At 42.6% G+C, this 71,830-nt stretch overlaps 2 protein-coding genes across 5 annotated transcripts; one reads left to right on the top strand and one right to left on the bottom strand.

Annotated features, from left to right (window-relative positions):
• The first annotated feature begins 4,003 nt into the window (after positions 1–4,003).
• CPA1 (carboxypeptidase A1) lies at positions 4,004–11,797 on the top strand. Its single transcript, XM_010378789.1, has 10 exons — positions 4,004–4,217; positions 4,727–4,808; positions 5,288–5,521; positions 5,781–5,882; positions 7,063–7,164; positions 7,354–7,464; positions 8,202–8,292; positions 8,810–9,009; positions 9,512–9,596; positions 11,506–11,797. The coding sequence occupies exons 1-10, from the start codon at positions 4,153–4,155 to the stop codon at positions 11,691–11,693; spliced, it is 1,260 nt and encodes a 419-aa protein (XP_010377091.1). The 5' UTR covers positions 4,004–4,152; the 3' UTR covers positions 11,694–11,797.
• A 6,909-nt stretch (positions 11,798–18,706) lies between these two features.
• On the bottom strand, positions 18,707–69,831 carry CEP41 (centrosomal protein 41). Of its 4 annotated transcripts, XM_010378790.2 has the most exons (12): positions 69,566–69,774; positions 52,473–52,536; positions 40,690–40,737; positions 35,815–35,876; positions 34,742–34,811; positions 28,436–28,580; positions 26,506–26,657; positions 25,727–25,794; positions 24,252–24,366; positions 23,585–23,800; positions 22,606–22,646; positions 18,707–22,042 (listed from the first exon to the last, which is right to left on the bottom strand). In XM_010378790.2, exons 1-12 carry the CDS (start codon positions 69,596–69,598, stop codon positions 21,878–21,880), a joined length of 1,179 nt encoding a protein of 392 aa, XP_010377092.1. In that variant the 5' UTR covers positions 69,599–69,774; the 3' UTR covers positions 18,707–21,877. The 4 variants fall into 4 exon arrangements, with proteins under 4 accessions (XP_010377092.1, XP_010377093.1, XP_010377094.1 ...); XM_010378791.2 differs by having other exon boundaries at positions 20,145–22,646; XM_010378792.2 differs by lacking the exon at positions 23,585–23,800 and having other exon boundaries at positions 20,145–22,646.
• Between the last annotated feature and the right edge of the window lie 1,999 nt (positions 69,832–71,830).

The raw sequence follows: 71,830 nt of genomic DNA, 5'->3' as shown, positions 1-71,830 counted from the left end.
CATATATATAGACCTAAACATATATATAAACATACATATATATAGTCTGAAGGTGAGGCAACAGACCTGACAGTATCCAGAGAAAGGTGCCCTCTTTTTGGGAGTGGGGAAACCTTTTCTTTTTTTTTTTTTCTGAGACGGAGTCTCGCTCTTTCGCCCAGGCTGGAGTGCAGTGGCTGGATCTCAGCTCACTGCAACCTCCACCTCCTGGGTTTACGCCATTCTCCTGCCTCAGCCTCCTGAGTAACTGAAACTACAGGCGCCCGCCACGTCGCCTAGCTAGTTTTTTGTATTTTTTAGTAGAGACGGGGTTTCACCATGTTAGCCAGGATGGTCTCGATCTCCTGACCCCGTGATCCACCCGTCTTGGCCTCCCAAAGTGCTGGGATTACAGGCTTGAGCCACCGCGCCCGGCCTGAAACCTTTTCTAGAAGCTTCCTCACAGGCCTCCTCTCATGTCTCATTGGCAAAGCTGGGTCATGTGCCCACCTTTAAACCACTGACTTGCAAAAGCGAATGAGATTTCTTCAATTGTCTTAGACCAGTCAGAATTTGTCCCTAAGCTGGCAATGGCAGTGTTCCTGGGGGCAGATGCTGACTCACAATCTGGTTTGTTTAGCCAGGAAGAAAAGGGGAGGGACGCTGTGGGCCACAGTCAGCGAGGCTGCTGCAGGCCTCCCACTGTTTGCGTTCTGGCACTTGCCCATGACTCATTCTTGAATCTAGATCCCAGCCTGGTGGCTTCTTTCTCATGGCAATAGGTCCTGGTGCTCTATTTACCCAGCCCTCAGCCCGGTGGCCTCCATCTTTGCCCTTGCCTTGCTTGGACCAATGTGAAACCATCACATGGAGTGGGAAGGCAGAACCCTAGCCCTCTGACCTAGGTTACATTCTAGCAAATTGGCCTTTACCAAGAGGTACCTTTTTGACTTCCTGAGGTGGTTAGGAGGGGCCCGGAGCATCAGGCTTAGCTTGCACCTGAGACCCAAATTCCTCTGCCATGATGCTGTCCACTTTCTGCTGGTGCTGGCCCTGATGAACTTGTAGCATCAAATTCATCCTTTCCAGCCTCGCAAAAAAATATATGACTCTTGGGCATCTTAAATTGCTGACTGGAGGTACAAGAGGCTCCCTTGGTGAGTCTGCACCCTTTCCCCCAGGCCGCCCCCTTTTTCAGAGGTGTCATCTTTTCTGGAAGGAATTCACAAAAAGTCCAAGAACCAGCCAACATCCCCCAACATGTATAGTGTGAGCAAAAGAGATTCAAAATTATAGGACAGCTTCATATTTAGGAATATTGTTTTCATAATGCAAACTAAAGAAAGACTCTACAAAACCTTCCTTCCCCATGGGGAGCAGGGTAGAGAAGCCCGAGGACCCTGTGGGGCACCAGAAGATGAGGAGTGGGGAAGACATGACTCCTGGCCTGGGGTAACTTAATTTTTTTTTTTTTTTTTTTTTTTTTTTTGAGACGGAGTCTCGCTCTGTCGCCCCGGCTGGAGTGCTGTGGCCGGATCTCAGCTCACTGCAAGCTCCGCCTCCCGGGTTTACGCCATTCTCCTGCCTTAGCCTCCCGAGTAGCTGGGACTACAGGCTCCCGCCACCTCGCCCGGCTAGCTTTTTGTATTTTTTTTTTAGTAGAGACGGGGTTTCACCGTGTTAGCCAGGATGGTCTCGATCTCCTGACCTCGTGATCCGCCCGTCTCGGCCTCCCAAAGTGCTGGGATTACAGGCTTGAGCCACCGCGCCCGGCCACTTAATTATTTTTTTAATGTTTTAATTTCATTTTTAACTTTTTAGAGAGATGGGATCTCACTCTCTTGCCCAGGCTGGGGCAATCATGGCTAACTGCAGCCTTGGACTCCCAGGCTCAAGAGATCCTCCCGTCCCAGCCTCCTGAGTAGCTGGGACTACAGGTGCCACCATGCCCAGCTAAGGAAGTTTACTGTCTCCACGGAGAGACAAAAATAACATTCTAGGATCAATGAAGAAGAAATCAATGTCAGTTTGTGTTGAAGCACTAAATAGTGTGATGAACACCTTTCCCCACCTGGCAAAATCCTGTCACTAAGACTTAAGTTAAGCCAGGCATGGTGGCCCAAGCCTATAATCCCAACACTTTCGGAGGCCCAGGTGGGAGGGTTGTGTAAGCCCAGGAGTTCGAGACCAGCCTGAGCAACACAGCAAGACTCCATCTCTACAATAAAAAAATTTTAAATTAGCCAAGTGTGGTGGTGCACACCTATAGTCTCAGCTACTCGGGAGGCTGAGGTGGGAGGACCGCTTGAGCCCAGGAGGTTGAGCCTACAGTGAGCCATGATGGTGCCACTGCTCTCCAGCCTGGGTGACAGAGCAAGAACTTGTCCTAAAAAAAAAAAAAAAAAGCCTAGGTCAAATGTCACCTTCTTGGTAAAGTCTTCCCTGGACTTTGTGTCATAGTGTGTGTCCTTTTAGCCCTCATGGTACTTTCATTACCACATCACAGAAAATGTGCTGTTTAGGTCTCTTGCAGGGAGGAGAGCAGTCCCCAAAAGTCCTTTGCACGTCTAATCCCGTATTGGTGACAGCTTCTTGGAGGACCTGTAGAGGACCAACAAGTTAGTTGGTTACTTCTGTCTTCCCAGCTAGACCGTGAGCTCCCTGAGGTCAGAGAACATCTGTATTGGGTGTTGTGTCCGTGTGGAGCACAGTACTTGGCCCAGAAGATAAGTATTGATTAAATAAATCGACAAAGGGGTGAGCATTTAGAGAAGGAGCAGACAGGTGAGCCAGGAAGCAGCCGGAGGAAGCTCCAGCGAGCACTGCAGCGCTGCCGGGGGCCGGTGGCGCCAGCAAGGCTGTACAGGGGAGAGCAGGAGCCTCTGCACAGGCTCCACATCTGTTAAAAGCGGGTTTAGGGCTTTCTTACCTTCCTAGAGTTAGGCTCGGGAGAGAGTTGTGGGTAAATATAAGGGGGTCACTCTGCCTTGGCATGCGAGGGTTGGCCAGCTAGGGGGTAGGGTAGGGAGGCAGTGGGAGTGGACAGAAACTAGAATGGGCACTATGGCTGTCACCAGTGCCCAAGGTCGGGGTCCTGACACAGAGCAGAGCCTCGAGATGGTGCCAGGAAAGCCCTGGGGGCCCGTGGATGAGGGTGGATTTGTGGGAGACGTCTCTGGGGTGAGATCAGCATCCAGAACCCAGTGAATTCCCTTGTGTGGGTTCCGGTTTCTCCTGGATACTGTGCAGTCCCGACAGGGGTCTGGGTGGCTCCCCCCGCCACATTTGCTATTCAGACGACATCTGGTTACTGTTCCTGTCAAGGGCAACCCTGACCTCAGGGCCCTGTAGCGGTGGGGGTGGAGGGAAATGCCGGCAAGTGTTGGGCTCCTGCCCCCGCTGCTGCTGTCCAGGCTGGACTCCCACAGGACCCTAAGGCCAGCAGAAGGGGGCTGGGAAGTCCCACAGAGGGGCATGTGCCCCGCACAGGGTCAGGGCAGCCTGGGCAAAGCTGGCGTGGTGAGAGGCCAAACAGACACAAAAGGTTAGTCCACCCTGCTGGTCTCTCCAAGCCATCAGGGTCCGTGGGAGAAGAACGTGTCAGGCACTCTGCAGGTATCTGTGCCTCACACAGGTCTAATGGGGGAAAGCCTGGGCCTGCCCGAAGCCGCTGTGGGGACAAGAGGGCAGAGGCCTGGCTTGCTCCATCCCAGGAATGAAAGGCTGGTACTCAGGAGCATGGAACAAGGAGACGCCTAGAATGAGGCCCCAGCGGGAGCGACCACTTGGAGTCCTGGCTCCTTCTCCGCTGCCCAGTGGGCAAACAGAACCGCAGCTTTAGGGTGTGGGCAGGCAGAGTCCTGGCTGGGACTCCAGGAGGCCTCGAGCCCCCGCTGACCCTCAGGCCCCGCTGACCCTCAGGCCCTGCTGACCCCAGATGGTCGGGGGTGGAGCTCTGGCTTATCTCTCCAGCTGCCCAGTTCCCTGCCACTTTATCAGGAAGAGTGAGAGGGTGTCAGAGCTCAGAACTCCCACCCCAACCTCCCCGTGGGACAGGACCCAGGTGCTGGGGGAGAACAGCCCTCGGGAGCAGCCAGGAGTCCTTGGTACTGGAGGGTTTAAAAGCTGGGGGGCCGACTCGGCCGCAGTCTGACCTTCCCTCCCGGCGGCAGCATGCGGGGGTTGCTGGTGTTGAGTGTCCTGCTGGGGGCTGTCTTTGGCAAGGAGGAATTTGTGGGGTATGGATGTGGAGAGGAGGGGGTGCTCTCTGAGGGTGATGGGGAGGACTCAGCCTCCAACCAGTGGAGGAGACAGACAGACACATGGCAACACAGCCAGAGAGGATGGCCTGGCACCACCTGGGACAGCTGGCAGATGAGGAACCAGGGTTGGGAAGAGGTTGTGTCTCCCAAGAGAGTCTCCTGAGCCCTGGAGAAATCTGAGCTCTGAGGAGGAGTTTTCAGGAGAGGAGAAAGGAGGAGGCCTGGCTGGCTTGGAACAGAGAAATAGTTCGAACTGGGATCGAGACAGTAACAGTGTCTAGAAGTTTCTAAAGATGGGGAGAGAAGGGGTGAGGGAGCCCAGGCCTCTCCTTGCTGAGACCCTCAGTGCTTTCCCCTGCCCAGCCCAGAGGACCAGGCCCAGTCCAGGGATTCTGGGCTGCTGCCTCCCTCCTGCACCTGGAGAGTGCTGGTGGCCAGGGCAGGTGCAGTCTTGGGTGCTCACTCCCCACTCCCACTCTGCCCAGGCATCAGGTGCTCCGAATCTCTGCAGCCGATGAGGCCCAGGTGCAGAAGGTGAAGGAGCTGGAGGACCTGGAGCATCTGCAGGTCAGAAGAGGGGAAAAGGGCTCTCCGAGGCCCCAGGGTATCAGCTGGGGCCACCCCAGGTCCCTACCAGCCTCTGCGGCCAACTGTGCTTGAGCGCTCTCCACCCAACAAGGAGACATGGAATTGACCCTGTTAGGAAGCGACTTCAACCCCACAGCTCCAGAGTCTTGCTGCCCTTGGGCACCTAGGCAATGTGCCGGGCACCTAGGCAATGTGCCGGGCCCCTTTCCGGTTCCTCCCTCTGCCTTACTGTCTCAAAGGCCTCTCACTCTGCTCCTAGGCCATTTCCCTGACTACACTGGACTCTCCAGTCCCCAGGGTTTCCCCGTCTTTCTCTGCCCCTATTATCCCTGTCCCACCCCCAATTATATGAGAACTTCTGGCACCAACAGCTCCTCCCAGGCCAGCCCTGTCCCTGCTTGCTGTCCTGGCTGCTGCCCCCAGCCCGCTGTGACCGTGCCGGCTCTTGTCCTCCCCAGCTGGACTTCTGGAGGGGCCCTGCCCACCCTGGCTCCCCCATCGACGTCAGAGTGCCCTTCCCCAGCATCCAGGCGGTCAAGATCTTTCTGGAGTCCAATGGCATTAGCTATGACACCATGATTGAGGACGTGCAGTCGCTGCTGGACGAGGAGCAGGAGCAGATGTTCGCCTTCCGGTCCCGAGCGCGCTCCACCGACACCTTTAACTACACCACCTACCACACCCTGGAGGAGGTGAGGGCGCCCCTAGCGGCCGCTCCCCGCAGCAACCAGCTCTTCATCATGGCTGGCAGGAACGGGGCAGGGGCAGGGGCAGGGCCAGGGCCAGCCTGGGTGTGTGCAGCACCTGCTCTGTTTCCATGTGGCCTGTGTGGTCGTAGCTCCATTGCATTGCAGGGCTCACAGCAGTCTGGGATGGTGGAGCTGCTAAGGGAAGCATCTGGGTGCCCAGAAGCTATTATTAAGGCCAGTTGTCTCTTCTTTCCCACCTCAGATCTATGACTTCCTGGACCTGCTGGTGGCGGAAAACCCACACCTTGTCAGCAAGATCCAGATTGGCAACACCTATGAAGGGCGTCCCATTTACGTGCTGAAGGTAACATCCACATGTGGACATACACACGGGAGAATGGACCCACACGTGGCATCCGTGATGGGGGTGGGCTGTCATGAAGAAATGACGGTCCCAGGGAACACATTGTTAGATGGACTCCCCATGCAGACATTTGGAAAGGCCTGAGTCTCCACCCTGGTCTTCGCGTGTGTACCCCTGCCCATACACAGACTCTTAGGTGATCCAGTGTTTCCATCAAGTGTCACATTGTGGAAGGTATTGTGGAGTCTGGGTAGTCCAGATAAAGTGTTTTCTTGAGACAGAGTCTCGCTGTGTCACCAGGCTGGAGTGCAGTGGCGTGATCTCAGCTCACTGCAAGCTCTGCCTCCTGGGTTCATGCGGTTCTCCTGCCTCAGCCTCCAGAGTAGCTGAGGCTACAAGCACACACCACCATGCCCGGATAATTTTTTTTTTTTTTTTTTTTTGAGATGGAGTCTCACTCTGTCACCCAGGCTGGAGTACAGTGGCACAGTGGCACGATCTCTGCTCACTACAACCTCCGCCTCCTGGGTTCAAGCGATTCCCCTGCCTCAGCCTCCCAAGTAGCTGGGATTCCAGGTGTCTGCCACCATGTCTGGCTAATTTTTTGTATTTTTAGCAGAGACAGGGTTTCACAGTATTAGCCAGGATAGTCTTGATCTCCTGACCCTGTGATCCACCTGCCTCAGCCTCCCAAAGTGCTGGGATTACAGGCATGAGCCACTGCCCCTGGCCGATAATTTTTATATTTTTAGTAGAGACAGGGTTTCGCCATGTTGCCCTGGCTGGTCTCAAACTCCTGGGCTCAAGTGATCTACCCGCCTCAGCCTCCCAAAGTGCTGGGATTTCAGGTGTGAGCCACCACGCCCGATCCAGAGAAAGTGTTTTATTTGTTATGTCCCCCAGAGAACTGTCCGAGCAGCAGAACAATGGAAGGGCCAGGGGCCTGGCCAAGTCATATTCACCCCAAGCTTGGGCTGAGGGCAGGAGGCCAGGCTCTGTGGGATCCCTGTCCAGCCCCCAGCCCCACACCCATCTGAGTGATGGCCCCACAAGCAGAGCCTTTACCTGAGATACGCAGAGAGCAGGTGGTCTCTGGCCCGGATTGGGGTCTCCTTCAGGGCAGTGAGATGAGGCCCCAGCTGTGAAATTTCCTCTGATCACTCCGCTGCTTCCTCTCCAGTTCAGCACGGGGGGCAGTAAGCGTCCAGCCATCTGGATCGACACAGGCATCCATTCCCGGGAGTGGGTCACCCAGGCCAGTGGGGTCTGGTTTGCAAAGAAGGTAAGGTCAGGGAGGTGAGAAGGGCTCTCACCTGGTGGGGCGTTAGTGTCCAAGGCCCACAGAAGCCTGGGCCTCCCTTTGCCCATCCAGAAGCAGTGACCACAGAGGACATGGGGGAAGGTATCCATTGCTGTGACTTGGCAGATGCCTGGCCCAGCCTACGCTGCCCCTCTGCCCCTCTAACCCCAGATCACTCAAGACTATGGGCAGGATGCAGCTTTCACCGCCATTCTCGACACCCTGGACATCTTCCTGGAGATCGTCACCAACCCTGATGGCTTTGCCTTCACCCACAGCAAGGTACCAGCCTTCTCCTGTCCTTGGGGGAAGCAGGATGGGCCTCTAGCTTCTAAGCCGCACAAGTAGCTCACACCTGATCTCAAGCCCCAGAAGTCAAGGGAGAAGCAATCAGACCTGTGCTCTAGCCGAGGGTGTCTCAACTATGGCATGATTGGCATTTGGGGTGAATGATTCTTTGTCATGGGGGCTGTCCTGTGCATCCAAGGTGTTTCTAGCATCCTAACCTTATACCCATTCAATGCCAGTTGGAGCCCCCTCTCCAGTGGTGACAACCAAAATGTCTTCAGCTATTGCAAAATATCTCAGGGGAGGGTCAAGATTGTCCCCAGTGGAGGCCCACTGCCCCAGACCTTACTTCCTGGTCCTACTTCTGTTTTTATGGCAAATAAAACATCCGACTAATGACACAGGGCCACAACCTTGGCGGGGGACACCTCACGGCTTCTTGGCCACATAGAAACCTCTGGCCAAATGCCATCCTATGGCCTTCCCCACTCTCCTTCACCCGATGCCCCCTCTGCTGATCTTCCTTCCCGACAACCAGCTGGGAGTGGATCCCATCCCAAGCTGTGCCTGTAGCTCAGCTCCCTATCAGGGCACTAGTGTTGAGGGCTTCCACCTCCAGGGAACCCTCCCCCGAGTCCACTCTGCTCTCTGCAGCCTCTGAACCACCCCCACCCGCACTGTGATGAGTGCCACACGTGCCTCGGGGTGGCTGATCCTGTTTTCTTCCTCAGGATCGCATGTGGCGCAAGACTCGGTCCCTCACAGCAGGCTCCCTCTGTGTTGGCGTGGACCCCAACAGGAACTGGGATGCTGGCTTTGGGTGTAAGGCCCAGAGTGTCTTGGGAACAAGGATGGGACGGCCTGGAATGGCTCCTCACCACTGCTCTTGCTCCCGCCTCTCTCCTGCCCCTGCAGTGAGGGGAGGTTGGGGGGTGGCAGCTCTCTCTGAGGGCTCTTGGGGATGGAGGCTATGCTCTGAGAGTTGGTTGTTACTTGTCTGTAAAAGGCAAGTTCCTTGCAAATGGGCTAAGGTCTGAAATCCTATCTAGGGGGCTTCTAGCTTAACCTGAAGTCCTCCCTCCTTGGCCACGTCTCTGTGAGAACTAGTCTCCACTGAGGAGCCCGTCTTCCCTCCCTGGGCGTGTCCATCAGCTCTGCCCAAACCAGGCTGGGAGGGCAGCACCCCCAGGTTATAGAAGGCCTCTGGGCTTTCCTGAATCCAGGGGTGGGAGTGATCCCTTTTGTACCCACCTGACCCCCAACTCCATGCAAAGAACTGGATTCCAGAAGCCACAGAAACTGGAGGAGCCACACCACCATGCCCTCTGTCCCCCCACAGTGGCCGGAGCCAGCAGCAACCCCTGCTCGCAGACTTACCGTGGCAAGTTTGCCAATTCTGAAGTGGAGGTCAAGTCCATCGTGGACTTTGTGAAGGACCATGGGAACATCAAGGCCTTCATCTCCCTCCACAGCTACTCCCAGCTCCTCATGTATCCCTATGGCTACAAAACAGAACCAGCCCCTGACCAGGATGAGCTGGTAGGCACTGACCTCAGCATGGTCCCTCGTCCCCAAGATGGCTTCGGACAGGCCTGGGCTTTCCCCAGTTAGACCTGCGTAAGGCACAGATACCTCCAGAGTGCCTGACACCTCTTCCTCCCGCAGACCCTGATGGCTTGGGAAGACCAGCAGGGTGGACTACCACTTTTTTCTGAGAAATCGAGGCACAGAGGTGATGGAGTCACTTCTGTCATGTGACAGAGCAAGGGGCAGGGCTAGACTTCGATCTTAGGTACCACATGTGGAGGTACATGTGACTGAAGGGCAGAGAAGGCCAGCTGGACACACTGAAGGGCCAGAAAACTGTGCTGACAGGCTCCCGGGCTGAGCTTGCAGGCTAAGCAGGCTCTGTGCTCCCTGCGAGAGGCCCACGTCTGCAGGGTGCTTCTCCTAGGCTCCCCTGCCAGCCCCCAGACTACCCTGGCCATGCTGTTCCAGGAGCCTGGCCGTGACAGGTGGCCTTGCTTGGTGTTTTGTCCAGGATCAGCTTTCCAAGGCTGCTGTGAAAGCCCTGGCCTCTCTCTACGGAACCAACTTCAAGTATGGCAGCATCATCAAGGCAATTTGTAAGTGTCTATGTGGTCTCTTTTGGTGGGCCTGTGAGGAACATCTGCTGGCTCTTCCTGACCACAGGAGTATCCCTCATGGAAGGAAGTAGCCAAGGGCACCCAGATCTGCCAACTGCTGGTGAGGGCTGTTCTGAGGGGTGGGCAGTCCTTTTCCGGACATGAACTCTGCTCCCTTTGATACTTTCAGACAAATGTGAATTCCTCTGACAGCTCTTGTCCTCTTGTGTTGGGGCCAAGTCTAGTTTTTTGATTGGATGGGGTGGAAAGTCCTGCTGGGATTTGTAGATCACCAGAAAATTCAACTTAAAAAAACACTTCTCAGGGGCAGGGTGCGGTGGCTCACGCCTGTAATCGCAGCACTTTGGGAGGCCGAGGCGGGCGGATCACGAGGTCAGGAGATCGAGACCATCCTGGCTAACACGGTGAAACCCCGTCTCTATTAAAACTACAAAAAATTAGCCAGGCATGGTGGCGGGCGCCTGTAGTCCCAGCTACTCAGGAGGCTGAGGCACAAGAATCGCTTGAACCCGGGAGGCGGAGGTTGCAGTGAGCTGAGAGCGCACCACTGCACTCCAGCCTGGGCAACAGAGCGAGACTCCATCTCAAAACAAAACAAAACACACCACCAACAACAAAAAAACACTTCTCCTCCAGTGCCCCTCAGAGAATAGGCCTGATTTATTCTTCACTTATTTATTCATGCACTGCCCCTGAGAGGAGCATTACTGAATCAAAATGGAATTAACTCAACAAATGTTAATTGAACACCTACTATGCACCAGGGTCTGTTTCATGCACTTGGGATATAGCCATGAATGAAATAAGCAAAGATCAGGGAACTTTCTAGCCAGGGAGACTGACAATGAACATAAATAAGTAAATGATACAGTATGTGAGGTGACAAATGCTGGGGAGGAAAACTAAAACTAGACCAGGTGAGGTGAATCAGAAACACTGGGGTGGAGGTGGAGCAGGTGGGTTGAAGGGCAGGCCTCTTTGAGAGAGTGACATTTGGGCAAATATTGAAGGAAATGGGTGGAGGATACGGCAGCCAGGAGGCTACCCAGCTAGGAAGAGCCTTCCAGGCAGAGGAACATTCTAGAGCAAAGGCTCTACAGTATGATCTGGCCAGGGATGTTGCTGGAACAACAAGACTGGTGTGCCTGCCTCCAAGTACCTGAAGGTCGAAGCTGGGTAGAGGGCTGACGGGGATGAGCTGCATACACACCTCACACGCTTCCTGCCTGAGTGCCTAGGTTTTGGTGGACAAGCAGGTCACAATCTTATCCAAGGTTGACCTCAGTTTTGGACTCCAGGCCTTCTTTGGAAACTGATTCAACTCTGAGTCGAGGTTTTGCTTCATTCAATCTTGTCAAGTTAAATTCTGATATGCAGCCTACTGCTCTCTCCCGGGCCAATTCAAAAGTGGCTTCATTACCTGCTGTTAATTAGTTTCCCGGGCAAAGTTTCCTCCTAAAAGAAAGACAAGTGCCTTTTGCTTTGACTCTGGCTCTTTGCACTTTCCCCCTTGCAGACCAGCGCCCCAGGGGAACAAATCCTGGTTACCCAAACAGGGAACTCGGGTATATTTAGGGGCTTCACCGAAGTGGTTGTTGGACAAAGGCTGTTTTCAGAGGGGCTTATGCAATAGCAGAGACTTCCTTGCATCCCCCAGTGAATAGGGGAACCATTGCTGGTCTCCTCTTTGGACCTCTTGGCTTAGATTTTTTAGTGGGAGTTTCTTGGAAGTGAGGCTGCTTGGTCAACAGCAGACCTTAGTAGACACTGACTCCACTCAGCATTGCACAAGGCACAGAGCTTTGGACAGTGTTGGATCGTTAACCCAACCCATGTAAATGTTCCCAAAGTGATTGACCCTTTCTCTCCTGTTTTACTCCTGCCCCAGATCAAGCCAGTGGAAGCAGTATTGACTGGACCTACAGCCAGGGCATCAAGTACTCCTTCACCTTTGAGCTCCGGGACACTGGGAACTACGGCTTCCTACTGCCGGCCTCCCAGATCATCCCCACGGCCCAGGAGACGTGGCTGGCGCTTCTGACCATCATGGAACACACCCTGAATCACCCCTACTGAGCTGACCCTTTGACACCCTCCTTGTCCTCCTCTCTGGCCCCACCCAGGCAACCAAATAAAGTTTGAGTGTACCAGGAACAGAATCCTGGGGCTTGCATGTGGAATGCATGTGGCATGTCTGCCTCTTCAAGCTGGGGCAAAAGTGATTTAGTTCCTGCAGGCCTCACTGGAAATGTGTGGGTGGTTGGACTAGATGACCCCTACATTCCCCTGCATTCCAACGTCCTGTGAAGTCGTATCCAAGTGGCGTCTGTTTTAATTAGACCACCCTGAGTTCAGCTCACCAGTGGGATGATTTGTTCATACCTTAGTAGCAAGCAGCAGCCACAGCTGCTAACCAAATGCCTGGCACCCCACAGTGGCGTGGAATTCAGTGTGTACAAAGGTCTAGCTAGCTGTGCCCATTCATCTATAAAAGCAACAACCTGGAAGATGAAATATAATAATCCAGGTGGCCACTGCTGTCCAAAATAGATGTTGCAGTCAAGTAAAACCGATTACTAAAGAGCAAAATATCATCTTCCATTCCTGAATCACATTGGAAGAAAACAATTGGGTTAAATAAAATCATTAACTGAAGATAAAGAACCAATCCAAAGGCCAATGCCAAGACATTTTAAATTTTTAAATTTTTTTGGTAGAGATGGGGTTTTGCCATGTTGCCCAGGCTGGTCTTGAACTCCAGGGCTCGAGCAATCCTCCTACTTTGGCCTCCCAAAGTCCTGGGATTACAGGTGTGAGTCATCGCATTTGGCCAAGGTATTTTATTAACTGTATAAATTAATTATATATTCTGAAGATTTTGCCTTTAGGGATAGAAGTCATCCACTTTTCATTTGCCACATCCTTCCCAGTGTCTTCGGTACGCAGTTCCGCTCCCTCATGTTTCCATCCACCCCACCCCTTCCCATTCTCCTGTTGAGCCCACGGCTCCCAGGATTTAGCTTCCCTTCTTCAGCTTGGCGATCCTGATGCGTGTGATAGTACAATTAGCAGCTAGCATAACTACATAGGATATCCCAACTTGTTTCAAAGCAAGAATCTCCCTTTTGGGCTGGCCGCGGTGGCTCACGCCTGTAATCCCAGCACTTTGGGAGGCTGAGGTGGGCAGATCACGAGGTCAGGAGTTCAAGACCAGCCTGGCCAACATGGTGAAACCCTGTCTCTACTAAAAATATAAAAAATTAGCCGGGCATGGTGGGGTATACCTGTAATCCCAGCTACTCAGGAGACTGAGCAGGAGAATCCCTTGAATCCAGGAGGTGGAGGTTGCAGTGAGCTGAGATCGCGCCACTGTACTGAAGCCTGGGTGACAGAGGGAGACTCCATCTCAAAAAGAAAATTTAATTATATTTAAAAATAATAAATGCTTGTGAAATGGAGACATGAAAGTTGTTGTCCACCTCAAAAAAAAAAAAAAAAAAAAAAAAAAAAGAAAGAAAAAAAAAGATTCTCCATATTGTTTCTTCCATATGGCTTCAGACGTGAATGTGGAGCAGGGGGTTCTCCCACAGACTGCCGGGAAAGTGAGTGGACTGGGGCTGGGGTGAGGGCGGCACCTTCTCCCTCTAGCAGCCAGGCCAGGTTTCAAGAAGCACCCAGCTCTGTTGACTTGCGTCTTTTCCACATAAAATGGTGGCATGAAGGTCAAAAATGCCTTTAAAAAAAAAAAAAAAAAAAAAAAAAGGAACATGGATGGAATTTTCATCTTGGACTTTTATTTAATATTGTTTTTGCTATCAACATTCTAAAAACAAAAAGAATGAGGGCTGGGCACAGTGACTCACACCTGTAATCCCAGCATTTTGGGAGGCTGAGGCAGGGAGATTGCTTGACCCCAGGAGTTTGAGACCAGCCTGGGCAACATAGCGAAATCTCTCCATCTCTACAAAAAATAAAAAATTAGCTGGGTGTGGTGGCATGCACCTATAGTCCCAGCCACTTGGGAAGCTGAGGTGAGAAGAACCCTTGAGCCCAGAAGTTTGCAGTTGCACTGAGCCATGATGGCACCACTGCACTCCAACCTGGACAACAAAGTGAGACCCTGCCTGTCTCTAAAAAAAAAAAAAAAAAAAGAATGAGGCTCTATGTATGTGTTGTTACATTTTGTATATATTTGTTACATTGTTACATTATATTGTTTACATAAATTTATAAGCATGTAAGTTTATGAGACAAGGTAAGATGGTGTTTCAGTCTTTACAGAAAGATGACCTAAAAGATTTGACAACACCCTCTTCAAGTTATCTTTTAGAAAATGCTTCCCTTCAATCTGTTTATCAAGAGATTATAACTCTCTTTTCAAAACCCATTTTAACTGCTTAGTTTGGGTGAGTAGGAAGCTGATCATCGTTTGTTTAATGAAGACTGATAAGAGAAGAAATATTAAGTTAGCATGACAATTTATCATTTTATAAAACTGGATCACTAGACTTTGATGGTAGAATTGCTTAATTTAAAATAAACTGTGCTTCCTGACAGCAGGAACCACCTTGTTTGGCATTCAACCCCCAATAGCATTAACAGTACCTGACACATAGATGCCCAATAGATACCTGTTGAGTGAATGCTGTCTACTTTTGTTAGTGAATTCATACATGTTATGATCTGTATGTTGTAGGCTTGCTGAAAATACCCTGCACAAGTTATTTTGAATTCCCAGAGTTGAGCAAGTTAAGTCTTAAGAAAGCTGAAGTCAAGGAATGAATGTAAATTGCACAAGGGCAAGGATTGCTTTGTTTTGTTCACCATTTAACCCCCACTGCTTGGCCAAGTGCACAGCACATAGTAATAGTATTGATATTAACATCAATAATAATAAATGCTTGGCCAGGTACAGTGGCTCACGCCTGTAATATCAATACTCTGGGAGGCTGAGGTGGGAGGATTGCTTGAGCTCAGGATTTCAAGACCAGCCTGGACAACACAGCGAGACCCAGTCTCCATAAAAAAACAATTTTAGGCTGGGTGTGGTGGCTCATGCCTATAATCCCAGCACTTTGGGAGGCCGAGGTGGGCGGATCGCTTGAAGTCAGGAATTTGAGATTAGCCTGGCCAGTATGGTGAAACCCTGTCTCTACTAAAAATACAGAAATTAGCCGGGTGGTGGTGCATGCCTGTAATCCCAGCTGCTCGGGAGGCTGAGGCATGAGAATTGCTTGAAACCAGGAGGTGGAGGTTGCAGTGAGCCAAGATTGCTCCACTGCACTCCAGCCGGGGTGACAGAGGGAGACTCTGTCTAAATAAATAAATAAATAAACTGAAATATATTAAAAAATAATAAATGCTTGTTAAATGAAGACATGAAAGTTTTTTTTTTTTTTTGTACTTTCAAGTGTGGGAAGAGATTTACATTTTGTTTGTAGATACATATTTTTACAAATCTATGGGTGAAAACACTTAAAATTCCTAAGTAAAAACATAAAGCTAAAAGAATTTTGGAAAAGACTGCAACTTAAAAATGAAGGTATTGATATCAAAATGTGTTAATACCCTAAAAGACAATTTTGGAAAATACTGCAACTTAAAAATAAAAGTATTGATATGAAAATAAGTATTAATAACTTTAAGGAGTTAAAATCATAAAAGGGGTTTAAAAAAAAAGACGAACATTTCAAAAGAAAAATAGGCAATTCCACTAAGAAGAAACACAAACAAATCAATACATGTATGAAAGATACTGATCCTCTAAGTGATTTCTTGTTAGTTAAGGAGAAATGAAGATATTTTTCTCTCATCAGATTGGCAGGGAATAAAAAGACTGACGACTCCCGCGTTAACATGCAGTGCTGGTGGCGTAGACATTGGCACCACCTTCCCGGAGGGCAAATTTGGCAATATAAATCAAAATAGTAAATGTATTGTGTCTTTGACCCAGAAAACCCACATGGAAGAATTTACTTTACAAAAATATTTGGATGGGTTCAAAAATATGTATGTACAAGATTGGAAAAGTAAAAAATAAAATGAACCTAGATAATTACCAGTCTTGATGCTGATCTGACACATCCACACACTGGAACAACATGAAACCATTAAGGGCTGTGTTGACATGGAAAAATGTTCGCAACATACTAAGTGATAGAAACTGGCTATAAGATGGAAACGTTATAAAACGATTGTGGTGATGGTTGCACAATTCTGTAAACTTACTCAACATCATTGAATTGTACACTTAAAATGGGTGAATTTAATGGTATGTGATTTATACAATACAGTTACTTTAAAAAAGAAGCCGGATACAAAATATTGAGTCCAGATCCCATCTTGTTTAAAAGACAAACACACACACACACACACACACACGCACACGTTTTCTCTCTCTCTCTCTCTCTTCCTGGAAGGAGATACCCCCAATAATAATTATGACTAACCCGGGTAGTGGTGGTGGTAGTTTTCCTTTTTATGCTTCTCAGCATTTCTTGCAATGAGCTTTTATGATCAGCTTTTATAATGGGCAGGGAGCGAAGGGAGCTATTTCAAACACAGTAGATAACCTGTGTGTAAAGTTACCTAACATCGGTTTATTATCAACATCAAACAGCTAACTGGCCATCTTAGTTTTTGCTCAGATTCTTTTAATTTGTCTAAACTCATTTTTTTCTGCTCTGGTATCATATTTCATCATCTTGCCCAGAACACTGCTGTTTGTCTTATCTTGAGAAAAATGTACACTCCAAGATACAGCTGGAAGCAGCAGTGTTTCTACCAGAGGAAGAGATTACTCAGCTCATGCAGTTGGGGGCCATTCCCCATCCTACACCTTATTGTAGCTTGATGAAAATTCCCAAAAGCCCTTCCTGCTCACATTCAGTTCTTGTAGCAATCTTGGGAATTGATTATGCTAATGCCTATTCACCAGGGCCTTTGAAAGTCTTTTATTTTCAAATGAACTCATTTTACTTTCTACTTAGACCATTACATATGGTTCTCTAACGGCCTGTGGGCCCAATATTGATGGTCCATGAGAATCCTTAGGGTAGTCTCTTGAATTAACACTCAGATATGCATGGCTAGCTTTCTGTCTTTGGCCTAAAGTTAAAATGGGAATGTCATTGAATACAATCCAGATATGACCTCACTGGTCCTTCATCCAGTTGCAGGGTTATTCATCATCCTGGCAATTGTTTTGCAAGGGCGAGTGGGTCGAGGTGGATTTGAAGATGCACAGGGACTCTTGCTTTACGAACTACAGCAACATCATTCTGTGAACACACTAAGACCCAGATGCTACTCAGATGAAGCTGATATGACCAACTGTAACATGCAAATTGGCCAAATCAAGGAGAAGCCCTCAGAAAAGCACAGAGCATGCATCATCAAATCTAAAGAACTGTCAAAGGGTAATGAGTTCTTCCCCGAAGCTTGCAGGATCTGCATTAATTTGGCAACTCTAACACTGAGTACCATCCAACAACCTCAGGGACTGGGATTGCCAAATGTTTATTGCCAAACTAAAAGGAGAAAATGGAAAGTCTTCTGCTTAACCACAGTAGTGGTATCAGCTACATTTTTAGAAGACGGCAGTAGAATAAGGGCTCTGCTGACAAGGACTGGAGCAAGGAGGTTTGCCTCTGCTTCCCCCGGGAACTCAGGCCTACGGCCATCCCCAATTCACGCAACTTATGTTTCAGCGGAAATCAGAAACATCACCACAAAGGAAAGAAAAGGTCAGGGACAAATCATATCAATATGGTTTACTGAATGAATGGCTCGGCCTATCAGGAAAACAGCCTACTTTTTTTCTCCTACAATGTAATTAGAAGTTTGTAATTCTCATTCCTTAAGTGGTACTTCGCAAGGTGTCCATTAACAGACAAAATAAACCTCGGAAACCCTGGAGCACCTGTCTTCAAGACAGGACACCAGACACAGACGGTGGAAATGTGGAAATACGTATTCCCTGGAGCAGATATTTCAGTTCCTGAATTTCCATCACCTTTTGTGCAGGCAAGCGGAGGAAAGTTTTCAAAAGAATCTCGGGTGACTAGGAGGGAAAGGAAGCCAATAGCCAAGGGAAAGGTTCATTTTCACAGTAAATTAGAGGCATCACCAAGGGAGAAAACGGCTGTGCCCACCCAGAGTGAGAAGCACAGCGCGGAGTGGCTGAAAGAACACTCTCTGGAATCACAGTTCTCAGGCTGGCTCCTGGCTTTTCAACCTCCTAGCTCAGAGACTGAAGGCAAACCTGAATCACTTAATTTCTACCCGAACCTCAGTCTCGTCATCTGAAAATGGGGGTGCCTGACTCATCAGACTGTTGTGGAAATTAAATGAGTCAAAACATATAATAACGAATCTAGGAGCAAAGTAAGCTCTCCACAAACATTGGCTAGTATTATTATTTTCTGGAAATCTTAAAGATTCGAAACAAAAGAGAAAAATAACCCACTCTTGGATGGGGGTGGTGTATGGCCTGTGCGTGCTGAATTCTGGAGGATACTTTAAGCCTGGCAGAGACAGGGTAATAACACTCCCAACAGCTCTCTAGGTACTTCCTATAGAGGGAGATCTAAAAACCTCAGGGTTTTGAATGCCTCGCCTACAAAGGCAGGATACACAAGGGGGACAGAAGATAACGAGCTTTCTGGGTCTGCAGAATGACAGACTAGCACTGAGTGGCTACCACAGTGGGCATCACATCCAGACTTCAATCTTGACAGGTTCAATTCATTTATTCATGAACACTTATTAAGGGCCACTGTCATAGGGTTGGTGATTTTCACCCTCTGGGAGCTTATAGTCAAAATAATTGCAACAGCAAGACATATTGATATCCTTTAAAAGATGCAGCCATCCGTCCACAGCATTTGAGAAGTGGACTTCTTCACCTCACATTTTACCAGGTGCCTCAGGACGTTACACAGGTGAGAATTTGCTTCTGCACAGAACAAAGAGGATCAGCAACAGACGGGGGGCCATCAGGGGATCACAATGTGACAGATACAGTTTCGAAAACACATAAAATCATGCACTGAATCCTGTTCTGCCTGAATTCAAGACTGACAAATTTCCACCATTACATTTTGTATGTTGTAACTGACCTGTGTATCCATTTAAAGATGTCGTAAGAATACTTTCAATAATTATTGTAAGTCTAGGAAAGTATTACTACCCAAATGTATTCTGAACATTTTGGAAGCACAATGTTATTTATTGCTTTTGCATGAAAAAATATTTGTTAGTGAAAAATTAATGGACCTGCATGTAAGTACTCAACATGCTCACATAATTAAACTGGTGAATTATAATTATACACGTTTCTGGTGTTTCCTGGGGGGCGGGGGGGGGGGGGGGAAGTATCGTGGGAGTTAAATCTTTGAAAGAATTGGGAAGAAAATAAACACACATTAAAGACACTGAGAACGTTTTGGAACTGGGGAAAGAAAGGTTCTTAATGATTATCTTCAGAGTAGAGCAAGAAGGTGGTCATGGATTTAAATCTAGGTGGACAGAAACTAATTATTCGTTCTAAAAAAGTCAGATAACATAAAAGACAGAATCTATAGCCAATAAACAACATGACAGAAACCAAAACCAACACAAGAAAAATTACCTATGTATTTCTTCCTAGCCTAGGACTCTGATTTCACTTACATTCCACAAGGGAATTAGAGAAAACACGGTCTTTGTTTTGTTCTGTTTTCTTGGTCGAGTAGCCTAAAGTCTTAAGAATTTTTGTATAATTTAAATAGCACCACAGGAAAAATCCCTGAGCAACTAATGAATGTTATTTGTGCTCTTTTCATTCGGATTTATACCAAGCCCAATATGATTGTGCTGGTCCTGGCTAACCACTAAAGATTAAAAAAAAAAAAAAAAAAAAGATAAAATGAATGCAGGCCATTTAAATCATTCTACAGTTTTCAAGAGATTGAGCCTGACATTATTACAGCCCAGGGTGTTCCTTTTGTTCTCAAATAAGTAATGTAGCTTTCTCTTTTCTCCCTCACTTTCTGCCTCTCTTTTTCTCTGTGCTCTCCCTTCTTCCTATTTCCTTGCTTCTTTCCTTCTTTTCTCCCTTCCTTAAATACAAACCCCTTTAAAGCATTTAAGGTATGATTTAAACTTTGGCAATCACTGTTGTTCAGGTGGCACTGTAGCTATACACAGATGAAGCACCTTCCGTCTCAGGGTTCACAAGCCCCAGACAAGGGCAGCTAGTCAACGCCTGAGACGCTGGCAGGAAGCCATGATCCAGTTGTTGAAGGTGGCTTCAATCCCAGACTGAGCAGGAAAAGAAATCCAGGCTTTCTGACTGGAGAGCTGAGGCCCCCTGCCCTAATTGGACTGATTTCCTGATTCATTTATTAAAAAAAAAAAAAAAAAAAAAAATGCTTTTCTAGGAGATGCAGCAAAAATCACACCAGTCTCCTGTGGCTCCCCAAATCATCTCGACAGAAAAGAAGAGAGAAGTTGGCAGTTTTCAGCGTATTCATAGCAAACAACAAATTAGTAACTATGTACTTTAATCTTCAACATTCATAATTGCACAAAGCATCACTGGTCATTTAAATAATACATGTCAATTAATCTAATGAAGAAACTGGTAAAGTAGAATGTAAAAAGCAATACCTCGAGCACATAAAGAATGTTTGATATTAACATTTAACATGCAAAGTGCAGAATTAGAACAGCTCTTTTCAGCATGGTTATTTAAAATCCTTACCAACAGGGGAAAGCAAACACTATGGAGAAATACACACAAATATATTCAACCCGCCAGATCTCTCAGGTGAGTGCACACCAATTCTAATAGGTCTGGCTGACCTGGCTTTCCACATATATACAGTGGTTTCTAACACTCCAAAGTTGACGATGGGAATGCAGAATCGGAACATTCTGATGTTAATGGGGAGACCATTTACTTTCAAAATAGAATGCGGCAGGGAAGTCTCAACTCCTGACAAGTCACCTTTAAAACGGCATAACCAGAACTTTGTGACAGAGAAAAATATTTTTTCCTTAAAAATGTGTATGTGGCAAAAATGGCTGAAAATCTTGTCCATGCTAGGGGAAAGCTGAGTGTGGAAAAATGTGCATTTTTCTATCTACGCTGTAAAGAAAATACAAAGCCAGAGCATTTTGGCATTAGCAAAGCCTGAACTAAGTTCTCAGGCAATAAATTTATGGGGAAACATGACAGACTCCTCATTAAAGCTATGTGTACGTTGGCTGAATTTTATACAAGATTCTTGAATCTTGTGGAAAATTGGGCACGGCTTGACATCTGAACAATGTTCCTGGTTTGTTTGATTTCTAAAGCATCGGAAAATGTTGCACTTTGGAAATCAAGTAGAGAAGAATAAACACACTCTAAAACAGAACTGGGTTGAATCTGAAAGTTATTTTTCCATATGTCTTTATGAGATATTTATTACGTTTATTTCTCATACAAACACAGCCCCCATGCTAGAAATACTGTGGTGCATTTCTTTTTTTTTTTTTTTGTGGCGAGAAAATAGTACTGTTAAGGCAAATCTTACCCTGTAGCAGTTACCAGCAGGACAGGCAATTTTCAGCTGGCTTTTCAGAAGCTGGTTGCCATGACAAAGAGCACAATTTATTCCTCAGTCCCTTATCACAGCTATGATCACAGACCATAAAAATTAACATGGCTCTTTTCCATCTGATTTCAGAGTTTCTCATCCTTACCTGAGGCCTTTTGTTCCCCCAATTAAATGGAATGAATGTCAGTCATTTAGCAATTCAATTAATGCTGATTCAAAATTCCGGCCAAAACCAGAATCTATAATCACAACTTCCTAATCACAGTTCAGTCATGAGAATGAAAAGTAAGCAGGAAATTGCACTAATTACTCAATTAGACTAATACTGTATTTCTAAGCAAGGGCTTACGAGGCTGTCAGCCCTGAGAAAGGACTTCGGAGTTCTCTTCACCTTGCGTGTCCACAGTTGTCCAACCAAAGCTGGTATTTTCAAGTGGTCATAATTTCTATCCATCTAACATGGATGGACTGAAGTTGGGCAATGGGCATTAAAACTGATATACTGACCACAAGTGAGGGCCGCTTTGGTGGGCTTCAAGGGTGTGGTGGCCAGGGCTTTCCCATGAGAGGCCCTCCTCCCCCGTGTGAAGACACCCACATGCACACCTTTCTGGCTCCAGGAAAATATCTAATAAGGGGGAGCATTCAGTGAGTGTACAGCTACTCTCCTCATCTTCAATTTGAGTGATGCACACAGGCACTGGCTTCCATACTCAAAATAGGGCCTGCAGTATGCTGGGCAGAGAGCTTCTTGCTGAGTGAGTCCACTGGGGTGGGGCCTGCAGGCGGCTGGAACCTAAGGCTCATCTGCACCCCTGGAAACAGCTTCTCACACCAAGACTGCAAAGAGAAGCCTTCATGAAGTCAAGAATAGTGAACAAAAAGGCGGTCAGGAGGGGCACACGGGCAGATGTGACTGAAGTATTTACAAAACAATGAAGAGATACCCAACAAGCTGAACCTTATTTAAAAACAACAACAACAACAACAAAAAACTAAAAACTTAGATCCTTTTTTCCTATACAGTTTCACAAGACTTAAATATGCTATAAACAACAGGGAGGACACTAGAGCCTGTCACACCTCTGGTTTTTGTGGTCACCTGTCAAAATTCTTCCTGAGGTGGCCTCCTGAGGGGAGAGGAACTGGAGATAGGGAGAGGGAAGAGGGCCTATCCCATACGTATGTCATGGTCTTTTCCTCTGCAGAAGTTTCTGGAAATGACCCAACTTGGGAAATGCTCAGGGGTTCCGAAAAGAGGAAAAACATTTATTTGCCTAAGTGAGACAAAGTCTTTACTTCCAGGGTTTGCCTTGCAGGTGGCCACTGCTGAGGGAGCGGGGGTTTGAATGGCTGGCAGGGCCCCCACCAGGCAGATTCTGAGTGCTTCGGGCACCAGGTACCTTGGAGTCTCTTCCGGAGGAGTTAGCTTGGTTCATTCGGCCTGAAGGGAGCAAGAAAGAAGGAAGATAGCTGCAAGAATGATTCCAGGGACAATCTGCCAAGTACAGTTTTAAGCTAATGAAGTCCTGTGCAGTACCTACTTTAGGCCAATGATGACCTACTCCTCATCCTTGAGATCAGCCTGAAGGTGGGGAGGGGGACAGAAATGAAGGGAAACCCAGATAGGTTTTTTCCCTTCCTCTCCATCATCCCCAACAAACCTAGTCTGTCCTCCACTACTTCCTTCGTAGAGAGGATGCAGCTGAGGAGCGATTAGGGGAAAGAGAAGAAGACGCAGTATGGTTAAACGAAGGTAGGAAGACAAACCCCGGAGGCTCTCAGAGTGGAGAAGCGAACGCAGCAGAAGGAATTAAAAACTTTCCAAGAAAGAATCTGAATGTCTGATGTTTAACTCCTCAGTTTTGCCTGAGATATACTTTTTGATGAAGTCTCTACATTTTTGCCTGGGCGCAGTGGCTCATGCCTGTAATCCTAGCACTTTGGAAGGCTGAGGTGGGCGGATCACTTGTGGCCAGGAGTTCGAGATCAGCCTGGCCAACATGGTGAAACCCTGTCTCTACTAAAAGTACAAAAAAAATTTCCCTGGCATGGTGGTGGGCACCTGTAATCCCACCTACTCAGGAGGCTGGGGTGGGAGAATCGCTTGAACCAGGGAGACGGACGTTGCAGCATTCCAGCCTGGGTGATAGAGCAAGACTCTGTCTCAAAAAAAGGCTCTACATTTTGATAAAGTCTCTCTTCAATGCATAATTCTTGCCACTATCTGGGGTCACCTCCACTGCCTCCCCTCCCCAGCACCTGTAACACACCTCCCTAGTATTGTAAGAATCTAAATATAAGAGATGAAGGTTTTCATATGATGAGGTGATATTCAAGGCTGCAAACCAAACATTGTATTTAAAGGTCAAAAGATCTTACTAGGATGATCTGCAGGCCCTTGCTCCTCTTCCAGATAATATTCTATCTTTTTTAAGTCTTCTGGGGTAAATCTCCATTTATTCTCAGCTGGTAGGGGTGGCACTTTGGGGCTGGATCGTTTCCGGGCAGAACCAGGAGGAAGGGCCTGCTGGCAAGACGCTGGCAGGGAACCAGTAATCAGTCCTTCCGGGAATTTCTGAGCTAAGACTTTTAGACCTAGGTTTGGAAAAGCATCAGAAAAAGCTGCATTAATATGGCAAGGCCAAGCCAAAACCTGGAAAGAAGCCCGCATGTCTTCTAATCTCTGGTCATCAAGTTGAGGCCAACACAAGGACATGAAATTTTTCTTAACTATTTCATCATTAAGCAAATTATACCAGAAAATATTTGTTGTTACATGGGATTCTGAGAATTCCACAAGAAATCCTTTTGCTCAAGTCTTCCGCATTAGGGCTTTCTGACAGAGCCCTGAAGCAACATCAGGAATTAAAAACATGTGCTGATGAAGCTAAGGGAAGTTTCACATAACTCCTGACTCCTTTCAGCCAGCATGGCTTTTTCTCTTTCCAGAACACTGAATTCTGAGCACCAAGAGAGAAAAGGGGATGCAGGTGGGACTGAAGGATGATTGGCCTTTGAAGTCCCAAGCAGAGTATCACTTGCTCACCTCCGGAAAGCATGAAGAGGTTTTCAAATCCACGCTCGCACATGGTGGTGGCCGCCTGACTGGCCAGCCTTTCATCGTCGTCATACAGAATGATGATCTTGCCATGGGCATTTTTCTAAGAGTCAGATGAGTTAAGGTTCCAAGGCACTGGGTTGATGTCCAAAGACTACGAGAAACCCCCAAGAAATAAAAGGTCAGTCCACCTGTCTGAGGTCCTGGGAACGATGGACAAGCCCATTCTTACCATCACACCAGCAGGGACCGGATGGTTTCCCGTCATGGAAACCACACAAACTGGTATTCGTTTTTTCTGCAAACTGATGTTACCATGGCCTAAGAGACAGCGCTAGTTACGGACTTTACATCCTTTAGCTCTCTTATCCTCACGACCCTGGAAAGTAAATACTGCAATCCCCATTTTACAGATGAATAAATAGAACAACTTCTATGCCTAATGTGTCCACTGAAGCCTATTTATGATAGTAAAAATGTGGGAGCCATCTAAAAAGTCCAAAATCAAGGAATAGTTTAGTAAATCATAGTAAATCTGAAGATATTACATAGCATCAAAAATGTGGTTTACAGAAGGCTTGCATCAGCATGGGGAAATACGGAATATGAACTGAAAAAAAGCAGGATACTAAATTACATATACAGTAAGGTTTCAACTTCGTCAAAAAAAAACAAACACGCAAAAGACAGTCTGGAACAAAATATACTAATAGTGTAATAGGAGCCACTGCTCAACTGTGTGATTATAAGAGATTTCAATTTTCCTTTTAATAATTTTTGGTATTTAAATTATTTTCGGCCGGGCATGGTGGCTCACGCCTGTAATCCCAGCACTTTGGGAGGCCAAGGCAGGTGGATCACGAGGTCAGGAGATTGAGACCATCCTGGCTAACATGGTGAAACCCTGTCTCTACTAAAAATACAAAAAAAAAAAATTAGCCAGGCATGGTGGCGGGTGCCTGTAGTCCCAGCTACTCAGGAGGCTGAGGCAGGAGAATGGCGTGAACACGGGAGGTAGAGCTTGCAGTGAGCCGAGAGCGTGCCACTGCACTCCAGCCTGGGTGACAAAGTGAGACTCCGTCTCAAAAAAAAAAATTAATTTTCTGCTTGTATAATTTTTATGAATGAAAAAATTAAAATTTTAAAAGAAAAAATTAAAATAGAAAAAAACCCTAAGTTCTGCTATGTAAAGTTTTCTGGAAGGAAAAAACTCTCTTAGGACTAACTCTCAATGGATCCTAACTCTTAACCTAGTGTTTTTTGGCCCAGGGCAAGACAGTTTGAAAGCGTCCGCCTCAAAGTCAGGATTCTCGGCAATAGCTAGGAATCCAAATTCTAAAATATGCTCAGCTGAATAACATCAAAGGTCCTTCACAGCATTCTTACCAGGAGCGTGGTGCACGGTAACTTTGATTCTTATAATCCTCATACCACCCAATTCCTTAAAATGCAACAAAGGATACATATTCAAGAATATCATTTGAATAAGGGTTCATTGTTCTAGACAGAGTTGCAATTGGGTAACTGTAAGCTGCAAAGAGAAGAAAAAGTTTAGGAAGTCTGTTGTTCTCTTAATACAACTTGGCCTCAATTCCCAGCTGGTTTAAAATCTAAGAGTTAAATACATCTTCAAAATTCATGAGCTGCTGGGCACGGTGGTACACACCTATAATCCCAGCACTTTGGGAGGCCAAGGTGGGTGGACCGCTTGAGTCCAGGAGTTTGAGACCAGCCCGGGCAACATGGTGAGGCCTCATCTCTATAAAAAATACAAAAACATTAGCCGGGTGTTGTGGCATATGCCCCTAGTCCCAGGTACTCGAGAGGCTGAGGCAGGAGGATCACTTGAGCCCAGGAAGGCAAGGCTGCAGTGAGCCATGATCGCACCACTGCACTGCAGTCTTGGCCACAGAGCAAGATATTGACAAAAAAAAAAAAAAAAAAAAAAAAAAAAAAAAATCAACGAGCCATAAACCTAAACACTTCTGTGAAAGAGAAGAAAGAGGGCACTATGAACAAAGTATGAAGCTTCATTTCCCTCCTTCTGACCACCACCTGTGAAAATGAGCAGCCTCTCAGAGTATTTTATGGTGGAGCCAATCCTGTAGGATTCCATAATGGATCCAGCTAACGTACAGTTTGCTTAACTGTCTACCATGAGCTGTGGTTCCAGCCTGCCTAGACTCAAGAGCAGGCTCTCTGTTCTTGAGAGTGAGGCACTTTAAAGCCTTCTCTCTCTTACCTCCAACAATGTGGCACTGCTGGTAAGAATCTCTATCACGCACATCTAGCAGCAGGAAGGGGCAGTCAGGATAAGGTTTGTCTTTGGCATTAGGCTCTGCTTTCTTCACTGGCCCTTTGTCTAGATCCAGTTCCCCAACACCACTGATGACACTGCAAGTGAAAAAGTAGGTCAGCAGAAACTAGTCAGAGGTTGGTGGCTTAAAGGTCAAACATGTTTCTTCAGAGTAGTGAGATGAGTGCTCAATCTCTTTTCAAAGGGCGCTTCAAAGGGAAAGGAACATGGACGTGGTGTCTCAGTTCTGCCTCTGAATGCAGGATCCTGTGGACTTCCTCTTCTACTACACTGGACCCCACACAGGAGACCCACATGTCCACACTCACCTTCAGACAATGCGTGTCAGTGCATTACATGGCTGAGGGGTTAGGGACTGAAGGGTGCATGCTGCCTCTAGCCACAAGGGCAGCATCAGAGGGAGAAAGAAGGGAACCGTGAATCCAGTGGGGCGAAAGAGGAAAGAATATGGTTGGTAGGACAGGAAAAAGGAAAGGCATTTCTTTCTAGGTATATTATAAGTAATTAAAGTAACAATAATGCTTTATACATTTCATACACATAGTCAGTGACCTATCTGCTATGGTATTGAGTCTTAATACTTCCATAGCTCTCTGTACTTACTTCAGTTTTGTAGGTTACAACATTGAGGTTGATGAGGCTTTAGATTTGGTGGCATTCATAGAATGAGACAGACGAAGAGCTGGGATTAAAATGAGGAAGCTAACCACTACCACTAACAGTTCTGAGTCTACGGTCAATCAATCACCAAAACTGGTCACCGTCTTAATATTATAGGGAAAATGTGGTAAAAACATGAATCAAAGGAATAAGAAGACTAAGTGTTATGAACAAAATGGCAAGCAGTGAAATATCCTTACTGGAATAAGAAGATGGTTACTTTCTTAGGAAATACCAAGACATACATGCTAAATCACAGCTTAGTATGTCCCTTAGCTTCCTTCCCATAACAGCAAATCAAATTCTGCGTTTAAATCCAATAAACACTGTAACTCTGTGCTATATAGTGCATATTTTGTTGAACCAAAGGAGAAGAACATCTGTTTGATAAGAAACTGCATCCTCAGTGGAAGTCCTGTTGGCCTGTCTCTTCTTGAATGCAATTTTAGAGTCCTTTTGCAAAAGTTAACTATAATAATATGAAGCTAAAAGAATAATAATAATGGTGGAATGATGATAGCAATTCTTTCTCTGGTAGAACTAATTTCTCTAGAACTATTTTATCAGTCAAAGGGATGGATATCTGCTGAAAATCAGTACTGTCTTGTAATCAACACTTAATATTAGTGAGAAAGTACTACACGGACTAAAGTCCATGTAATCCATGGAATAAGGAGGCCTTAGAAGAAGGGGCAGAAGAATAAAATAAAAAGAAGGAACAGCCACATTCAGCTTTAGAATCAACACCAAGTACTGCTTTTTCCTTTGCACACTCAGTATCAGAGCACTACGTGTGGCACTGTCACTTCCGGACCGGGTATTATAAGCTGCAGCAGTCAGAAAAGGGGGAAAAATCATACTCTCTGAATCAAAAGATAGTACTTGTAAAGTAATTCCTCATAACAAACTTACATGTAGAAGGGAGAAGAATGGAACTGAGAAATGAAAATTAAACTCTCCTATTAATATATTCTCCATTAACTCAGTAAGAATGCAGTGAAAAAGATTCAGGAGGTGGCATTTACATAAAGAGAAAGTAGAAGGCTGGGATTAAAATGTGAGACTTTACTCCTGCCAGTTCTGTTTCTAAGGCAAGAAAAGAAAAAAAAAAAACAAAAAACACAGATCCCCGAAATTGGCCTCTAGGTTAATATAAAGGCAAAACACAGTGAAAATATGAATCAGCTTCGAGTACCTCTGAAGGGTTGAGCGGCTGGAGTCCCCTGCTCCCGCGTTGTTTATGAGCTGCTCAGGGCTCGGCGACTGCTCACCTGGATTTCCTTTCCCGTTAGTCCTGGCAGTGGTTTCGGCATCAGGGTCTGAAGCTGCAGAATCATTGTCTAATATTTACAAATGAAGAAATAATTAGATTGAGCCTCAGGATTTGTGTTTACTTATTAGACAGTTCCAAAGACATGAAGTCAAGAAAAGGAAATCTTTTCATCATTATTAAATTGCTGTGGAAGTGCTAATGTACACGTTCCCAAAGTGTGGTGGACCCCAGATATCCCCAAGGCCCTTCCAGGGATCTGCAAGGTAAAAGCTATTTTCATAAGATGTTACTTGTCTTTTTTACCGTTTTTATATTTGCACTGATGGTACAAAAGAAATGGTGGATAAAGCTGCTAGCACCTTAGTAAAAATCAGGGCTGTGGCACCAAACTTTATTGGCAATCATTGTATTATTCACCATCACGCATGCATTCACAGTAAATAAGTATGGCAGTCACACTAAAAGACGATCCCTGTTAAAGCAGTAACAGTTACTATTCTTATTAAATCTCACCTTGAAGTACATGCTTTTTTTAATGTTCTGTGTGATGAAGTGAGGAGTCCACATACAATTAAGTTTGCTACATACCAAATTACCAGGGTTATCTCAAGGAAAAGTATTAGTGTGATTGTTGAGTTGCAGGCTGAACCAGTAACTTTTGCTATGCACACCATTTTTGCTTGGAAGAAAAACTGACAGAAAAACTATGGTTAGTTAGACTTGAGTATTTGGCAGACATTTTCTCAGAAGTGAACTAAATAAGCCTGTTATTTCAAGGAACACTACTGATGGCATTGCTGCCAATGATTGTATTTTGAGCAAAACTCGAAGTTTTAGAAACCGTGTTTGCCATCAGGAAGTATGGGGAGCTGCTTCCCCACGCTTACAGACCTTTTTGGTAAGATAGATCGTGAGAATAATATATGTGATTTTTTTGACAGGTGTATAATAAAATGTATTAACCTTTGGGAAGATCTTCATAACTCGGTGAACCAATATTTTCTAAATGGCCAATGCATGATGTTATACAGTCATGCACAGGTAAAAGATTCAAGATATAAGACAGTTACACTGAAAGTGCCTGATTTTAATCTAACAGTATCAAAGATTCATTGATATGATTTCAGATTCTACATTACAGCTAATCCTTAAGAAACTAGCAGTTGTCAAGTTTTATCTGAAAGGGCTATTAAAATACTTCTCCCTTTTCCACCTACAGGTTTGTGTGAGCTGAATTTTCCTCACGCACTTTAACCCAAACAGCATATCACAACAGACACTGCAGAAGCAGAGAGGAAAATCCGCGATCCTTTCATTAAACCAGACACTAAAGAGATTTACAAAATATGTAAAACAATACGTTCTCAGTAAAATTTTGTTTTGGAAATAATGCTATTTTTCATAAAAACATGTTATTTATGTTTGTAATGGGTTTAGTATTGTTATTTTTAAGTGAAATAATAAATACTGTTTCAGTTCCCAGTTTAAATTTTCAATACAATAAATATTAATAGACATAAAGCACATAAGCCAAAGCTCTTTGGGATCTTCAATAATTTTTAACAGAGTGGAGGAAGAGAACAAAATGTTTGAGAATTTGCTGTTCTAACCAATACAATAAGATTAAAAAATAACAATAACAACAGGCCGGGCGTGGTGGCTCACGCCTATAATCCCAGCACTTTGGGAGGCTGAATGGGGTGGATCACTTGAGGTCAGGAGTTTGAGACCAGCCTGGCCAACATGGTGAAATCCAGTCTCTACTGAAAATACAAAAATTAGCCAGGTGTGGTGGCAGGCACTGTAATCCCAGCTACTCAGGAGGCTGAGGCAGGAGCATCACTTGAACCTGGGAGGCGGAGGTTGCATTGAGCTGAGATCGTGCCACTGCACTGCAGCCTGGGCAACACAGCAGGACTCCATCTCAAAAAAATAAATAAATAAAAATAAAAACAACAAGTCTAATTATTAAAGAGGATATTAATTTTGCATATTATATAATATACCTAGAAATTTTAAGAGAATAATACGAGAATAAGTGTAATAAATATGTGGTTAGATAAAAGAAATGTTAAAATATTTGTTCTATACACCAATTTAAAAATGACAGAAAAATCTCATATACAGTAACAACTGCAGTTATCAAACGTACTCTCCAAGAAATGAACCTAAACCAAATGTGAATAACCTATAAAAATGTATAAATCCTTTATAGGACTTATAAAAACGTTACTTAGAGGCCTTAAAGAGGACCTCAATGAAGAGAGTGCATGTTCCTGATTGGGCAACTAAAACTAAAACATGAGTCCCTCCCAAAGTTAACTTTTGGCCTTAATACTAATCCCAAAGGGATTTTTTTTAAAACTGAAAAGGATTTAAAAAATAAGAAGAGCAAATACAGACACAGACACACACACACACACACACTCAAATCCTTTTTTCCTATTCAGTTTCACAAGACTGAATATATATTCTGGAAGCAATATATACCCATGGGTTTTTGATGTGTTGGTTTTTCATATATATGAGGAAATAGGAAAATATATGTATATACATACATAATTAGGGGCGATTTGGAGACCTGCCTTATCAAATAGTAACATATGTTAAAAAGGTAAAATGATCAAAATAGTACAGCACTGCAACCAGAACAATGGAATATAATAGAGAACATGGAAAAGAATATAAACAAAAAGTCAATACATCCATATCATAAATCAGTGGGTAAAGGTAGAACTACTGAGTATATGGTGCTGGGAATATTTCTCAACTATCTGGAAAAATCTAATTCAAATAATCACCTCGTGTCATATATCAAAATACATACCAGATGGTTTAAATGCAAACAAACAAGCCAATAGAAGAAAATGTAGGTAAATAATTTACCAACATTGAATTTTATGAGTCTAAAGCAATAAAAGAAAACAACAGTATGGGCTAATAGATTTGATCATGTAAAAATGCAACTTCATATATATCAAAAACCAACACAAAGAAAATTAAAAGGTGAATAACAAATTAGGAGAAAGATCTGTAACACACATGAATTAAGAAGGTTAATATACTTAATTTATAGACTTAAAACATTAACTAGCTCTGTAATATAATGTGAAAAGAGTAAAAATGCAAATAAGATCATGTACACGAGGTAAAAATGCAAACAAGATTAAATTGTTAACATAGAAAGGAAGTCTTTTCCCCACTGAAGACATGCAGGCCCTCCTGCCTCCTTCCCCAAGGGAAGTATCAGTGTATTAAACACTTTCACATATTTAGGTCTCATTCCAGAAATAAAACATTTACATGTGCTTGCATATATTTTACTTCTTCCCCCTTTTACAAATCCAGGAGAATTCTATTCATATTATTTTATACTTTGGGTTTTTGTTTTATTGTTGTTTTATTTTTACTTAATATAGCCTGGAAATTGTTCCAACTAATCAAGATTTTTGCCTCATGCATTGTCAAGTTAGTATTGCTCTCCACTGTATAAAGATATCATAATTATTCAGAACTCTCACAAATCAGTAAGAAAAAGATGAACATCCTATTAGAAAGAAAGGAAAAAGAGCGTATAAACTCCTTAAAAGAAGAAATATGTATTCATGACCAGTAAACACACACACAGAGCATAATCTTACTATCAGATAAATAAAAATCTATTAGATGCTATTTTTCATCTATTAAACTGGAGAATATTAACAGAAATGATAATTATTCAGCTTTGGCTGGGACGAGGAAAAACAGGTCTTCTCATTCATTCCTGGTGGGAATGCAAACAGGTAGAACCATGCTGGAGAGAATGTGGCAATCAGCACTGGGTGTCTAAAATGGTTTCACCCTTTGACTCTCTGCAGCAATTTATCCTCAGGAAATAATCAGAATCATACAAACATTTACATATATACATTGTAGCATTATTTTATAAAGGTAAGAAATCAGAAAAAACTATAATGCCCAACAAGAGAATAATTAAATTATGGTATATCCAAAGGACAGACATTAGATGACAACACAATCTTTATAGTCATGCTTCTGAAGCCTATTTAGCGACATGGGAAAGTATGAATGAAAAAGGGATAATTGAAAACAGCACAATACAAAATTATACAAAGAATATAGATTTAATTGGGGTGAGAGGTTAGAGAGGGGAAAGCGGACCAAAACATACAGAGTGATTATTAGTTATTTAATTTGCTTCTTTATATACTTTTTACGGTTTCCTAACTTACTAGAAACACACTTTTAAGTTAGGCAAAAGCGATAAACATTATAAAAGGAGTTTTTTTTTTTGTTTTTAATCCCTTCAAAGATAGCCAATATGTATACAGATACAATCTGTTCCCCAGGCACTCCTGAGTGAATTATTATCTGTGTAGAGCACTAGAAAAACACTAATATTACTCACACATTATGGTGTCCTACTTTACAAGAGCCTACTTTGCTGCGCAAATTTATCTCAGAAGAGAAAATTGCATGTGCCCATATGTTCTGGTGCTGCAATCTCAACAATGAATTGAAGGACCAAATCTAGGTGCTTATATAACCCAGTTAAAATTGGGAGTACTTGTATGAGGAGACTCAATTATCTCTGTTACAAAGAGCTCTTATTTCTCTGCTTTGTGAGAGGCATCTGTCAAAGATAAATTCCTGTTGTTTTCAGATTCTCTTTATCCTCCCTAACAGAAACCAGCCCGGGGAAATGACAGTTGAGTTGCACAAACCCAGTGTTCAGACTTCCTGAGAAACTTGTCTTGAAATCAGAAGTCAAATTCCTGACCTACATCAACCTTAACAAAACACATTCCTCTTCAATAAACAGCCACACACTGATTGCTGGGTACTTCAGGATAAAATAAAGACCTTAACTCTGTGTATTCTTTTCATGAGAGTACAACTAGTAGGTTTTATTTTCAACTTGGTATTTAAGAAAGGAGATCTGGAGCCTACCTGTCTTTCTAGCCTTTCTCCTACCCAGTGCCTACTCGTCCCTTAGACCACAGCCAGATTGGATGACTCAATTCCCCAAACATGCCTGGTGTGCTGTCCTCTCCATGCCTCATCTTTAACTTGTACCTGTTGAGATTCTACCCCACTTCAAGGTCCAGTTCCAGTGCCTTGAGGAAGCCTACCTTGGTCTTCTTCCTTTTTTTTTTTCTTTGAGACGGAGTCTAGCTCTGTCGCCCAGGCTGGAGTGCAGTGGTGTAGTCTCAGCTCACTGCAACCTCCGCCTCCTGGGTTCAAGTGATTCTCCTGCCTCAGCCTCCTGAGTAGCTGGGATTACAGGCGTGCACCATCACGCCCAGCTAATTTTTGTATTTTTTTTTGGTAGAGACAGGGTTATACCATGTTGGTCAGGCTGGTCTCGAACTCCTGACCTCGTGATCTTCCCCCCTTGGTCCTCCCAAAGTGCTGGGATTATGGGCGTGAGGCAAGTGTGCCTGGCTGCCTACCTCAGTCTTCTAACTAGAAGTGTCTTTCCTTCCTTGGAACTCTCCCACAACATCCTGCACCTTTCCTAAAGGCACTTTTCAGTCCCTTAAGGGTACAATGAAGGCAGCAAGAAGACACTGGATGCTACTGGAGACACTTAGATTTGTAACCCAGGTCCCTTCCTTACTAGCTGTATCACTTTGAGGAGGCAGCTTAACCTCTGCAGCTTGGGCCTCTCATCTGTAAAGTGTACCTTCCTTCCAGAGTTTTTAAGAAGGTTAAGTAAGAAAATTCATGTGAATTCACCTTGTAATATACAGCCAACAAACGATGGTTTCCTTCCATTCCTCCATTTTAAAATTCTTCCACCTTAGTAATTCTGTGGTACTGTTATCATTCAGCCCACCTAACACATATACATGTGTGCATGTGCACACATGTGACTGGCAATTTCATGTAAGCAGAGCTGTGCTTTGTTCATCTCTGTAGTCTCATAGCACTTAATGTGTAGGTACACAGAATGCTAAAAATATTCATTGAAAAAAGTAATTAGTATTTTAAACACATCTAAACCATTTGAAACTGTAAGTGTTAGAGCCAGAAAACCAGATGGCTTTTTACAATAAGAATGAACAGCTAAAGTATCAGGTAGCATTTCCCTGAGAGTAACAATCTAATTACAAATAGACACATCAAAGTCCCAGTCCCTGGGAACAGACAGCAAATGTGTACAGGGTGAGTGTTTCAGTCAAATGGTCAGCCGGTTATTTTCCCCACACCCTCAATTCTCATTACCTTCCAGCCTTTGAATCTCCTCAGCTGTCACTTCCAGTGTTTGATCAGAGAGGGAAGCAACTTGGATGATCTGATAGAAAAAAGAATGAAATGTGTGGATGTTTGTTTGTTTTTAAACAGAGGCAATTTTGTCTTTTACAAAAGACGAGGAAACAACAAACATCAAAGATCTCTTGTTTGAAGAAGCTGTCAGTGTCCTCAACTGAAGACTGAATCTCAGGCCTCCTTCCTTTTGTGTTGGTAATACACTGCAGATGATCATTTCAGAAGAAAAGCACACTTAGAACACTACATAAACTTAGAATGCTAAGAAGATAGTTTAGGACAAGAAACACGAACAAGAGTTTAAAACCACATCTGTATATATCGTGATCCAAGCATTATACATTATTTCTTAAAAATGCAATACTGACCTAGCATAACATAGAATGGGATCAGCAATTCTCCACACAATGAAGAAGTAAATGTAAATGTAGTAACAGATACACTGATTACAGTGTCTTATACTTCTATACAGTATTCATTTTTAAAGCACTTTTCACAACTTAGCTCACAAGACCCAGGATTCAACTTGAGTTCTGCCGGTAGAACTCTTGCTTGGGAGCTGGAGAGACGCCTTCTCCATAATTTTCAAATAAAAGAAGAAAGTGACTTGCCCAAAATAACAAAACAGCTTTGGTAGGATGATTTGGAAAAGATCAGTCCAAGAAAAGGGGAAATCACTTGGTTTCCAGAGAAAAATGCTGAAACAATCCAGGATCCAGAATTATAGATTCTAACTATGAAGTTAAATGTATAAGGAAAAAAACCCCTAAGCCACAAGTTTAATGAATTAAAAGTAGGGCAAACATTTACTTTACAGAATTCTTATCAAAGAAGAGAGAAAAATTTCTCACCATCCTCATGTGAACATACATACCACATACCAATTAATTTTCCCATAGCTGAACGACATACAAAGAATCAGAAGAAACTCCTCGGCAAACATTCCCTAGAGTTGAATTTAGAAATACTCACATAAAGTGACACGAATTAGACAGTCTTTACTCCAGTGGGAAGATCGTGAAACTTACCAGCTGGGCAAAAGTTGTAACTTTTAGTCTCTTGAAAAGCTCATCTTTTTTGTATCTGTAATCTGAAAAATATGGTAAGACAAATATTTATTTAGATTTATTTTGCTTTTTTAGAGCTACTCTTTCTAGCTGTCAAGTTACGTGGTCTTTCAAGTTATTTATATGCTTTTAAATCTATTATCTCATTTGAGCCTCATGATATCCTCAAAATTAGGTGTGGCAGGTAGTAGTATCATCCGTTCAATTTGTTTCCCTTTGCTTTGTCATTAGGAAGCTTGAAGTTTAATTTACAAACTACCTTTGGTCTAGTGACTACCCCTTGCCTTTATTTTATTAGTCTACCATTTTCCTTTAACTAAGTTGTCTCCACTTTGACCACATTGTACTCCATGCACTTTTGTAAGCCGCCTCAAATCCTTTTCAGAGCAAAGCAGGGAAGAAGTGTCTGTGTTTTACAAATGAGGACAGAGACTCAGAGAAGCTGAACAGCTGGTAAGACGTTCATGCCCCACTATTCTGACTCCAGCTTAAAAAGAGAGCAAAAATATTCCTGTCATTACACACTATGCTGGAGCTAAAGGACGACATTTCTACGTGTGTGCTTGGCTGGACACACAGTTGTGATTGGTTCTGATCATCTCTCAGCTTCTCTCCAACTTCAATTTGATAAAAATTAACCTATTCAGTTTCAGAGATGAAAAAGTTCTGCAGTTCTGTTGTACAACAGTGTGAAAATACTTAATGCTACTGACCTGTACACTTAAAAACCATTATGATGTTAGGTGTTCTGCGTTTTTGTTTTTGTGGTTTACCACCATTTTATTTTATTTTATTTCGTTTATTTATTTATTTATTTTTATTTCTCTGTCGCCCAGGCTGGAGTGCAGTGCCGTGATCTCAGCTCACTGCAACCTCCACCTCTCAGGTTCAAGGAATTCTCCTGCCTCAGCCTCCCGAGTAGCTGGGATTACAGGCGCCCGCCACCATGCCTGGCTAATTTTTGTATTTTTAGTAGAGATGGGGTTTCACCATGTTGGTCAGGCTGGTTCTGAACTCCTGGCCTCAAGTGATCCACCCACCTCAACCGCTCAAAGTCCTGGGATTACAGGCGTGAGCCACAGCACCTGGCCCCACCATTTAAAAAGATAAAATAAAATAAAACCAACTTAGGCCAAGTTTGGTGACTCACGCCTGTAATCCCAACAATTTGGAAGGCTGAGGTGGGCGGATTACTTGAGTTCAGCAGTTTGAGACCAGCCTGGCCAACATGGCAAAACCCCATTGCTACCAATAATACAAAAATTTGCTGGGTGTGGTGGCGCACACCTGTAATCTCAGCTACTTCAGAGGCTGAGGCATGAGAATCAATTGAACCTGGGAGGTGGAGATTGCAGTGAGCCAAGATTGCACTACCGAATTCCAGCCTGGGCGAGAGTGAAACTGTGTCTCAAAAACAAACAACAAACAAACAAAAAAACAGCTTAAAACATCAACATTTATTCAGTGCTGTCTTTACAGTTCTGAGCTGTAACTCAAATATAGGTACTTCCGTACTTGTGTTAATAATTCTTCCCGTCACATTAAACAATTGTTAAAAACGAAGCCAGTCGCACTTTATCTGTTATCTGTTCCATAGATGTGTGTGAAAGGTTAGCGTCCTTAAACTGTTTTGAAGATGACAGTCAAATTCTGAATGGTTTTCAGTGTTGAACTCTGCCCACCCTTATCCTTTCCTCCTCACCTAGGTTTTTATATTGGTACCCGTGACTCCTTAAATGCTGCTTCATTATTTCAGAATTATTCAAGGTTAGCTGGTTAATTGCTATGGCCTTCACAGCATAAATGTCTTGTAAACCAAGACTCCTAGCAACAAAGGAAAGGATTAAAGGTATTTAAGATTATTTACCTGGTGTAACTAATCACTTCCATGAATTTTCCAAAAACCAGCACAGACCAGGTGGTTACTTTGGAGGATAATGTAATCTTGGTTTACCAAGCACCTTAAGACTCAGGAAATGATACTACTTTAAAAACTAGCCTTCTGTAAATATATCAAGGCTTTTTTGAAATAGGGAACTAAACTTCTCTGTTCTAAAATGTCTTAAAGAGAGCAATTTGGTTAATAACAGACCATTACTTCTAGAAAATGCTTAGAGATGCTGCTTCTGGATACAACAAAGTAACAAACCTATAGGCAGTGCAACTTCTAACACCTGCTGGGATGTAGACCCAAACAGGCCGAGCTGAGGCTTTACAAAGTACAACTGAATAACTACAGTGTTCCTTTTGATTGCCACCAACTTGCCCACCAAAAGTCATTTATGCAAATCAAAACAACAATAAATCAGCAAATGGAAACAGCTAACAGCTTTCAAGTAGTTTGCACTGTGACATTTATCCACTGATATTCTTCTGGTATGGTTACACGGTTTAAAATGCTTCTAAGCATAAAATGTATACTTTAAAATCCCCATTAACTAAACAGAGATTAATTTAAACAAACAAACAAAAAAAGACTGCTTTATCCTAAAGATTGGCATTTCTACTATCTTCTGCACAAGCACTAGAAGCCCCCTAAATATTTGAACCTGAACTCTACGTACCTGGTTCTGGTTTAGAAGGACAGCCGTCAGTAGGACTTTCTGACATGATTACTCAGAGATGAAAGATCAAACTAGATGTTTTAAAGTAAGTTTAAATTTTTATAAAAAGGATGATTTGGAAGGCTCTGTCAGTCTGTCCTTGCAAGAGCGAACAGAGCTTTAAGAATGGAGCTTCTGCTGTGTGTCTTCGCCCAAACTCTGTGTTGAAGACAATCCTTGTTTCAGGTATGTTATAAAGGTTTTCTTCTCCAGTAAGTCTAGGTTCTAAGTCTGTCTCTCTCGAGTTACTGGAAGGACAGAGACCTGACTATCTAGGATGTTTCACGCTGGGTCCAACTAGTGTCATCTAACCACCAGAAACCAAGAATGGGCTTTGTAAATTGTCAATAGACATAGAGTGTCTATTTTCCCCAGGTAGAGTTGAAAGCATATTCAGATTACAAAGGATTTCTGCATTTTCAGGGTTCTGTTGAAATGCGTTATTAGCAAAGGGAAGTTGGGCTCACAGTGGAAGACAAATCAAAGGAAGTAACAGAACAAGGTTTGTGGTTTCACAGAAAGAAATGGCATCTAAGGTAATCTGAGTAAAGTGATGGGTCTAGGGTATCATGAAACAAGGGAATATTCTCCTCCCTTTCAACCCCAAAGAATACTTACAACAGAAAATGGGGAAAGAGAAGGAAATATCTTCCAAAATGTAGATGCCAAACCAGAATCTAAAGCAATTCTGTCAGGGAATCAGCACAAAGTGTGTGAAATGGGGTTAACAGGAATCTCCTGCTCTACTAAAAGGAAGCCCTCCACTCCTACGGAGGGAAAGTGAAGTGAGCATTTTCAAGGCTCTGTTCCAAGGGTATTTCTTCTGGGAGATCACCTCCACGTAAAGTTTAGATATTAAAAGAAACCACACTGTACTTTGAGGAAATGTTCTAAGTGAGGTTCACTTTGAGGAAATGTTCTAAGTGAGGTTCTGGCAACCTGGGCGGAATGGGACATTTTTATGGGACAAATTTCTAGTGAGGACATGTGAACTCACACTCAGCTGCAAATGGATGAAAGGTGACAGAGCCGACAAACCCCAAAAGAAGCAGGACAGCTGGATTCTGCCTGCCTTGGATGAGTTAAGGATGGCAACAATGAAGTATAGGTGAGTAAATGCGATCTTTCTCCAGAGTTTAAAAGTATATATTTTATATAAATATTTAAAATACATATACTTATGTAATATAAAATGTTTAGGAAGAAGAGAGAAGGATACTGTGGCATTACATATTTTTAAGAAGTCTGTAGCATTAGCCCTTATAGCTGAACATGGCAAATGAAAACACAGCATAAAGCGGCTCCTGAGACCACATCTATTGGTTGGGGTTTCCCAATATTACAGCACTTCAAATGGAACTTTGATTTCAAATAAAAAGGTCTGCTATGTAAGAAAAGAAAATGTTCTGATGTATTCTTGATGTGCAATTTTCTCTTACAAGAAGATGTACATTACCGCAGCCAAGTCCTGAACTATGATCAATCAGAGTACCTCTTTACCACCATTAACTACATATCCCCTAGCACTGGGTTCTCTTATTCAAGATAAGAGCAAATCCATCTTAGAAAATAGATGTTTCTACTTCTTCCTTAATTCTGGCCTTGAAGTGTACACTTTACATCAGTTTTGGATGCAGATTGAAAAATTATGATTTTTCGCAAGGGCAACGCACTCAATGACTGGTAGCATATCTTTGCAGACTAGCTTTTTAAAAGGACGTAGATGAAATATGATTTTTAATTAAAAGAAAACAGACTGCAATGAATTGATAATACAAAACACTAAGTTCTCACGTCCCTGTCTTCCATGAATACTCTCATTTATACATACAAGAATGTTCTGAAGGAAGATATTATTACCCCTATCTCAAATAGAGACAAAATAAGACAGAAAAGATGAAATATCTTGAAGAAGGGCATGAAGATTGCAGTACAATGACACTAGAAGCTTAACCCGAGCTCATTCCACCAGATCTGACTCCACAGGCCAACACCAATGTCTCCTATGGGATAGAAGTAGGGCAGAATTTAGGCCTACAGGCCACAATCTAAGGAGCAGCCCAGTACAGCACCCAGGATCTCCCACAGCCCTTGAGGCACCTGCTAGGCTTATCGGATCATCCATAGTTCTCTGTGCCTGTCAGCTGTAGAACACAATTGTTAGTTAAGAACCAACTTACAGAACAACTATAGACTTCCATTTTCCCAAACCATTATTAAGAGTGTTACTTACTTTTCTTAATCTCTTCGAGCTTCTCAGTATATTTAGTCATACTGTTACCTAAAAAGAAAATAAGGGTTTTAGATATACTTTAAATGGAAGCAAATGAGCACCACTGTGGAAACAGAATGGAGGAAAAGTATCCCCTAAGCTTTCCTGTCCTGTTCTTAGGGATTCTGGACAGCAGCATACAGGCCACACACAGTAAAATCTTTTGCATAATACAGCATTATTAAAAGTTGCAGAGCTGAGCGAAATGTTTTGGTAGAATGTGTTTAAGCTGGGATGCATACCCCCAAAACATTGAGAAGATCCAGGAGATACAGATGATCATTTTCTATCAATTTGTTTTTCAAGTCTAGGCTTTTCTCCTCCTTTTTTCTCCCCTGCCCCTGCTGATGATCTTTTTGTGGGAAGATATATAGAAGAGGAGCAAAAAGGAGGCAGTGTTCTTTGAATGTCTAAAATGTGCCTTTGTGGTTACCCAAGCAACCCTCTCCTCTCGGCTTTGTCTTCACAGTTTCCTTCTCTTTCCTGAACTTGCTCTTCTACTATTCATGCTCACGTTGCAGTCTGAACTAGACTACGCAGTCTACACACTAGTATTCACCATAGATTTGATGTGCTGAGAAACAACAGCAGATTCTCGCCACTGCAGAGAGCCCCCAGCCCTCATGTTTTACAGTATGTGTCTACAATACTAGGTACTGGCCAAGGTGGTTTGGAGGTTTTCAGACTTAAAAAACTCAGCCAGGAACCTTCTGGTTTCCAACTAAATTCTAGCTGTCACGCCAGGGGCTATTATTTTTTACTGGGTGTGCTTTGATTTGATTCAATTCAATGCAGCAAGCTCTTTCTGGTATGGCAAAAGGAAAACATTCAAAATAATTTCTCATTTCTAAAACTGTGCTCCTAGCTTTTTAAGCCTGGAGAGGATCTCGTCAGATGCAGCCCCAGTATCAGATAAAAGAAATGCTTTCAATTAATAGTAGCGTGAACTGACATTTTCAAGGACTATTCTGAACTTTTCTTCACATTTGGGTGAGAGGTAGAAAAAGAAACTCCTTGCTCTGAAACCCAAAATACATTTTCAAAAAAACAACTTATTTCTTTGGCTATTATTAAATCTTTACCATGAATTCACCATGGAATAAAAATCTACCATTGTTTTCCTTTTTCTTTTTCTTTTTTTTTGGTCTTAAGACACACACTCTCTGTATCCAGGACCAGAAAGGAGGATTCAGAGTAGGCCTGGACCTGGAAGTTCCAAGAGAAATGAAGGCAGTCAGGGCTACTAGGAAGGCCTAAGCCTTCTCAAGAGGGACACTGACTACCTCTCAGAAGAGGCTCAAATCACCAAGATTAGAACCAAATACAGTCTTTCTTAGGTTCTTCAGACTGCAATTGACCTGAGATGTGACCAGATCTTCAGAGCAGAAGCCACGATTTCTTCCTGGACACACACATCTCTCCTGCCCACCGCAACTCTGAACTCAGGCGTGGACCTGCCTGGTCAATACAATGGGGGAAGAAGACGGCAAATCAATATCCTGTTCAGCTTCCCAAGTCTCGTTCTTAAAATATTTTACCCAGTAGCTTTAGGTTATATGTCCCTGAGTCACCCACAGTTGCGTGTTATTGACGTGGCAGGTAGTTTCTTTCAGCTAGGGAAGCTTTAGGCAATCTAGTCAGAAAATGAGGGACAAAAAGGATCACCTGATTTGTCTGATGGCATGGCAAGTTAGTAACTAAGCCAGGATTCTCATTTCCAACCTCCCGAAAAACACGTCTTTTCTTGTTGTGTTGTAAAAAACCACAATTAATCATGAGGTAAATTTGTAGGAAATGCTACTTCCTTAATAGTGAGAGGTGGGGATCATCTTGTGTTGTAAATTCCCTGAGGAATGGAAAACACTAGTAGCCAATCTTATTCATCCAGTCTTTATTATTGAAACACTGCATTTCCAAACCACAACCTTATTCATCCAGTCTTTATTATTGAAACACTGCATTTCCAAACCACAACCTTATTCATCCAGTCTTTATTATTGAAACACTGCATTTCCAAACCACAACCTTATTCATCCAGTCTTTATTATTGAAACACTGCATTTCCAAACCACAACCTTATTCATCCAGTCTTTATTATTGAAACACTGCATTTCCAAACCACAACCTTATTCATCCAGTCTTTATTATTGAAACACTGCATTTCCAAACCACAACCTTATTCATCCAGTCTTTATTATTGAAACACTGCATTTCCAAACCACAACCTTATTCATCCAGTCTTTATTATTGAAACACTGCATTTCCAAACCACAACCTTATTCATCCAGTCTTTATTATTGAAACACTGCATTTCCAAACCACAACCTTATTCATCCAGTCTTTATTATTGAAACACTGCATTTCCAAACCACAACCTTATTCATCCAGTCTTTATTATTGAAACACTGCATTTCCAAACCACAACCTTATTCATCCAGTCTTTATTATTGAAACACTGCATTTCCAAACCACAACCTTATTCATCCAGTCTTTATTATTGAAACACTGCATTTCTAAACCACAGCATTATTTATCCAGTCTTTATTATTGAAACACTGCATTTCCAAACCACAACCTTATTTATCCAGTCTTTATTTTGAAACACTGCATTTCCAAACCACAACCTTATTTATCCAGTCTTTATTATTGAAACACTGCATTTCCAAACCACAGTGGTTTCCACTAACAAAGTGTCTACACTTCATTTCTCCATTAATTACAAACATTTCAGGGTAATTACACTTAACACTTTATCTTGTATCAGCTGACCCTCACCACAATGTAGGGAGGTAGGCCATCACGCCCACTATTTGTTTTCTTCCTAAAGGAGAAGGCTGAGAAACAAACGTTTTTTGCAGAATTATACAAATATTTGGTGAAATGCAGAACAAATCTGAGAGGACTACTGATGAGTTCTTTTCACTACAGACATTCATTCTATCCAAGAATGGGGAAAAAAGGAGAATGGAGGATTTCTTCCTTGTTTTAATTGGACAAATGAGATAGCAGGATGGCTGACACAAAAATACCCCTAAAAATGGTTTGAGAAATTATGAAAAGTGGCATTTTTATCCCACTTTGTAAACTGCTTATATCTTAACTACGTAGCCTATCTTACTGTATCTAATTGCATCTGAAAATAGTTTCTGACTACCTTTTAAAAAGATTGGAAATGAATCCATTTCATAATTCACTTATTTATAAACATGGCTTTGTTTCATACAAAAGGAGCCTAAAAGACTATCCAAGAACCAATTTTTTTTTAATTGAAATTACACATTACTGCCAGATACATTTTCCCAGATAAGACTTTTTGATCAAAAAGAAAAAAAAAAAAGTCAGTGGCTCCCCATTGTGTCCTAACTAAAGCTGAAACTCCTTGCTGTAGCACTGGACACCAACTCACTACTTCTTAATGTTGCCTTAATTACTTAACTTGACAAACTCTTGGTCTTCCATTCTCTAACGTATCACCTTGCCACATACTCATAATAGCCCACCCAGCAGGAATTGACCTTCCCCTCCTCTGAGCTTCTACAGCACTCGGCTTACAACTCACAAGGCATTTATCACTGTATTGTCTTACCTACCTTACTAGACAGAAAGCCAAAGACTATTTATGGGCACGTACACACACACACACACACACACACACACACAACACGCATGCGTGCACAATCTTTATCCCTTCCATTGTCTAGCATAGGAGACACTAAAAAATATTTGCTGAATGATGGTCAGGTGCACTGGCTCATGCCTGTAATCCCAGCATGTTGGGAGGCTGAGGAGGCAGGATTGCTTGAGCACAGGAGTTCCAGACCAGCCTGGGCAATATAGTGAGACCTTGTCTCTACAAAACACACACATACACACAAATTAGCCAGGCATGGTGGTGCATCCCTGTAGTCCCAGCTACTTGAGAGGTTGAGGTAGGAGTATCACCTGAGTCCTAGAAGGGGAGGTTGCAGTGAGCAAGAATGTGCCACTGCACTACAATGTGGGTGACAGAGTGAGACTCTATCTCAAAAAAAAAAAAAAAAAAAGCCAGGCGTGGTAGCTCACATCTGTAATCCCAGCACTTTGGGAGGCTGAGGTGGAAGGATTGCTCGAGGCCAGGAGTTCAAGACCACCCTGGCCAACAGTGAGAGCCCCATCTGTATAAAAAATAAAGAAATAAAGAAATAAATAGGCTGGGCGTGGTGGCTCATGCCTGTAATCCCAGCACTTTGGGAGGCCAAGGCGGGAGGATCATGAGGTCAGGAGTTCGAGACCAGTCTGACCAATATTAAATAGTAAATTTATATTTACAAATTACTAATTTATAAATAATAAATAGTAAAACCCCATCTCTACTAAAAATATAAAAATTAGCCAGGCATGGTAGTGTGCACCTGTAGTCCCAGGTACTCAGGAGGCTGAGGCAGAAGAATCGCTTGAACCCGGGAGGCAGAGGTTGCAGTGAGCCGAGATCCCACCACTGCACTCTAGCTTGGGCAACAGAGCGAGACTTCGTCTCAATAAATAAATAAATAAATAAATAAAAGGAAAAATATACATTTGCTGAATGAAATGAACGAAATATACTATGGAGATCTACTATCTGAGAAATCCTTATAATGAGTTATTTTATAATGCAAATACTTCCCAATTTGGTCTGAGTTTCTGCATACCTGATTTTCTTTAAACTATGTACAACTTGACTTATACACAGCATATGTTATGTGCTACATATATGACTCATATTGCTTCACAACTTAAGCAACCTAGAAATGTATAAGGTAGAATTTAGCTTCTACTTTGTTTACTTACAACTAAAGTTCTGATAAAAGATATATAACAAAACTTTACCATTAGACTCAAGAGGAAGAAATAAGCCAACTATATCAATAGTGCTATGCAAAGACAGAGTACAACTGATTAAATGAATGAGTCATTCATTAGATTTTTTCCATTGTTTTCCTATAATTTAATAACATTATTTATACAGAGCCAATAAGAAAAGCAAGTGATTTTGTGCAGCAGTAATCTAAAGTAGATGAGATTTATAAGGCACGAACTCAGTTGCTAAGAGACAACTCCATGGCTTTATTTTTCTTCAATATTTCCCTCCTCTATGGAGAAGTTCTCTTGGCTCGGAAGAGCAGACAGCATGAAAAGAGGCACAGTGGTCCTTTGTTAACCTCAATAAGTGATATGTGTGTATAGTGCTTTCTGGTTTATAAAAGCCTTTCACATACATTTCTTCCTTTGACGGAAGGAACAGAATTAAACAACAAATAAAAATGAAGAGTACCTAGTCTATAATGAGTTTGATGCTTACAATCAAGGCTATTAGCAAATATTCAGGAAAAGTAAAGCCTAAAGAAGAAAAGAGGGAATGAATAGTTTGTCTAGAGATAATAAAAGGAAGGTGAATTTTTAAAAAGACAAAAATAAGGCTAGAAAAGACCGAGTGGAGAAAGCCTACAGAACTTCAGAAAGCTAAAGAAACTGGAAATTAGATTGAATATAGATAGAAATGAAAGGGCAATGCAGCCAATGAAAGACGATGGGGACTAATAAAGGGAGAGCCCTGTGGTTTGGAAAGTGTCCCTTAATCAGCCTGCGGTGCTGCAAAACAGAAACCCAGAGAGGGTGCTTGAGAATACACAAGAACCCTGCGGTGGTGACTGAACAAAACGCAGCCAGGGATTTCATCAGAAGCATAATCCATTCATGGCACAGTCTGGCAGTGCTGGGGAGCTGGTAAGACACACACAGGCACCTATGGAACAAAAGAAATATTTGAAGTTCAAAATAATTCTGAGATTTCTAGCCATGGCCGCACATCAGTGTTTGAGTTCATATGAGAAGCAGAGCCAGAGGTACAAAAACAAAAAAATAATCTTTACCCAGGAGGAAGATAGCAGTCTTTGAAGAACTCAGTAGAAGGTGATTTGGGTGAAGGCAGGAGATATCACGAAATTCTTGATTTCTTGTGATTACTCTGAATTGCTTGCTGTTTGGTAAGAAAAGATGAAAGACCCATCTATTTAGCCTAAAAATGAGAAATGCTTACTCATTCCTGTGCCTATTTTCAATGCTCTGACTGCACAGCTTAAAAGCATACCACAGGTAGAAACTCCGTACTCTTACTTGGGCTATAAGGTCCCTTTTCTGTTTTCTTAACTCTTCATCCTTTTCACCTCATGACACTCATACAATGATACAATGTGGATACAATGCTGGGTTTGGGTTGATCCAGGCCCTGTTGGCTACCCAAAGGGCTGTAGGGATCTGTGTCTTGGCACGTAACACATAGGCTGCTGCACACCCGGTAGAAAACTTTTTCTGAATACACAGGGAGGTAAGTCACAAAAACGCACAGAAATATAGGCATTAAAATAAAAATCTCTCCCCTAAATTGACTTTAGAATAATTTCTAAATTTGAAACAAAAAAAAAAAATTGAACACTAGAATAAGATTTCTCTCCCACACTGACTTTAAAATACTGTGAGTTTTAAGCAATGAAACATACTTTGGCCCTTCCAAAAGCTTTACAAGACTAGTTTGGGAGACTTCTGCTTCCAGAAAGATGGGGTAGATGTACTTAGCTATTCCTCCAGCTAAGAAAAAGAAAACCCTCGACAACCCACAGAATGGGAGAAAATATTTGCAAATCATATTACTGACAAGACTCTAGTATCCAGAATATATAAAACAACTCTGTTTTATTTTTATTTTTTGGAGACGGAGTCTTGCTCTGTCACCCAGGCTGGAGTGCAGTGGCGCAATCTTGGCTCACTGCAACCTCTGTCTCCTGGGTTCAAGCAATTCTTCTGCCTCAGCTTCCCGAGGAGCTGGGACTACAGGTGCACGCTGCCACGCCTGGCTAATTTTTTTGTATTTTACTAGAGACGGGGTTTCATCATGTTGCCCAGACTAGTCTTGAATTCCTGAGCTAAGGCAATCCACCTGCCTTGGCCTCCCAAAGGGATTACAGGTGTGAGCCACTGTGCCCGGCCAAAAGAACTCTTATAACTCAACAAATAAGAAGAAAAATAACCCAAAGTAAATATGGACAAATGATTTGAATAGACATTTCTCCATAGGAGATATACAAATGCCAAAAAGGACATAAAAAGGTGCTCAAACATTATTGGTCATTAGGAACATGCAAATCAAAGCCATAATAATATACCATTTCATGCCCACACACACAAAAAATATCCCATACCATGCCACAAAAATGGTAATCAAAACGATGAACAATAACAAGCATTGGTGATGATGTGGAGAAAATAGAGCCCTCCTACATTGCTGCTGGGAATGTGAAGTGGTGTGGCTGCTGTGGAAAACAGTTTGGCAGTTCCTCAAAAAATTAGACACACAGTTACCATATGAAAAGCAATTCAAGTCCTAGGTATATGCCCAAGAGAATTAAAAACACATGTTCACACAAAAATTTGTACACTGATGTTCTTAGCAGCACTATGTCCAGTAAGTGTAAACAACCTAAATGCCCATCAACTGATGAGTGGGTAAACAAAATGTGGAACAGCTATACAACAGAAGATTATTTGATAATAAAAAGGAGTAAAGAACTGACACATGCTACAACATAGATGAATCTTGAAAACATTTCACTAAGTGAAAGAAGCCAGACATCAAAGGCTACATCCTGTACGACTGCATCTACATGAAATGTTCAGAATAGACAAATCCATAGATACAGAAAGCAGATTAGTGGTTACTCAACATAGTAAATATGTCAATTCTCCCCATGTTGATAAACAGGCTTAATGCAACTCCTATCAAAATCACAGCATTTAAAAAGTAAATGTAAATATGATTATTCTAAAATTTATATGGAAAGGCAGGGGAATTAAAATAGCTAAAATAACTGTATAAAGAAAAAGAAAGGCTGGGCACTGTAGAACACGCCTGTAATTTCAGCACTTTGGGAGGCCGAGGCGGGTGAATCACTTGAGGTCAGGCGTTCATGACCAGCCTGGCCAATATGGTAGAACCTCATCTCTACCAAAAAATACAAAAATATGAACCGGGCATGGTGGCGCCCGCCTGTGGTCCCAGCTACTTGGGAGGCTGAGGTGGGAGAATTGATTGAGCCCGGGAAGTAGTGGTTACAGTGGGTCGAGATCACACCACTGCACTCCAGCCTGGGCTACAGAGTAAGACTCTTGTCTCAAAAAAAAAAAAAAAAAAAAAAAGAAAGTGGGCATAGTCAGTCTAACCAATTTTAAGTATCCAATTTACTATACAGCTATAGTAATCAATACTATGGTATTGGCAGAAGGCAGACACATGCATCATGGGATCAGAATAGAGAACCCAGAAATAGACCCACATAAATATGCCCAACTGATTTTTGACAAAGGTGAACACAAAATTAAATGGAGAAAAGGTAACCTTTTTAACAAATGGCACCAGACCAAATGAATATCCATAAGCAAAAACTTAATCTTGATGTGAGTCACATCTCTTATATAAAAATTACCTCAAAGTTTATCATGAACTTAAACATAAAACTTTTAGAAAAAAAATCATGATAGAAAAAAAAAAATCATTGAGATCGAGGCCAGGCAAAGACTTTTTAGACTAGACAACAAAATCATGATCCATAAAAGGAAAAGCTGATAAAATGGACCTCATCAAAATTAAAAACTTTTGTTCTTCCAAAGACCCTGTTAGGACGATGAAAAGACAAGTTATGAACTAGGAAAAAATATTTGCAAACCACATATCTGACAAAGGACTAGTAGCTAGAATGTATAAGGAGCTCTCAAAACGCAACAGTAAAAAAGCAACTAAACTAATTAGAACATAGGCAAAAGATATGAACAGGTATTTCACCAAAGAAAGTATACAGAAATCAAATAAGCACATGAAAAGATATTCACCATTACCACAGGGAAATGCAAATTAAAACTGCAATGGGCTGGGTGCGGTGGCTCACGCTTGTAATCCCAGCCAAGGCGGGTGGATCACTTGAGGCAGGAGTTTGAGACAAGCCTGGCCAACATGACGAAACCCTATCTCTACTAAAAATACAAAAATTAGCCAGGCATGGTGGTGAGCACCTGTAATTCCAGCTACTTGAAAGGCTAAGGCAGGAGAATTGCCTGAACCCGGGAGGCAGAGGTTGCAGTGAGCCAAGATCAGGCCACTGCACTCCAGCCTGGGTGACGGGGTAAGATTCTGTCTCAAAAAACAAAACAAAACAAAAGAAAACTGCAATGACATATGCCACCATACAGCTATCAGAACGGCCAAAATAAAAGCTGGTGACAACACCAAATGCTGACAAGGATGTGGAGAAAATGAATCATTCATCCATTGCTGGTGGGAATGTAAAATGGTACAGTCACTTTAAAAAACAGCTTGGCATTTTCTCAAAAAACTATATGGGCAACTACATTCTGACCAGCAATTGTACTCCTGAGCACTTAACCCAAAGAAATGAAGATTTAGGTTCAAACAAAACTATGTGCATGAGTGTTTATAGCACTTTTACTTTAATAACCAAAAAGTGGAAACAACCCCGATGTCCTTCAACAAGTGAACGGTTAATTAAACCTGGTACATTCATATCAGGGAATACCAGCTGTTAATAAAATGGAACAAATTACTGATACGTGCAACAACCTGGATGAATATCCAGAAAATTATGCTAAGTGAAAAAGTCAATCCAAAAGGTTGCATACTGTATGATTCCACTTATACAGCATTTGTGAAATGACAAAATTACAGCAGTGTAGAACAGACTGGTGATTGCAGGGGCTAAGAAAGGGGTGGGAGTAGAAAGTGGATGTGGCTATAAAAGGGCAACATAAGGAATCCGTGTGGTGATGGAAATGTTCTGTATCTTGACTATATGTATCAAATGTCAATATCACAGTTGTGATAGTGCATTATAGTTTTGCAAAATGTTACCTCTATGGGAAACTGGGTAAAGTACACATGGAATCTTTCTGCATTATTGTCTACAAAATATATATGCATCTACAATTATGTTGAAATTAAAAGTTTAACAAAAAAGCCAGTTTAAAAATCTCAGGATATAAAAGGACATACGTATTTAATATATATTATAAAAAGCAGATATACTTTTATCTCAATATCAAAAAAATGAAATTAATCTTAGGCACCATTATTGAGTCAAATTCTGGTTATGAATTGAGAAATTAAAGAGGAAGAAGGGAGCTGTCCTTCACAAATCCCAGTTTAATTTCCAGAAGACAAAAAAAAAAAAAAAAAACTATGAAGGCATAGACAAATCTATATATCTGAAATAAACCTCAGCTCTTAACGTTTTAATTATAAGAAAGCATACAGATTCCAAAAGAAATTCCTTCCTTTATAGTAGTCTATAAAATAATATTTAGACTCCTCAGAAAAAATACAGCATTTTAAATCTAGGTGCTTACCTCACAGAATCACTTACTTCAGAAGCATGGATCACAGTTGCAATTAGGGGTTAGATGGGTAGAGATGAAAGAGTTGAGGGTTTTTGTGGCAGAAGAAACAAGGCTTGGGGGAAATACAGGAACAGTACGGCCTAAGAAACAGTACACCAGACTTGGCACCAGATCTCCAATATTGACTTCCTCATCCTGTATATAATCCTAGTTCTATCTCCTTTATTGAACTCCGAATAAATCACAAAATCCCCGTGCCACAATTTCCTCCTCTTCTAAGACAGAGATAATATTTTCACCTGCCCATCAAACAGGATATTTGCAAGGATAAATATCTGTACGGCATGGAAATGTCGGAATGAAGGGTACCAAGAAATAGCATCTGCAAATGAGGTGAATTTAAAACACTGAATTTAAGTCTATTTTATATGAAGAAACCAATGATTTTTTGAAGGAGACCGGAGAAAGAGAAACAAAATAAACAAAATGATTTAAACCAAGTCAACATCGTCATTTACTTTTCTCAATTGTCTTGAGGTTGCTGGTGGAAAATTCGGTATTGCTAAAGGCATACAGTACCCCAATCCACTAGCGAAACCATTTTAATCACGTGAATTTTCCACAGCAGGCTTTAAAAGGTTGACAAAAACAAAAACAAACAACCAAAACCCCACAAGACGGAAAATCCATTAGGGTCTGTGCAGCAGTCTATCACAACACTGAAAAATGGGAACAGCGTGGAAATAAGCAGTTCATTTTACCTGCACTGCAGCACTAATTAAATTCTGACTGGTATTTCGGTTACTCATTCAAGTCTGTCTGCCTCCACTTGGATCTAAACTCTTTAACTAAAAAAAAAAAAAAACACAATTCATACTCATCTTTACATCTCTCATGGTCCATAACTTGGCATATGGTCAGCACTTTGCAAACACTGCATTGAACAAATATGCATGTGTCTAATCTATTACTGCCAGTTTAAAGGAATATACTTAAAGTATTCCAAAATAGAGGCTGACCTCCTGATATTTATTTAGCTAAAGCCCTGAAACTTATTGAACAATGGTTTTGATTTCTAGAATTTCATTTTCTCAGTTTACAGTATTTCTTATGTGGTAAGGAATAATAAGCTAAATTATGTAAATATAAATTTTTACTGATACTCTGAAAAACATCTTTCAAGGATAAATCCTGAGCCCAGAAAGACATCAGGCAAAATAGTTAGAAACTTTTAGCTGTGATTTATACCAGATATGTAGGGTTGCTTTCTGTCAATAATTAGCTATTGGATTTTTTTAAATTCTAATTTTCTAATCTTTACTCACCAGTGTCCAGTCTTGATTTGACATGCTGGTATCTTGGGTTCTGTGGTATCCTTTTCATCAGATACTAAAAAACAAGGAAATTCACAATTAACTGGGTTAATGTAAGGATAAGGGTGGTAAAGTCAGGAGTCAGATACTCAAAAAATGGAAAAAAAAAAAAAAAGGTAAAATTTCTTAGAAATTAAAGATGGGGCCAGGCATGGTGGCTCACGCCTGTAATCCCTGCACTTTGGGAGGCCAAGGTCGGCGGGTCACCTAAGGTCAGGAGTTTGAAGTCAGCCTGGCCAACACGGTGAAACTCCATCTCTACTAAAAATACAAAAATTAGCCAGGCATGGTGACGGGCGCCTGTAGTTCCAGCTACTCTGGAGGCTGAGGCAGGAGAATCGCTTGAACCCGGAAGGCAGAGGCTCCAGTGAGGTAAGATTATGCCGCTGCACTCCAGCCTGGGTGACAGAGCCAGACTCCAACTCAAAAAAAGAAAAAAAAAGAAAAAAAAAAAAAGATGGAATGAGCTCCAGAGGTCCAATTGTCTTTTCAACATAGGATTTTTTTCGACAGCATTTCCATAGCTGAATATATTTATCTTGTTTCTGTCAGAAAACTTCCATATTTCGTCAAACTCATCTCAGAGCACTACATGATAAGAAGAAAAAAAAAAAAGCTCCTAAAAAATTATTTCTTGGCCGGGGGCCATGGCTCATGCCTGCAATCCCAACACTTTGGGAGGCTGAGGCAGGTGGATCACAAGGTCAGGAGATCGAGACCATTCTGGCCAACACGGTGGAACCCTATCTCCACTAAAAATACAAAAATTAGCCGGGCGTGGTGATGCGCACCTATAGTCCCAGCTACTTGGGAGGCTGAGGTAGAAGAATCACTTGAACCCGGGAGGCAGAGGTTGTGGTGAGTTGAGATCGCGCCACTGCACTCCAGCCTGGGTGATAGAGCGAGGCTCTGTCTCAAAAAAATAAAAAAACATATTTCTTACATTGAGCCCAAATCAGTCTTTCTAATTTTCTTTCAGTCCACTGCTGCAACCCACTGTAAGTCATCTGCCTCTGTCTCAAGAAATCTGTTAAGATGACCAAAGGCAGTCATCCTGACCCTGTTTCATTTCACTTTCTTTATGATGGTTTCTAGGCCATTTTCTCTGGACACCCCTGAGATTTTATCCATCTCTCCCCTGCAGGGATCCAGCCCTAAGCACAGTGCTAAAGATGTGGGCAGGCCAGGCCCCAGGTGGGCAGGCTCCCACTGCTCCCAAGTCTGTAGCTCCAGGGATGTCGACCATGGCATCTGCTCTCATGGCAGCTGAGGCTCACCTGGGGCTCAGTGCAAGTTTAGGTTCAGCAAAAATGCATATGTCAGGTCTCCTTTGTGCTGCTCTCTGGTAGTTAACTCTTTGAATCCAAGCATAAGACATTAACCCACATTAAATTACAGTGGCGATTGTGAAAGCCATTAAGTGAGGAGAAGCTAATGAATAAAGGTATCATGAAATAGTGCTTTCTTGCTCAGGCCTTTTTCTGGCCTGCAGGTATGAAAGTCCTTTCCTCAATAACAGGTAGCTGTGGAATATGAAATTACCGCAATGCCTTTTCGGCTTTATCTTCTGCCACCCTTCCTCATGTTCCCATGCTGAAGTTGCTGGGAATGTCTCCTTAATGCAGCACACTCATTCAGGCTGCCAGTCTCTGCAGATGTCTGCCTAGAATGCCTTTCCTTCACTACTCCTTGGGCAAAATGTATTTCCTCTGTAAAGCTATCCAGTACAGAACTAGGCACCTTCTTCTCCCTGGCTCCCAGAATACTCACAGCCCGCTCCATTGTTTAAACCTCAATCTTCTTCCCTAGTCTAGGATTTCCCTGAAGGCAGGGGCAATGACTTACTCATATTTGCATTTGCTTAGGACCTAGTGCATGGTAAGTACATTTATTGATATTCAGTGAATAAGTGAATACCGAAAATGAAGATTGTACTACAGCAACTATCTGGTTCCTTAGATGAGAACATCGGACTTACAAAAACTGCATCCTTTGCCTTTGAAAACAGTTAACCACCGCATACTCTGTCGGGAGGATTGCAAAATAAACATTTACCTATAAAATAATGGTTCAAATGACCCACAAAGCATACAAACAATATGGGATACTTTAGTGTCTTACAAAATATCTGTTGGCCAGAGTTTTAGATTTCAGGACCAGGGAGAATTTTTTAAAATTAGAGGCACCTACAGTTATCACCTTTTAATATTGCCAAGGGCATAAAAAAACAAAACCAAAGCAAAAGCCTCACAACATCTGCTATTTTAACATCTAAAAGGTAAGGGAAAAAAAAGCCCAGAGTGAAAGGGTCAGTCCTTCAGTGTCATTAAAAACCATTCATGACATTGTGATTTTCACTTCGCCCCAAGCAAGTCACAGCTTTATCATCAACTCTTAGCATCTGTCCTCAGATTGTGTTTGGAACCATTGAGCTATTTTATCCTTAGAAAAAGGTTGGAAAGCTTGTTTCTCCAAATGATCAGTAACTTGTCTATATGAGAAAGTAATTTGTCTATATGAGAAAATCAGTAACTTGTCTATATGAGAAAATAACACCAATTTCAATTTCTTCCCTAGAGGAAGACAGAGCAGATTCTTGAGCAGAAGATGGAAACCATCCAAAGACCGAAAAGTGGGACTTCAATACAAACTCCCCAGAGACAGACAATATCATGGCAAAATGAAACTAACAAACAAAGAAAAAAACAGGGGAAGTATGTGTCTGGTAAATTGAGTCAAGTAATGCTAATACTAGATTGCAGTTATCTTAGGCTAAGGGATTTTTTTCCTGCACTCTGTACTTTTTTTTATCATTTCTATACTCTATTTCCTGTTTTTACTTTTGTTTTGTTTTTCCCATTAGTTTCCTAGCAAAGTTTCTTTTAAAAATTCCAGGCTAGTCTCTGCTGAACCAAGGGGATTTGTCCATACCTAAGCCAAAATAGCTAAGAAGTGAGGGTGTCTCTGGGGACCAGGTGTGGTGGCAGCAGAATGATGAGGGGAGAGAGTGTGGACAGCTGCAGTGGCTGAGCCCTTCCCGCCCCCGGTTTTCCCTTACATAGACTAATGAGAAATCCATATGCTGCAGGAGAAAAAATGTAGTTTCTTTTCTGTGTTCCCACTGCAGTCCAATTTCTTGTTCCTGTCTTTCTAGTACCAACCGCAATGTAAAACTATTTGTGCTCCACTGCAAGCCGAGCACCATAGATTTTTATGGGATGGACATCCTTTTTTTTCTTTAAAATTCTTGCTTTGTGGGGTGACTGCTTCTTGACCTACTGACCAACTGGCTTTCTTTCAATTACATAAACAGGATGGAATGGTGGAAAGTGAAGAAGCTGAAAAAAGAAGCTGTTTTCAAGGAAGACTGTTCATTGAACAAAGACTTATTGAGCACCAACCATTCATTCAGTGGACATTTACTGAGTGCCTACTAGGGGCAAGCCTCTGTGCTGAGGACAGAGAGGTGAAAAACACAGTCTTTGCCATCCAGCTTTCACTGACTGCTGGGCAGACAGACAAGGGATAAACAGACATGAGGCTGCATGAGGAACAAGGAAAGGGAAGGAGGGGGTGTGACAAAAGCACATCAGATTGACATCTAATCCAGGTTAAAAGAGTCAAGAACTGTTTCTTGAAGGGTCACTTCTGAGCTGAATTCTGAGGGTTAAGGAGGTTAGTCAAGCTAAAGGAGTAGTGGGTGGGAGCTACGGGGTTTCTGGCAAGGGAAAAGCATGGCGAAAGAGTGGAGTCTCGAGGGAGTACCAACAGTTTTCAGCAATCTAACAGTAACTGGCCTGCTTGGAGCACAGCGGGAAATATGGGGACAAACGACGCTGGAGAGGCAGCAGGGGCAGATCACAAACAGCCTCGCATACATGTTTAAAAAAAACTTGGGTTTCATCCTATAGATCAGTGGATCTCAAACAGGTACCATTTTGCTCCTTGTACCCCCAGAAACATCTGTCAATGTCTAGAGGCATTTTTGGTTGTCCCAACTGGGTGGTAGGAGGTGCTACTGGCATCTTAGTGGGTAGAGGCCAGGGTGCTGCTAAATACCCTACAATTACAGACAGCCCCACCACAAGGAATGAGCCCAAATGCCAATAGTGCCCAGGGTGGTGAAGATGATGAGGGGGTCACTGGAGAAGTTTGAAGGAGGAGTGACAAGATTATATTTCTGTTTTAGAAAGGTGACCCTGGGAGCAATATGGAGAATATGAGTCAAGAAAGGAGGCATGAAAATCAGTTGAAAGGCTGTTGTGCTAAGAGGATCTGTAGTCCTAAGGAAGTGGCAATAAAGATGAAGAGACCGTTTCAAGAAATCTTTAAAATGTTAAATCAATATAATTTAAAATTGACTCATGTAGTAACAGGACAGTGATACCATTCTCCAAAAAAGGGAGTTAAGAAGGAAGCACATATTAAAAACATAATATGGTCAGTTGGAGCATGCTGAGTATGAGATATCTGTGGCTTGTCCAAAATGGAACTATCGGCCGGGCACAGTGGCTCACACCTGTAATCCCATTAATTTGGGAGGCTGAGGTGGGAGGATCACTTGAGCCCAGGAGTTCAAGACCAGCCTGGGCAACACAGGAAGACTTTGCTTCCACAAAAAAAAAATAAAAAATAAAAAAAAAATTAGCTGGGCATGGTGGCATGTGACTGTGGTCCCAGCTGCTTGGCAGGCTGGGGTAGGAAGATCCCTTGAGCCCAGGTCAAGGCTGCAGTGAGCCATGTTCTTGCCACTGCAATCCAGCCTGTGTGACAGAGCGACATTCTTGCTAAAAAAGAACCCCAAAAAACAAAATGGAAGTATCTAGTTGTCTATTTGGGTCTAGAAATCAGGAGAGATACCTGGGCTAGAAAAAAACAAGATTTGGTAGTTGTCAGCATACAGGCAGCAGAGGAAGCCGTGGAAATGGACAAAATCATCCTGGGGAGAGTGCAGACTGAAAACCCCAACATTTAAGGTCAGGTGGGGGAGAGGCACCTTGGATGAAACTCAGAAGAGGCCATACAAAAGTGGGTCATGAAAATTAAATCAGGAAGAAGGGAGTGGCCAACAGTGAACAATGCTGTCAAGTCAGAGAACAAGAGGTCAAGTATGAACAAGTGAACAAGAATGCTGTTCAGGTAAGAGACCAAGAGAAAAGTGAATCTGAATGTAGCACACCAGGACACTGTTGATGGCCCTGGTGGAAGCAGCTATGGGAAACTGGTGGGGCAGATGCAAAAAACAGCAGGTCAAGCATATGAGAGGCGAAGGAGGAAAGAGGACAGTAGCTGGATGATCTTTTCTTTTTCCCTTAAGATTTTCCCTTAAGAGAGTTGCTAAGGAATAATCTCTGTTGTTGTTATTTTGTTTTGGAAAAAAAAAAAAAAAAAAAAAAAGGAGAGACTTGAGGATGTATACAGGCTAATGGGCAAGATAAGAGAGTTTGAAAATAGTATGGAGAGAGTGGGAGAGGATGAGGTCCAGAGCCCAGACAGCAGGGTCAACTTTGGATCTATTTAAGATATAAGATAGGTAGGTGGTCAGAATGAAGTTCATCTGGAAGAGGCAGGACGTTGAGAAAGTTCATGTTTGTGGTATCATTACAGGGCTCTTTAAAAACAACCAAAAATGTCAAAGACTGTTTGAGGGTTTACATAAAAGAAAATGTCCTCCCTGTCTAACCACCACACCCCAGCTATTTCACTTCTACGTGACTTTCAAGACCCAGGGCAAACTTATCTTCTGGGAAGATTCCTCTGAAGGCCTCAGTGAAATGGAAATCTCTTCCTTGACTGAATATTCCCAGTTCTTTGTACCATTCACACTTCTTACTTCCTGCACTTGGGACAGGGGCTCTATCTTGTACAACTCTGTACCTACTACAAGACCCTCTGCTAATGAAACAGCAGTAAGTACCTGCCAAATGAAGACCTGAGCAACATATGTAGTGTGCATGCTGGTGCCACGTGGGCAGCACGGACATCAAGGGCTCTAGGGAGGAATGTCAAAGGAGATTGCTCATCCACTGGGGGTGATAAGAAATACTTCATGGAAGAATGGACACTGGAGCTATGTTTTAAGGGTTGACCTTCTGTGGATAAAAAAGATGGGAAGGAGGAATGGCAAAAGTATTCCAAGTGGAGCAATTTTTAATAGCAAAGCCACTTTAAAAACAAGTTTAAAGAACAACAAATTGTTCTATTTGCTGGAGATGATTTAACAACAACAAGAAACATGGTAATGCTGCTAACATTTATTGAACACTCACGATTATCATCAGGCACTAAGCATTTTACCTACATTATCTCATTCCCCACAACCACTGTACATCTTCACTCCAGCAAGAGTTCTTAATATGGGGTCCACTGATGGGATTTAGGAAGTCCATGAGTCTCATGACACTATGCAAACTTTTGTGTATGTGTATTTTTCTGGGGAAAGGGTCCTTGGTTTTAACCAAATTTTCAGAGGGGTATGTAGCCCCAAAAGAGTTAAGAATAATTGGTATATGGAACCCTGTGATATAAGACTGGACAGAGACAGGTAGGCTGCACGTGGAGAAGCCTGAATGTAGGCTGAGTGGTCTGGACTAGGTCCTGAAGGCAATGGAAAGTGCCAAAAAAACCGAGCTGTGAGCTACACAATCTCATCAGTATTTTGGAAGATTATTAACATATGCAAAGTAAGACTGGACTTTGTGAACACACGGATGTTGGAGAAGAAGGGGTAAGAATGAGAAGTCAAAGATGGGATTTTTCTGAAGGAAAATATCGAAAAATGAATGAGCTTTTCAAGACTTTCCATCTCTCTCAAATGGGACTCACAAAGTTGTTTGTATTTCAACTGCAACATATGTAATAATATTTACACTTAAAAGATTTTAAAAAATACCATTATACATTTTGTTCAGACTGTCTACTTATTTCCTATGGAGAGAAAGCCCATAAAATGAAGAGAATGGGTACCAGTTTTACTACAGCCACATGTAAGGAAATCTCACATTTAAAAGAGGCCTTTTAGAGAACTTTTCAAAATGGGATTTTAACCTGGTCTAATTACCCTGATCTCAAACACCAACCTTGACCCATGTCTCCATGTGCAGCAGCCCCTACTTTCTCAGCAGCTACCACCTGTAGCAGATTGTATTTTTCAAGATAGCCACAAAAAAATTTCCCATCCCACTTACACTATGACGTTACACCCCTCCCACTGAGGGAAGGGCTTCTGTTTCCTCTCCTGAATCTGGAGGGGCCTGTGACTATGAGGGAAGCAGTGTCAGATGACTTTTGAGGCTACATCATAAAAGGCAGTACAGCTTCCATCCACCTGGTTCTCTTGGGACACTTGGGGCCACACAGTCTGTGGTATTTTCTTATGGCAGCCCACAGAACTCAGCAGCTATGCTGTGAGGAAGGCCAAGCCACATAAAAAAGGCTATTCGTAGGTGATATGGCCAACAGCCCCAGCTCAGGTCGCAGAAAACAGATTGTATCAGTGCCCTAACATGTAAATGAAGCCTTCAAGATAACGCTAGCCCTAGCTCCTGTCTGTCTGCAAAACCACATGAGAAATCCCAGTCTAGCTGAGCCAAGTCAACTTTCAGAATTACAAAAGCTAATAATAAATGACTATTATTGTTTTAAGCCACTAAACATGGGGTGATTCATTATAAACCAATATGTAATTGGAACATGACCCACCCTTATTCCCTTCTAGCCAAGCTCCTTGAAAGAAAGAAATCTACACTGGGTATTTTGTACCTTACTCTTCCATCCACTGCAACATGGCTGCTGTCCCCACATTCTACTGAGGTTCCTATGGCACTAAACAACATCAGCGATCCCCTAGCTGCTAAATATAATGGACATTTAACAGTCCTTAACTTACTTTAGCTTTCTATGCCATATGACACTGTTACAGATTCTCTTCAGTTTCCATTCCCTTGGTTTCAATGACATCTTTCTCCCCTGATTCTCCATTAACAAATGGATCATTCCTCTGTCAGCCATTTAATTATTGTGTTCTCAGGATTCCAACTTCTCAATCTGTAAGTTCTCCGTGGACTAACACTTAGGCTTAATTCCATGTATATGTTTCTGATTTCCAAATACTGAACCTTAGCCTTGACTTCTCTTCTGCAGTTCAGATGTGTATTCATTTACTCGTTCAATAAGTATTTATGAAACAACTATTGTATGCCAGCCAATGGAACAATGCAGACAAGGTCTCTATTTTATGGTCTTGTAAGTATGCCCAAAAAAATAAATAAAATACAGATTATGACCTATGGGGTGGAGACAGCCAAATGAATGAATGCATCTAATGTCACTCCTTAAAGCTTCAATAAAACCTCATTAAAAAGATATTATTTTAGGGACATATAGCCCCAAAAATAGAGTGGGAGAAGTGACAGCAATAGAGCACTTGAATTCTGAAATCTACAAAGTCAATCAACAAGTGAAAATGCCTTGATGGACTCAAGGTAGCTGAAGACTATGTATGGGGCAATAGGGAAGACAAAGAACAAATTCTTAAAAGGCTGAGGCATTGACAGCCTTAGGCAGCTCCAGAAGTGGGGAGTAGAAGGAGTGGTTGGAACAAAAGCTGGTTAAAGGCCTAAGGGCCTTTGAGAAGCAGCTGGATCTCCAAATCCCTCTCTCTCTGTGCTACCCACTGGATGACTGCCTCTGCCCAGTCCTGGCAGATATCTATAGATTTATTCCCTGGAAAAGGTTTATTGAGGGGGAGGTCTGCACACCGGGAAAGCCAGAGATATCATTACTGAAAATAGGGTTAATAGGTGAATAATGAATACCAACGTTGAGACTTAGTCTCCAGCTCTAATGCCTCCAGGAATTCAACTAGGCTTTTATCCTCAGGAGACTGGAGGGGTTCTCTGGGGAAAATGGCCAGCCTGAGAGGAAGGTACAGATCTGGGAGGAGGGTACCCCCAAATCATGGCCTAGCAAGATCATTCAATAATAAATCTTATCATCAGCAAGTGTCTCTCAAATATACAGAGATCTCAATCTTCTTTTAAAATCTCCTACTTGATTGAAACTTGTAATGTGGTCTTTGTAATAAATAAATAATAAAGTCTCCTACTTGAAAACATAAATTTACAACTGAGGAGTAAAATAAGTCTGAGAACACTGCTATATTCTGAACTGTGTCCCTTCAAAATTTGTATGTTGAAGCCCAATGTGACTATTTGGAGATAGGGCCTTTGGAAGGCAACTAAAACAAAGTGAGCTCACACCCTTATCCAATAGGATTAACGTCCTTATAAAAGGAGACTCTAGAGGACTCCTTCTCTCCTCCTGCCACTGTGAAGACACAGTAAGAAGGTAGCCATCTGGGCATGAACTCGGGAGGCGGAGCTTGCAGTGAGCTGAGATCGCGCCACTGCACTCCAGCCTGGGCGACAGAGCGAGACTCCGTCTCAAAAAAAAAAGAAGGTAGCCATCTGCAAGCCAGGAAGAGTCCTCACCAGAAACTAAATCAGCTGGCACCCTGATCTTGGACTTCCAGCCTCCAGAACCATGAGAAATAAATTTCTGTTGTTGAAGCCACCCAGTCTGTGGTATTTTGTTATGGCAGCCTAAGTTGAGTAATACAACATCTCCAACAAAACAAAAATAGCAAGTTGGAAGAAACAGAGACCATGTAGGGGAAAAGAACATTTAAGAAAACTATCATTAAAGAAATTAAAATACATGTCCATACTGCTCTAAAATTGACTGCAGTGGCCTCATGCAGTGGCTCACATCTGTAATCCCAGCAGTTTGGGAGGCTGAGACAGGCGGAACACTTGCGGCCAGGAGTTCAAGACCAGCCTGGTGAACATAGCAAAACCCCGTTTCTACTAAAAATACAAAAAAATTAGCCAGGCGTGGTGGTGTGCACCTGTGATTCCAGCTACTCCGGAGGGTAAGGTACGAGAATTGTTTGAACCTGGGAGGCAAAGGTTGCAGTGAGCCGAGATTGCACTACTGCAACTCCAGCCTGGGCAACAGAGCAAGGCTCTGTGTCAAAAAAAAAAAAAAAAAATTGATTGCAGTGATGATTGCACAACTCTGAATACAGTAAAGCCACTGAACTGCACACTTGAAATGAATGAGTTTATGCTATGTGAATTATATCTCAAAAAAGCTGTTACAGAAAAAAAATGTAAAAAGTAAATACATTTAAAAAAATTTTTTTTTGCTCTACAAAAGACCCTGTTACGAACATGAAAAGATAAGCTACAGACTGGGAGAAAATATTTGCAAAGCACATATCCAATAAAGGACTACTATCTCAAATATATAAACAGCTTTAAAACTCAATAGTAAAACTATTCATTGTAACAGTGTTTGTAACTGCAAATAATCAAAAACAACTTAAATGATCACCATGGGGAAACTGATAGATAAAATGTGTTCTAGTCACATGCTAGATTACTATACAATAGTTAAAGTAATAAACTGGACATATTTATCAACATAGATGGATCTGAAGCATAATTTGCATGATAAAAGCAAATAGTATACAAATAGCATAACACTATTTTTGTAAAATTTTTTTTTTTTTTTTTTTGAGACGGAGTCTCGCTCTGTCGCCCGGGCTGGAGTGCAGTGGCTGGATCTCAGCTCACTGCAAGCTCCACCTCCCGGATTCACGCCATTCTCCTGCCTCAGCCTCCCGAGTAGCTGGGACTACAGGCGCCCGCCACCTCGCCCGGCTATTTTTTTGTATTTTTTAGTAGAGACGGGGTTTCACCATGTTAGCCAGGATGGTCTCGATCTCCTGACCTTGTGATCCGCCCGTCTCGGCCTCCCAAAGTGCTGGGATTACAGGCTTGAGCCACCGCGCCCAGCCAAAATTTTTAAGCTCACAAAATAATGTCTGTTTTACAAGAAAAATATGGCTGCTGAATTAGAAAGCTATACATTAAATATATGGGAGCAGATGTCTATAGTCCAAGGAGAAGAGTGGGAATAAAAGCAGTAAGAACCAAAATTGTCTATAACTGAAGTATACGGATAATCAAATCATATCAGTCCATTTGTACAACTGAGGTCTTAGAGAACTAGCAAAACAAAAACACAAATAAACAAAACTGTGATACAATAACACCAAATACTTAGGTAAGAGTTAAAAGGAAATCATTACATTGAGGTATATTTTTCTGACATGGAAAGATCTCCAGGATATATTGTTAAGTGAAAAAAAATCAAGTCAAAGAACTATATATAAAAATGTTATAACATTTATGTAAAACAAAACTACAAAATAAAACTCTTATATTTCTCTTCTTCCCTCAATCACCCACACGTTCAAATGTATAGAGACGGTTTTGGAAAAGATAACTATGAAAACATAATAAGTAGTGACATAAGAAAATGCCCTGAATTATTCATTAAAAGTATAGAATTAAAAATAAAGGCAAACAGAAACTCCAGGAAAAAACAAAAAGCAGTAAGAAAGGAAATATAATCCTACATTTCCTTGTTTTGCAATAATATTTACAGTCATCACCAACACAAAAGGAAACAAAAACTCAACAGTTAAGAAAAATAGAAAATAGGCAAAAGACACAAAGAGATATTTTACTGAAGAGGATATATGGATGACAGATAAGCACATGAAAAGATGTGCTTCGTATCCATTAGGGAAATGCAACTTAAAACCACAATGAGATGGCACTACACATCTATTATAACCATTAAAATAAAAATATTGACAGTATTGAATGTTGCCCAGAGTATGCAAAAACTGAATCTCTCATACACCGTTGGCAGGAATGTAAAATGGTACAGCCTCTCTAGAAAAGTTTGGCAGTATCTAATAAAACTAAGTATATGTTTACCATACAACCCAGCAATTGTACTCCTGGGCGTTTATCCCAGATAAATGAAAATTAACATCCACACAAAGAGTTATACCCAAATGTTATCTTTATTTGTAATAGCTCAAAATTGATAACAACCAAAATGTCCTATACTAGTTGAATGGTTAAAAAAACTGCTGTACGGGCCAGGCATGGTAGCTCACGCCTGTACTCCCAGCACTTTGGGAGGCCAAGGCTGGTGGATCATGAGGTCAGGAGTTCAAGACCAGCCTGGTCAAGATGGTGAAATGCTATCTTTACTAAAAATACAAAAAATTGGCCAGGCACAGTGGCAGGCACCTGTAATCCCAGCTACTCGGGAGGTTGAGTCAGGAGAACTGCTTGAACCCAGGCGGCAGAGGTTGCAGTGAGCCAAGATGGCACCACTGCACTCCAGCCTAGGTGATAAAGTAAGACTCCGTCTCAAAAAACAAAACAAAACAAACAAAAAAACTGCTGTACGTTCATATCACAGAATACCGATCAGGAATCAGAAAGAATGAACTACTGCTACATGCAACAACTTGTATGCGACTCAAGGACATTATCTTGAGTGAAAAAAAAAAAGCCAATCTCAAAAGGTCACATACTGTATGATTCCATTTATGTAACATTGTCAAAATGATAAAATTATGGAGATGGTTACCCAGGGTTAAGATGATGAGAGGGAAGAAAGTAGGTGTGACTAGAAGAGTAGCTTGGAGATTATTTCTAGTAATACAATAGTTCTTTATCTTGATTGCAAATCTACATATGTGCAAATCTTGATTAAATCTACACAAGTGATAAAATGGCCTAGAACTATACATACATTGTACAAATTTCAATTTTCTAGTTTGATATTGTATAGTACTCAAGTAAAATATAATCATCGGGGAAAAATGAGTGAAGGATACATAGGACCTCTTTGTACTATTTTTTTTTTTGCAACTTTCTGTGAATCTATACTTGTTTAGAAACAAAATGTGTTTTAAAAGTACAACAGAGCAAAAAAACAGAGCTCTTAAAAATTAGTAACATGGGCCGGGCATGATGGCTCACACCTGTAATCCCATCACTTTGGAAGGCCGAGGCAGGTGGATGGCTTGAGGTCAGGAGTTCAAGACCAGCCTGACCAACGTGGTAAAACCCCATCTCTACTAAAAATACAAAAAAAAATTAGCTGGGCATGGTGGCGGGTGCCTGTGATCCTAGCTACTTGGGAAGCTGAGGCAGGAGAATCGCTTGAACCTGGGAGGCAGAGGTTGTAGTGAGCCGAAATTGTGCCACTGCACTCCAGCCTGGGCAACAGAGTGAGACTTTCTCTCTCAAAAAAAAAAAAAAAAAAAAAAAAAAAAATTAAAAACATGACGGCAGAAATTAAAAACTAAAAAGGATTGGAAGATAAAAGTTAAATAAAGTTAAATCTCCCAAAGGGAGCAGAAAGACAAAGATGAGGGAAACAGGAGATGAAAGTTAGGAAAATCAGAGAACCAGTCATATAGGTTATCTGTATGAATAGAGAACATCAGAATAATGAATTCAAGAAAAAGAGGATGGAGAAAATAGGAGAAAGTTAAGAAAATTTTATAGACTAAAAAGACATAAATTTCTGGTGCCTATCAATATGAGTGAAAATAGAAATATCTTTGTAAAGTCACACTGGGGACAAAAAAAAGGTTCCACAAGCTTCCTGAGAGGAATTAGTCATGAAGCAACAGAATGGCTTTGGACTTCACAACAACACAAGGCACTAGACCACTAAGCAATGTTTCCAAGATGCTGATGATGGCCAGTTGTGGTGGCTCACACCTGTAATCCTAGCACTTTGGGAGCCCAAGGCAGGATTGCTTGAGCCCAGGAGTTCAAGACCCTCTTGGGCAACAGAGGGAGACCCCATCTCTACAAAAAATATTAAAAAATTAGCTGGGCACGATGACACACACCTGTGGTCCCAGCTACTCAGGAAGTGGGAGGATTATTTGAGATTTGAGCCCAGGAGGTCAAGGATATAGTGAGCCATGTTTGCACCACTGCACTCCAGCCTGGGTGACAGAGCAAGACTCTGTCTCAAAAAAAAAAAAAAAAAAAAAAAAGATGTTGATGATTTTCAACCAATAATTCTATACTCAGCCAAACTCACTGGCAAATAAATGTTAAGGTAGAATAAGAATATTTTTAGACATGCCTAACATTTTAGACATAAATTTTAAAAACTATCTTGCGAATTCTTTCTTAAGAAACTACTGGAAGTTGTGCTCTATTCAAACAAGAGAGGTAGCTGGGCATCTTTGTCTTGGGCACAAACAGAACCACATACAACATCCCTGCTCCTCTTTCCCCACACACCTAAAACTATTCCTCCTTTTCTTCCTCCCATATTCTTGCTCTCATTCATGGTGCCAGCACCAATGAGTAGTCTAAGCTGAGACTTAAGTCACCCATCACACATCTCTCAAAGCTAATCAGGAAATATTGATGATTTTGCCCCCTAAATATTTATCCTCAATTCCATCCCTAGTTCAATGGCCTTAGTTTAGATCTCTATCAAAATAGTAGCGGTGGCTCATGCCTGTAATCCCAGCACTTTGGGAGGCCAAGGCAGGTGGGTGGCTTTGAGCTCAAAAGTTCAAGACCAGCCTGGGCAACATGGTAAAACCTCGTCTTTACAAAATACACAAAAATAAGCCGGGATTTGACGGTGTGCGCCACAGTCTCAGCTACTCGGGAAGCTGAGGCTGGATAATCGTTTGAGCCCGGGAGGTGGAGTTTGCAATGAGCTGAGATCTCGCCACTGCACTCCAGCCTGGGTGACAGAGTGAGACTCTGTCTCAAAAAAAAAAAAAAAGAAAAGAAAAAAAAGTAACCACTTAACCAATCTCATTTCCAGTCCTGGAGCCTCCTCAAACCCATCTTCCACAATGTAGCTACAGCCATCTGCCTAAAATGCAAATCTGACCATGTCACTCACTTTATAACTCAAAAAACTTCTCAAATTCTGACCAGCAAACAAGATAAATATGTGGCAAACTGCCATTCTCCTCACCTCTCTCTCCTACCCCCATGAAAGACAATATTAACATTTTTTATTAATATTTTGTTGGACAAATCATAACTGTATACATTTATGGGGTACAATTTGATGCTTTGGTATACACACACGCTGTGGAATGATTAAATCAGACTAATTAACATATCCATCAACCCACTTATCATTTTTTTGTGGTGAGATATTTGAAATTTGCTCTCAATGAAATATACAATTTACTCTATTTTGAAATATACAATATAGTTGAACTTTGGACAACATGGGCTTGAACTTTGCAGGTCTACTTATACCCAGATTTTCTTCTGCCTCTGTCACCCCTAAGGCAGCAAGACCAACCCCTCCTTTTCCTTGCTCCTTAGCATGAAGACAATTAGGATGAAGATGTTTATGATGATATACTGCCACTTAATGAATAGTAAATATATTTTCTCTTCCTTATGATTTTCTTAATAATAATCTTTCCTCCACCTTACTTTAAGAATTCAGTATATAATACATACAACATACAAAAAAATTCAATCAACTGTTTCTGTTATCAGTAAGCCTTCCAGTCAATAGTAGGCTATCAGTAGTTAAGTTTTTTTTGCAGTGGGGAGTAAAAAGTTATACATGGATTTGCTACTGGGAGTGTTGAGTCTGCTGTAATTATTATTAACTATAGTCACCATGCTGTGCCAGAGATCTCAAAAACTATTCCCCCTGTTTAACTGTAACTTTATGCCCTTGGATCAACATCTTCCCATTTCTGCCTCCTTCCCCCAACCCTCCAGGCTCTGGTAACCACCATTCTACTCTCTAATTCTATGAGCTGGACTTTTTAAGATGCCACATATAAGCGAGATCATGCAGCATTCAGACATTACTAATTGACCATGGCTCTCTTGCAGAGCTTAGACTCAGCCTTACAACTTTCTCAACATAGTACCAGGCAGTCACCAAGAGATGAAACAGTTACAACTCCTATTTGGGATAAAGGCTAAGAACCTCAGCAAAACAGAGAAAGCTACAGGGGCCTGTTAGGAGTTCAGACACTCCTTACCTTCACTTGCGCTGTTCTACCTGGGATGCTGCTTCACCTGGCTAATGAATGGCCTTGCCACCCCTTTCATCTCCACAACCCTTCTCTCAGTCTCTCAGTTGAGTCCTACCTATTTTCTCATAACATCTTGCTCCTCGACCACACTGTACTCAAATTCTGTTCATAGTCTCCTTCACTAGATGCAATTTATTTATTGTTTATTTTTTTGAGACAGAGTCTTGCTCTTATCACCCAGGCTGAAGTGCAATGGCACGATCTCGGCTCACTGGAACCTCCACTTCCTGGGTTCAAGCGATTCTCCTGCCTCAACTCCCCGAGTAGCTGGGATTACAGGCGCCCCACCACCAAGCCCGGCTAATTTTTGTATTTTTAGTAGAGACAGGGTTTCGCGATGTTGGCCAGGCTGGTCTCGAACTTAGAACTTCGTGATCCGCCCACCTCGGCCTCCCAAAGTGTTGTGATCCCAAAGGCTGAGCCACCGCGCCCGGCCCAGTAGACGCAATTTATTAAAAGACAGAGGCCTTGTCTTCTTTGTACATCTAGCACCTACTGCACGGTAGAAGTCCAACAATGTTTGTTAAAACTGCCACAAATGCAGCAGGGGACTAGGGGTGAAACAGACGAAGAAACTGAAGGGTCCTATGGAGAGAGGGGTAAGCCTAATGTCCTATTTTGCCCGTTTTCCAAACGTTTGGTCAGCTTACTCCTGCTCTTCCTGTATCCCCACAATCAGAGATGCTTGCTGGCTTTCATCACGTGTCATTAGTGGGCAGCGGTTCCTTTGTCTTTTCTGTTTTGTAACTGTCACTCCGAGACTGTAAGCCATTTGAGGGCAAGGGCCGTGTCTTTGTGTACTTCGCTCCTCGCAGCCACAAGTACTGGCATGCGTTCGCGGGGAGAGATCGCTCCTTACCACGGGGTCCTGAACACGGCCCCGCGGCCCCCAGTCCCTCCCCGTTCCGCCCCTGCACCCCGACCCCTCCTCACGCCGACCCCTTCCCGCCTTCCCGGCGGCGGAAGTCGCTGGCTGCTCTTCCCTGCCCACATGGAGTCTTTTCCGGTGCGCCCGCCCCCTCCGGCTCTCCGGCCGGGACCTGGCCCTCACCTCAGGGTTCCCAATGTGCCTCCGGAGGGACATATTTGCTCCAACCGACCACGTTCGGGGTTCTAGTCTCACCGGTTGCCTCTAACCCTAGCTTCCTACCCCCACAACCTCGTTCAGCCGCCTCCCTATACCCCCTTCTCCGATTGGCCCGTCTTCCCCGGCCAGCCAATGGGGGCCCCGTTTACTCTCTCATCTTAGGGTCGCAGGAGGGCAAGACGCTGCTCAATGGTTGCCAAGGGCAACGCGGGACGCCGGCTAGCGAGGCCCGGGCTAGCTCTGGGCCCGGGCTCGCCGGCTCCAGCCTTAGGGCGGGAAGAGGGACTTGGGGGGAGGGGAAGGCTGGCGCCTGCGCAAAGCCGGGGGCGGGGACAGGGGCTCGAGATCGGGGACAAAATGCGAGTTTTAGCTGATGTGGAACCATTAATATGACACAAGACTCCCCATCCCCCACCTCCGTTTTAAGGCCGTTTCAAGCAAACATCTGGGCTACTGATTCCACAATAGGGAATATGATATGGGCCAGGGTTGTTCAGCAGAAATGGGAGAGTATGGTTTATTATTTTCTGGTTAGGTTAATACGCAAATTATGCAAAATACGTGTGTAAATACAATAATTATCAGTGCTTTAAAAGCTTTTAGGCTAGCTAAAGAGCGACATCCTTAATTGCGAAGCACACGCGCCATTCTGTGGTTCATCGTTCATTTAACAAATACTTAATAGGCACCTTATGAGAAAAGCTGCAGTAGGTTTTGTGGAGGAGGGGAGGATGACTAGGACCCAATCCCGTCGTCATGGAAACCACTGTGACTCCTGCCACCAGCCACCACCTGTTCCCATTCCGGATCTGAAAATGAAGTCCTAGCACCTTTACAAAACAATTACACAGTTTGACTTGGCTTCTAAATGTCCCACCAAATCCATTAAAATTATTATTTCCTTTTACATGGAAGGAACAACACAGTAACCCTTTGTCCTTTGCTCTAACTTGTTTTTCCAGGAATGGAGAAAGGTTACTCTGAGCAGTTCATACTCGCCAGTTCTCTGTTAGTGAATAATGGCACACTTCTGAGCTACTTCAGGGTCTGTGAGATGTCCCATTCAGCAGCACGGCCTCACATGCCCTTGTCCTCTTAGGCACTTCAGCAACCCAACCTTAGGGCTACACCTTGGATCATGTTGCCACTCAGTGTTGCTTGACCAGAATCTTGAATTCTGGCCACAGCTGCTTCTTGCACTTGAGTCACTCTTTCATGTTTACTAAGTTTTGTCTTAATTTCCATAGTATTTGCCAGTTCTTTAACCCCTCTAAAATTCTCAGTCTCACTCCTCTAGTAAGGAAGGGTTTGAAGGCTGCAAAAAACTTCGAAGGAGGCAGAGGGAAGTATGTTAATCTAGAAGCTTTTGCATAGCAAGCAGAAACTTCTAGATTCATTACTATTTAGAATGTATGCTTACCTGGTGCACCTTGTGGGTAACCATTGAGATTATGGGTAGAATAACAGGGGAAAGGAGAGAGGGAGATGATGAGTGACTACACTCCAAGGTGGTGAGAAAGAGAGGAAAGGAGAGATTTAAAGACATTTGTAGGTAAAATCAATAGTATACATGAGAAGAGATAAGGGGTACGAGAAATAGAAATTCATCAAAGATGGCTATAGTTTCTCTAACTTGAGGAACTGAGTAGATGGGCGATAATGCATTAATCAAGTTAAAGAACAACAGTCAAAAAACCCAAACAGCAGAAAGTACAAGAAGATCCACCAGTCCATTCAACTTCCATTCTTCAGTGTTTTGGCTCACTTCTTTGTATGGTTGTCTCTCTTTTGTTCCAGAGCGTATAGGAACATCTGGTTTACTTGCCTCACTAGTCATTGTGGTTGTCACATTTGGACTGCACAGGAAGCATTATAGAGAGATTATAGAATCCGGCTGGTTCCTGAATCCAACTGACAGTGTGTCTGGGTGGGGTAATTTAAATAAATGTTCCTTCCCCAACCCCTCAATTCTGATTCTGGTTTTGGTGGGGGGAGGTCCAAGGAGACTCTGCTTTAAAAGAGTCACCCCTTTCCTTCACATTTGGCTTCAATGGAATCCTTGGAAAGCTTAAAGCTATAAACCAAAAGATTTTTAACATCATGAATTTCTCTTTAGGATTCCTTTTGGGTCCTGCTACGCCAAAACTGGATCAAAATGAATGCCAAGTGCTTTGAAAAAATAGGCAAATGGTGGTTGCAGTGGCTAATGCCTGCAATCCCAGCACTTTG

The sequence above is a fragment of the Rhinopithecus roxellana genome, chromosome 6 (assembly GCF_007565055.1).
Source record: "Rhinopithecus roxellana isolate Shanxi Qingling chromosome 6, ASM756505v1, whole genome shotgun sequence".
NCBI lineage: Eukaryota > Metazoa > Chordata > Mammalia > Primates > Cercopithecidae > Rhinopithecus > Rhinopithecus roxellana.
Note: the sequence above shows the minus strand (reverse complement) of the source record. Positions and strands in the feature narration are given on the sequence as shown.

Excerpts from the sequence above, each read along its gene's own strand:
- CPA1 (XM_010378789.1), top strand. The coding sequence starts at position 4,153 with ATGCGGGGGTTGCTGGTGTTGAGTGTCCTGCTGGGGGCTGTCTTTGGC. Across the intron at positions 4,809-5,287 it reads AGGACCTGGAGCATCTGCAG|CTGGACTTCTGGAGGGGCCC; the intron begins GTCAGAAGAGGG and ends TGTCCTCCCCAG. Across the intron at positions 9,010-9,511 it reads CCCCTGACCAGGATGAGCTG|GATCAGCTTTCCAAGGCTGC; the intron begins GTAGGCACTGAC and ends TGTTTTGTCCAG.
- CEP41 (XM_010378790.2), bottom strand. The coding sequence starts at position 69,598 with ATGTCCCTCCGGAGGCACATTGGGAACCCTGAG. Across the intron at positions 52,537-69,565 it reads GGCACATTGGGAACCCTGAG|TATCTGATGAAAAGGATACC; the intron begins GTGAGGGCCAGG and ends CTTGTTTTTTAG. Across the intron at positions 24,367-25,726 it reads CAAATGATATTCTTGAATAT|AAAAATGCCCATGGCAAGAT; the intron begins GTATCCTTTGTT and ends TCTGACTCTTAG.